The 60,948-nt window shown below is 46.3% G+C and overlaps 1 protein-coding gene across 1 annotated transcript; it reads right to left on the bottom strand.

The window, feature by feature from the left end:
- Nucleotides 1-8,703: 8,703 nt before the first annotated feature.
- Nucleotides 8,704-49,277, bottom strand: OAT (ornithine aminotransferase). Its single transcript, XM_077455571.1, has 10 exons — nucleotides 49,123-49,277; nucleotides 26,303-26,529; nucleotides 20,916-21,140; nucleotides 19,790-19,885; nucleotides 19,366-19,493; nucleotides 13,509-13,631; nucleotides 13,301-13,429; nucleotides 11,998-12,111; nucleotides 11,738-11,882; nucleotides 8,704-9,190 (listed from the first exon to the last, which is right to left on the bottom strand). Exons 2-10 carry the CDS (start codon nucleotides 26,496-26,498, stop codon nucleotides 9,030-9,032), a joined length of 1,317 nt encoding a protein of 438 aa, XP_077311697.1. The 5' UTR covers nucleotides 26,499-26,529; nucleotides 49,123-49,277; the 3' UTR covers nucleotides 8,704-9,029.
- Between the last annotated feature and the right edge of the window lie 11,671 nt (nucleotides 49,278-60,948).

Raw genomic sequence — 60,948 nt, 5'->3', positions numbered from 1 at the left:
AGCTTCTCTCTAGGACCGCTAGGATTGAGACACCACCCCTACGAGGAAGTTTTCACCCCATTGATGTGTCACCTGGCACCCTTTAGTCTGGCCAACAGCTACCTTATTATGCATAAGCGCCAGTATGCCTCCTGGGTACCTGCACCATATTAACTCTGTTACATCAATACCTGTCATATGTTAAAACCTTCCTTTTTTCAATTCTTCCTTCCAACAAAAAACACATATTTTACATTTTCATGTTCTGATGGATTGGATGTGTCATAATTCTTCCCCAACCTCCAACCCATTGCACATGTATAAATAACATGTTTGCAATCATCAGGAGAGACTTCAGCAAAACTATTTCACAAGATCTCTTGCTAGGCACAGTCTTTCAGATTCAGCATTAGCACCAAATTGTCTATACGAAAAAACAGGTATTAATCTGAATCTTTCAGTTTTTTTCTTCTCTCCTGATGTTTATCGGAACAAATTTGTGGTATGGTGTGGCACAGACAAACTGCCAACCAGATGATCATCTGTCATCCCTGTTCCAGAAGCCTCTCCAATTCTCGCTCCACCAGGATTCTGGAATTGAAAAACAAGAGCAGTATCAAATTCTTATCCACAATATCTGCTCACTTACCATGTTTACTTATAGTTCCCTCCTTGGAGCCCAGGACCTCAGTATTCCTGGCTTCTGCAACTCTGACCAAACTATCCAAACAACCATGACCTCTTTAGGCTGAACCCATTGTAAAATGGATCCCCATGGTATGATCAAAAAATGTTTAAAACTGAACGTCAGTGTTGCTTCTCAAAAACTTCAAATTTTACAAGCTAAAAAAAACAATGCATCTATCTGTATCTTTACGATGTATGCACTACCCCCTTTCAGGTGACTGGTTCTAACTGAGGGCATTGTCAATTCCCCCCCTTTCAGGTGGATTAGACCTACTATTTTTCCACCTGAATAAAAATATAACTAAAATAGACCACTAAACCAATATCAAACAAAAAAAAATTTAGAGAAAAAAAAAAAAAAAAATGTAGCAAAAAATTAAAATACTGGCCATGATAACACAAACAACATGACAAGACAACCATCATACACCAATGATAAACACTCAACTTTTAGTTGACAACATCCATGGACTTTTCTCCTGAGGAGCGTGCTCATTCCAATCTGAAATACAATTAGTTAATGGGGAAAACGAAAAACAAAACAAAGCATATGTATCTCATCACAACACTGTAGCTTCATTTATATCCTTTTTAGTACTATTTATTTTTCATTGTTTGCAAACAATTACTAACTAATGAGCTCATGGTACCATGTGATAATCAATTATGCATTTACAATAACCTAACCCCTGTTCTGCTATATTTTTCCCACTGTTCTCACTTTGACAGACCTGCAAACAAATGCAAATGTCCGTATACGAAGTTTAACTTCTTGCCTGGTCTCTGGAAAAAGGAACACACAGACAATGATTACACACAATTCTTATGTTAATCAGCAGTATTGGATATTACTCAGGAAAAGTTTACAAAGATTGACAATAAGAGAAGAGTAAAGAAACACAAGAAAAAACAATACTCATAACTGAAACATCTTTTAACCCCACAAAAAAAACATAATACCAATTCAGAGGTTTATCCCTGAAAGTACAAAGCAAAAAAACAAAAAAATGTATATCTATATCAAGGTCCTCTATCATATTCTGAACCTGAAACTTACATCAAACCTTTTTCATAGCCGGGAAACATTGACCAGAATATTCTTACCATACCTGCAGCTCACTAAGTTCTGCTAACATCGTTTCCCCCAGTGCTATATTTGAGTAACCATGCGTCTACCTCCATTTTGACTCTACGCAACTGTCCTACATATTGCTTTTCTGTTTGTAGACCTCGCATTTGCGTTTTACACGGGAAATGGGTTTGATCACTATGGGTTCCATGCTTTGGATGGCTACCCCACCTTGCTGAATAACACACATGAAGCCTTGGGGTCGTTTTTGGGTATAATTTCCTTTCGATATCATTATTCGCCGCCCGACAATATTTTGAAATGTGACCCCCCCTTTTACACAAAAAACATTTTAATTCTGGCTTCCCTGCATAGGCCATTTTTTTAGCATATGGCGCTGGAAATCCACATTGCTGGATAATATTACTGCGATTGGAATGAACGGACTTTCGTTGTCTGAGGAGTCATCAGACGTTTCAACTCCTGAGTCAATTTCAAGTGCAGTTATCCCACCTTTATTTGCCTCTTCCACATCGATTCCCATCACAGTACTATCATTTGCAGTGATAATAGCATACGGGTTTTCTTCATGTTTCACTTCTAGCTTTTCTGTACACTGAGCATGTGCGGAGGGTACCTCCACCATTACACACTTGGAGGATAATTCCATTATGGCTGCTTGTGCCTTAAGCATTGTGATAACCTGCAAATTCTCAGCCTCCCTTTGATTCAAAGAGGCAAATAAAACTTTCTCTTAATTTGCACGTTTGTTCTAATTCATCTAATCTCTGTTGCAATACACATTTCTCAGTCACTAATTGTTTAATCCGACTACGAGCATCTGCATCAGCCTTTTCAATCCCCATTGCTATATCACTTACCTGTTCCATCACTTTTTCTCTATCAGCAAACCATTCTAATTATTTTGGTTCCGCAATTTCTTTCATTCTCATTAACATGCATAAGGCATTGGCCATTCTCTGTTTCCTGCCTTTTTTTGATTTATTACTTATGAGACTGTTATGTGTATTACATTGTCTCAAAAGTTCATTGAATTGGTGTGTTAACGCATCCTTTCCTATACTGTTGAATTGAATACAAGCATTTTTCCCAAGAAACTCTTCAAGGATATCCATTGACATGCTAATTAGCCTACCCACACTACGGTTGCTCCACCAGTTGCTTAGACAATAGAAAACAGACAAACAACTAGATAACCCCCTCTAGTCCTACCAACAACCAAAAACAAAACAAACAAAAAAATAAAAATAGATACGAACCGTTTAAATTTCCAGTGACTTGTGGTTCTACAGCATACAAGACACAAGGCACACTCTTAATGCCTTAGGCTGCAGGTTATTTTACCAGAGCTATTTCACTCTCACGTGGGTAGAAATAAAACCTATATTTCCCCCACTTTTTTTTTTACAAAAAAAAAACAAAAAAAACAAATACAAATCCGTTTACCCACGAATTTCTTTAGGAGAACACACTCTTATTCAATGCCCTCCTATCCGATAGCAGGCCACAGGGAATTTCTCTTGGGACCCTCACGTGGATATTTCCACTTTTCCCTCAAAATTGTGTGGTTTATCCTGTCAATCTGCGGTTATATCACATAACCAGGGATGATCAGTCCCTATCTCGCCAGTGCGCCAATTTGCCCTCTGATATATATATATATATATATATATATATATGTACCTTATTGTTGTGTTTGCTGCAGACCTGTAACCAGTCACAGTTCTCACCAGGTTTTACGCGTGCGTTTCCTCCCCCAGGCTAATCACCTCGGACAGTCCTGCCATACTTGGCCTCTGGGGGGCAGTGTCTGCCCATGAATTGCAACTGCTCCGACTGGGTTCCCATCTTGTGGTTCGATCTCGGACGCCCTTCCCGCTCACTAACTATCTTCTTTGTTCTTGCAGACAGACCGGCACCATATTATCTTTGAAGTTCAGTACACTCCAGGTGGGCTGAATAGAACTCATTCTGCTTTTCAGATTGTGTTTTGGTGCGACATTCTTTTATCCTTTACATGTGGGACTGCAAGTATCAATATGGCTGAGTTGGGCTGTACAAACAGCTGTGTAGATGTATAATATTATTCCAACAGTAACTAAAGATGTAGCATTGTCCAAGATTTTGAATTAGTATCATATGTACAAGACAAAAATTGTGAGTGCCTCTTGAAAAAAAAAAAAAAAAAACCTTAGTAGATGGAATCTAGCCCATGCGCTATGGATCCCCCCACAACAGAGGTCTCTCAGAATATACAGCAGGACTGCACTGCATCTGAGCACCACAAATGAAAATGTATTATTCAATGTAAACTCGCCCATCCATGTCTCCATGCTTTATTTTGCTGTCTGTGGTAGCTACCTGTGCCTTCAGACAACATTGTCTAATTTTAATCGAATGTGGTGGAGGTTATACTTATTTTCATCAGTGTTTATGTGGAATTTTTCACTAAAGATACATATTTTTGATAATACCGGCTGTTTCTCATTGAAGAAATTCTTGGGATCCCTTTCCCCTTTTTTCTAAATCCCTAGCTTTCTCCTCTTAGTGGTGCGCAGATTGAGTAACACACTGTTTGAAATTTGTGATCCAGGGAAATTCCAGCCCCTGAACCTGGAACACATTTGGTCTATTGGAGATCTACAATTAGTACAATTGTTACTAAATCTCTCCCACTCATGAAATCCATGAATTGCATGTCCCTCTTGGAGACTATCTGTATGGCAGGTGCCATGCCTGAACATACTCTCAATAGATGTAAAAATTACTCCTACGCTTTTAGAATCTAAACCATTACCTTCAGGAATTGGAAAGAAATGAGAGGTTCCTTCTTTCCCCAAATAGAAGGGATGCTCCCATCATCTATTAACATACAAACTCAGGAATCTGGTTATAAATGAAATGACCCAATGATGTACAGCTGGTGTCGGCTATCTGTCGATCGCTGGTCAGTAGACAGGTAAATCACGGTAAGGGCTGTGCCGATGCTTCCCCCAGTCTCCACTGGCGCCCCTCTCCTTTCACTAGCAGAGCTATGGCAGGGGGGTGCAAGGAACACTACTCTGCAAGCGGGGGGGGGGGGGGGGGGGGTGCAAGGAACACTACTCTGCAAGCGGGAGCGGCGCAAGGAACACTACTGTGGAGGGGGGTGGCAGAGCACACTGCTTTGGGGGGGCGCAGGACACTACTGTTGGGGGGGGGGGGGGGGATCAGAGGACACTTCCGTGTGTGTGTGTGTGGGGGGGGGGGGGGGGGAGGGGGGGCAGATGAAACTACAGAGGGGGGATGGCAGCAGGCACAGGACACTACCGGGGGGGGGGGGTCAGAGGACTCAACTGTGTGTGGGGAGGGGGGGCAGAGGACAATATATTGGGGGGCATTGTATATTACTGGGGCGGATATGAAAGGGGGACGAGGAAACCACTGTGGGGGGAAATGGCAGAGGATTCTACTGGGGGGGGTGTAAGGGAGTGATTTGAAGCAAGGCAGAAACCACTACTGTGACACACGATATGTTTTCATTAGAGTCTTTATTTTTTTTCAAGGGCAAAAATTATGCACGACCCATCCCTTCAAATTCCTCCATGTTGTCCAGGTAGATCTCAACCTCAAAAAGGTTGCCTTATCTCTGGTGTACAGTCTACTTAAAATGTACACACATTAAACCTTTGCTGGAGAGACTGTGGTCAAACATTCTTACATAATTGGGAAGCACAAATAAAAAGTTATATAAACAAACCCCTTTCAGTTTTTGGTATATGCAATACTAAGGCCTCCTGCACACGATACTTCTGTTTAAGCATCTATTTTTTTTGTATGTATTTACGCGCATTTGCGCTCACTCAATGTCATGCATTTTCCACACACGCAAACTTATTCTCGTGTTCAGATTAAGTTAATGGATATTTACACACAAGTGGAGTAAATTACTGACCAAAAATGCAGATTATTCTATTTTTTTTTTAACTGAAGAATACAAGGCGCTTGTTTATGCACCTGTGTGCATAGGCACATTACAATTAATAGGCAGTATTTTAGCTCAGTAAAAAAAATAAGCTGTACTGAGCTTTTTCAAGCTGGAGTGTGCAAGAGGCTGTCGAAAGCGCTAGCTGTAATACTTTTTTTTGCCAAACTGTAAAGGCGAAAGCTCTAGTGTTGTGTACCGTAACCCTCCCTTTAAGCTAATGCAGTGGTGTATTAATCATGAAAACAAATATTGTGTTGCACTCTCATTAGAAAGTGCACAGGATCAATCATACAAATCAAGTAAAAAAGAAAAGTGCGATTTAAAAACATACCATATTTATCAACGTATAACACTTTTTCCCCCTAAAAATATGCGTGTTATATGCCAATATTTTACCTGGTTGCCTCAGAGGGGAAGGGGCAAACACCCCCTGATTAAACAGACAGTATCTCCTGTGTACTCGGTGCACCCAGTCCCACCACCTGGACCGGCTCCTAGGATAGATGTCCCAGCATTGGACTAATGTTCTATCATAGGAGCCATTCCAGGAGGTGGGACTGTGTGAGTGCAAGCACCAAGAACACAGGAGATCCCTCTGTGTAATCCGGCACTGGCGAGGCTGCAGCTGGACAATGATCAGGCTGCATTGATGGGCACTGGCGAGGCTGCGGATGGGCACTAAGGCTGCATTGATGGGCAATGGTGAGGTTGCATTGATGGGCACTGACCTCTCTTTTGCCCTAAGTTGTGTATTATACACTAATACAGTATGTGCAATAAAAAAAATCCAGGAAATAAAGTGTTTCAGTGCAAAAAATAAAAAGTTTATAAACATTTAAGTGTTGACAAAATCCAGTGCTTCAAAAGTGAATGAAGAATTCTTCACACCCAGACAGTGCATACTCCACTCACCAGCTATTAAGACCTCAGGATGGAGGTCAGGCTGTACCCCATCCCAAATTTCTTATAGGATGGATGCCAGGAGCCCAAAAACCAAGTAGACAGGATGATCCACAATCAACCGCTGGGACCCGAGGTGCAGGGCCATCTTTAACCACTTGCCTACAGGGCACTTACACCTCCTTCAGCTTTCAGCACTGTCACATCTTTAATGACAATTGCACGTACACTGTTCTCAGATTAATTTGTTATAATTTTCTTTACACAAATAGCGCTCTTTTGATGGCATTTAATCACTGCTTTTTTTTATAAAAACAAAAAAAAACAGAAAATGTAAAAAAAAAAAAAGTTTAACTTAGTTTCTGTCAGTAAGTTTTGTAATTGTCATTTTTCTCCTTCACTGATGTGCGCTGATGAGACGGACTGAACTGGTGGGCATTGATGAGATGGCACTAATATGCCGCACTGATAGCCAGCACGGACTGGCATCACTAATGGGCACTGGTGTCTATTGTAATCAGGGCACTTATGATCAGTGCCCCGATTACATGTGTAGATGTCTCTTGTGAGCAAATGCAGCCAATTGGCTCTCCTCGCCACACTCAGTTAGTGCGAGGCAAGGAGCACAGATTACCAGCATCTATGTTTACATTTGACCGGCTGTGATTGGACACAGCCAATCACACGATTAAAGAGCCGCGGCTCTTTATAGAAATGGGGTTGCACCGTGTCCTAGCAACACTGTGTGCACAAGAGCGGTCGTTCTGGGATGCTGTCAGAGAACGAGAGCCGCCCCACCATCATTTGGTGGTGGGTGGGCAGCAAGTTTACCATTTTACAGTAACAAGTTTACTGAATCAGATCAGGCAGCTATTGGTTGCCAGAGGTTACAGTGTATCATTACCACTCACTGACTGGTTGCTAGAGGTTACAGTACACATTATGCCTCACTTATTTTCTAGAGGTTACAGCACATGACTTGTGTTTGCCGATTGGTTGCTAGAGGTTAGTTCACATTACTGCTCACCGATTAGTTGCTAAAGGTTACAGTACATCTCCTCAGTGCCTGCACACCATGGACTGGGGAGGTGAGGGGACCCATCAATAGACGCAGAGGGATTCTAAGACTTCTGGGATCAGTGGCAATGCTGGGGGGGGGATCTAATCAGTGGCAATGTTGGGGGGGAGGGGTCAATTGGATCAGTGGTAAGGGGATGGGATTAATTAGTAGAGCAAAGCTGAAAAAATTTGACAATTATATAGTGGGGATTCTACACTGGCCACCAATGTAATGGGGAATTTATACTGACCACCATGTAACTGGGAATTTTACTTCAACATAAAGAGGGATTTCTACACCGACACCAATATAATAGGAGCATTTACACCAACCACCAGTGTAAGGGGTAGTATACAATGACCTCCATGTAAGGGGAAATTTACGCTGACAACCATGGTTGAGGAGCTTTGTACCGACCAATGTAAAGGGAAATGTATACAATGTAATGAAGAATTTACATTAACAACCAAGCTGGATTTCTACACTGCCCACCAATGTAAGGGGGGGGGGGGGATTTACACTCCCCTCCAATTTAAAGAAAATACAAAATCTTGGTTTCTCCCCCACTCACTGGAGGAGTTCTTCCCCTGGCAGCTAGGGGCGTCACTCTGTTCCAGCAGTGCTGGTCCCTGACTGGTTTCACCAATGTCACACAACAGGGTGTACTTTTTGGGTTGTTCCAGCTAAGGCTTAGCCTCCCTGATGCTTTCTCCTCTACCCTTCTTGACAGCACCACCTGCTCTCATACACAAATTAGACTGGGTCTTTCCAATTAAACACAGTACAACTATACATTTTTAGTGCGTTTTAAGTTCAGAAACACTACAGTCCATTTAACATGTTTCCTATGGGTCCCGTTCACATCTGTGCATTTTATGGAAAGGACCAGGGACTTTTCAGATTTGTGTTTCCATAGATTTTCTGGGGCTCAGTTGGCCTTTAACTTTTGTACAGTCAAACCCTTGATACATTTTTTATTTTTATTTTTTAATTAAATGATGAAGGAAAAAAGAAACCCACTCAAGAATAAGCCACGTTTACTCACATTTTACATAGAGCAAACTAATCTCTAGAAATATTAAATAACTGTTACTTATATAAAATACTACATTACATAAAGCACATTGTACTATATAGCATACATGCATCTTCCATATACAGTACACTTCCAGCAGCAGAACCACTGGTAATCGAGTCCTTTAAGCCTTCAGTCTATTGACCACCTGTGTACAGGAGTGATTACCAGATCACTGCCTGTGGGATCAATAGAGAGCAGTGTCCATAGGGCCAGTTTCCAGTTCGTGAGCCAAAGAAGAATGACATTTTTATGCCTCCATAGAGACAGATCAAAATGAAAGCAATGTCTTGTGGATAATTTCAGTGCACTCCTGAATCTCCTCTGCGTTGATGGTCAGCGGGGGTGCGAATCTGATGATATCCCCATGTGTGGGTTTGGCCAAGAGTCCATTATCACGGAGTCGGAGACACACCTTCCAGGCATCGTAGTCTAAAAAAATAATGCAATAAGTTGAGTTGTCAGTGCTCTACGTGTGGAAGTAAAAATGACCTGTATCATACAGCAAGATCACGTGGCATCACACAACCTCTTAAATCTGCAGAGCACTACTCTTAACCACTGATTCTGCATTATGGTGAGTTGAATGATTTCATTTTATATTAAAATGTTATAATAGAAATAATGAGCTTCAATCATCCTGACACCATAACAACCATGGTGCCGGGATGATTGAAGTGCTGAAACCAGGTGTTTGGAATATCTTTATCTGCTGATTTGGTGGGACACAGGCTGCTGCAATTTGGTGGGACACAGGCTGCATTTAAAGAGGGACTCCGCTTCCGCACTGGAGGGCCTCCTCAAGTCCAGCTGTGACACTAAGCCCACCTCAACACTTTACTCCCATTTGATAATGACCTCCCTCCCTACTTTGGGGAAACTTAGAGATAAGTGGGTGCAAGACATTCCCACCTTTGATAACGATGATTGGGATGACATGTGGGACTTCCCCTTCAGATCCCTGGTCTCCCTGAGAGATCGGCTGATACAGTTTAAGATGGCCCACCGAGCATATTTCACCCCATACAGACTGCACAAAATGAACCCCGCCTCCCCCCCGGGATGTTGGCGTTGTGGGACAATACCGGGGGACTTCATTCATATTTTTTGGACCTGCCCAGCCATTGTTGACTATTGGAAGGAGATACTAGGGGTCATTACACAGGTCACCTCCATATCGCTCCCACTCTCTATAGAAACTTGCATACTGGGCCTGCTAGAGCATCTAATTCCCACTGTGGCGCGGCGCACCCTAGCTGGGCTACTTCTCTTCTATGCCCGCAAGGCCATTGCGCTCAGCTGGCGTAAGCCCACTCCTCCCCCTCTCTCCCTGTGGAAAAAATTGGTGAACGAAAGCCTGCCTCTCTACAAGGACTGCTATGTTAATAGAGGTTGCCCGCAAAAATATAACAAGGTCTGGTCCAGCTGGCTGGCGGATGCCTCCACGGCCTCAGACCCACAGCCTACTTAACACATTTTCGTTTGTTAATAAATAGGAATATGCACCAGTGGAAATGTTATATATCTGAGTAGCGTGGTTTAGTCCCGAGTCGTCCTTTTGCACAGGGAGACTGCTCTCTGTGGCCGGTGAGATGCCTTGAATTCTCCGACATGTTTTGTATGTAACGCACTGTCTTATATTGCAACTCTTTACACGTCACGCCTGTAACACTAATCGTGACCAATGTATGTGTTTTTGTTTTTGTCTGTTTTGTTTTGCTTTTGGTTGCTTGTTCACTGTCTAAATTCCAATAAACAGATTTGCAAAAAAAAAAAGAGGGACTCCGCTGGGGGAACCCAATGTAAGGACGGACTCCACTAGGGACACCTGATGGCATCTGGTGGCAGGCGATATGGCTAGTGACACTGATCTATACCGAAAGCTATCAAGCTAAAACCTGGGTCAATAGTACCAGGAACTGTGCCACTTTGAGGTGTTTTCCAGCTTCCAAAGTATCCTTGACCACATTAACAGAGCTGGAGGAAGAGTTTGCCGGAGCCTGGCATTGTACCAGCGAGGTATTGATAATGGTCGTGATGCTTTGTGGGCTCCTTTGAAAAAAAAAAAAAAAAAAATGCACTTTTGCAAAAGGTGGACTTTCCTTTAAACTCCTGGTTTACTGCAGAAAAAATAAAATAAAGGGTGTATCTAGGCCCCTTGGAAAGCTATTGGGCCACTAGGCTCCTGCCCAGGTTGTCTGTTTGACCAGTACTTTTTGTTCAACATTGAACTTTTTTCGGTGCACATAATGAAAGTGTTACAAACCAATTTTACAATAAATACTTTCTATAGGTATATGGGGATAAAACAAAATAGTATTACGGATTATACTATGCTCAGGTTACCAGCTTAGTATACACCCATGAACAAAATTATATGGTGGCTTAAGAAACAAGGCAGCATCGGCAGCTTGCGTTTTTTGTTTGGGGGGCCTAAAACAAGCCCCCTCCCACCTGCTTTCTGACGGTCTACTTACCTCATCTAGGTGAGAGGCATTGGGTTGCAGCTCCTGTGTTTTCTCCCTCCACCAAGGCATTCAATAGGATTGTCTGTCATTGCAGCGAATTTGGTGACAGGTATCAGACCCGCTCCCGAATTGTCAGGGGAGGATTAGTGTCGCAACAGCAAATTTGCTGCTGTAACACCTGGGTGGGCTCATAACGCAATGCTCTGCACCACGAGCCCATCCTATTTTGAAGCCTATTAGCACCTCTGGCGCTAATCAGGTGCGGTGCAAAAAAAAAACCCCTCTGCTATAGTTTAGGCACCCAGCGTCCTGAAAGGGGATGGATGCTTGAATAGGAGATAGCAGCGATAGAGCATTGCTAGATGGAGGGGGTGGCGGCCGTGCTCAGGCTCCCCTAATGGATGGGCCACCACTGCAAGGCAACCAATTATAGCATCAGTATGGAGATTCAAAATGCTAGTAAGGGACTACATCTCTTTATGGGTAGTATGGCAATATGGACTACACTTACCTTTAGTTTGTTTTATGACAATGGCATTAAGTAGGCCCTTTCCTCTGACAGCTGTCACTATGTCTGATGGTGCCTTCATAAGCTCTGCTCTCAGCAGCTCTCCCATCAATTTGGCATTCTCCGACAACTTCTCCTCCTCTATCACCTGTGAAACAAGAAGCATTGTAAGATCTCCCACTTTGGCGACCACTGACAGTAACATTTGAAGTCTACAGTTCCAAATAAAGTTCCAATGCAGCAAGTATAGGTTCAGTACTTGCCTCTAGAGCAGCCATTGCCACCCGGCAAGCTAATGGATTGCCCCCATAGGTAGAGCCATGCTCTCCTGGCTTGATTGTGAGCATAACCTCATCATCACAAAGAGCAGCAGAGACCTGATAAGAAAATAATAGCACCAATCTGAATACAATGACTGCAAATTATACACACATTCATATACAGCGAAATCTACTTCAGGACCAAGGAAAATGATGCACAAAACATTGAGTTAATGTCAATTGACAGTCACATTTTTAAAGGAGCTCAACCATTTTGGAATGTGGGCCCTGATTGCTTGCTCAGTCTAACTTACCCAGATGGCTGCTTGCTGCAGCATGTCCAATCTGATCAACCATTTTTGTACAAAAGCAAGTTTGCATTAGAGAAAAAAAAAAAAAAAAACCCTACCAACATGGATTATTCAGTATGCACTTAGTGAAGTCACTACACAATATCTACAAAAGTCAACCCCTATCATGCCCCCAGTGAATATCTACAATGCCCAATTCAAACACAGATCAAAAAATGATGCTAGCAAAAAAAGGCGACCTGGTGGTGCTTACTTGGGATGTTCTAAGGTTCCTTGAAACACTGTAAAATATAGATAGATCAGTGATGGCGAACCTTGGCACTCCAGATGTTTTGGAACTACATTTCCCATGATGCTCATGCGCTCTGCAGTGTAGCTGAGCATCATGGGAAATGTAGTTGCAAAGCATCTGGAGTGTCAAGGTTTGCCATCACTGAGATAGATGTTCATATGAGTTAAGGTCTCTCACATGGATACAACCTTGCAAGGGCAAGGTTAGCCTTGCATTGAGCGTCAAGAACGAGAGTCAAAATTGTGCAATCAGAATGTAAGCGACTTGAGATGTAGTCAAAAATGTAAAAATCATTAGCAGGCCAAAATGTGTTTCAGGGGTACTTTGGTACTCCTTTTAGGACTGGTATACAGAAAGGATAGCATTACTGAATTCAGAAGTGAATAGGATCTTCAGGGCCAACTTGGCTCTCTCCCAAGACATGGTCTGGCTTCGAGTTGATGCCCTTCACAGGGCTTGGGGAACTCAATGTTCAGTTTTGGATTGAGGGGAGACTGAAGTCACCATGTATGGAGCCCAAAGAGGCAAATTTAGTAGCCTTAAAATTTAATGTGGATGATCTTTGTTTCAGAAGCTGGTAAAAACCACCAAAAAAGATTCTAAGTAGCAGTCAGTCAAGCATTTTAATTCTTCAAAAGATTAAATTGAGTATTCCTATTTTTATAGGACACTTCTATACTGCATAAAGTAAACAAATACCTACCGGATACAGTCCTCCTGACAAGGCTTTTCCAAGGATCACAATATCTGGTCGAACATTCTCATGGTCTACAGCAAGCATCTTCCCAGTTCTGGCCAATCCAGTCTGTACCTCATCAGCAATGAACAGAACCTGAAGGAGAAAAATGAGGTATAAATCACATTTAACAGCAAATCCGAGAACCTTCACCCACAGGTTGGCATCCACTTACATTATGTGCTGTACACAGCCGTCTCACGCCGGTCAGGTAACCATCATCAGGAACAATGACACCAGCTTCACCTTGGATAGGCTCAACCATAAAAGCTGCCACATTAGGGTCCTGCAGAGCTCGCTAGAGGCAAAAAATATAACCTTATAAATAATGAACTGATATAACAAGGCCATACACCCCATTTCTGACATAAGTAGAGTTCTAATACAGCAAAATGCTAGACAGATGAACAGCTCCACTAGACACGTGCGGCTTGTTTTGAATAAATGTTTTGTTATTTGGATATTCGGATCTATCAGAATTACAACAAATTTTACCGAATGCTCCAAATAACGTAACAAAATTCATCCGAATTTCTGAAATTAAAATGGAATTTTACATTGAACTCCAGTTGAATTCTAACTACACCTAATGCTGAAATCAAAAACAGGATTGTGTTATTAGAGTACCATTTCGAAATCATACTGTTAAGCCAAACTGATTTAACCGCTTCAGCCCCAGAAGATTTAAGCCCCATTCCTGACCAGAGCACTTTTTGCGATTCAGCACAACGCCGTTTTAACTGACAATTGTGCAGTCATGCAGCGGTGCACCCAAACACCGACATCCTCTTTTTCCCAAAAATAGAGCTCTTTTGGTGGTATTTGATCACCTCTGCAGTTTATTTTTTGCACTATAAACAATTTTAAAAAAACAAACAAAAGCATTTACCTTTTGCTACAATACCCCCCAGAAACATACATACACAATATATCTATATCTATATCCCTCAGGTTTAGGCCGATATGTATGCTGCATATTTTTGGTAAAAAAAAAAGTTGTTTGCACAAAAGTTATAGCGCCTACAAAATAGGGCAGGGATATGCAATTAGCAGACCTCCAGCTGTTGCAAAACTACAATACCCATCATGCCTCTGAGTGTCATGCTTGTGGCTGTCAGAGTCTTGCTGTGCCTCATGGGAATTGTTTTTCTGCAACAGCTGGAGGTCCGCTAACTGCATATCCCTGAAATAGGGGATTGTTTTACAGCATTTTTATAAAAAAAAATTTTTTTAATTAGTAATGGAGGCGATCTGCGATTTTTAAATCGGGATTGCGACATTATGGCAAACACATCGGACACTTTAGTCTTAGTAAATGCTAAGAAAATTCAAACATTCCGAATACCGAACAAGATTAAGGAATCAAAACAAAACTTTGTCATGCACATGTCTTAACCTCCACCTAATCCAGTGATATATTAAAAGTAAATCATTGCATTTGTAGCACACTCTACCCAAGGGTAGATGCTAGACTAGGATTTTTTCCCAGTTCAGGATATGTGCAGATAAATTTAGGCAGGCTTATGCTGCCTGCTGGGCCTGTGTTTTTATTTTGGAACTAGAGTGTATAGTGTAGTAGTGGGTGTCAGAGACAGACATGTCACCCTTGCTTTCAGAAAGATGGTTCTGGAATAGGGGTTGGACCTGAAGTCTGAGTGGCAGGCAGCTCATGTGAGGAGCCCTGACCAATTATCTTTCAGTATTGGCAGGCCTCCCATATAAGCAAGGGTCACATGCTGCCAGGGAGGAGTCTGAAGTGCCAGAGAAGACAGCATGGAGTATTGAGGTGCTGTTACGGGCCTCCCCACTTATGGGTTGCGCCAAGCGAGGCGGAAAGGGATGGAGGAACCGCTAGGAGGGAGCTCTAGATAAAGATTTTTGTCTTTGAAAAGGCATCAAGCTGCTGTAACCAGAGAATATATGATTTGAATGCTGGACAAGATCAATACAGAAGAATTATCAGTAAAGTGGAAGAGAGTAGATCAGCATTCTGTGACCAGGGACACAGAAGGGCCAAGTAGTCAAAGGTCAGTGTGAACAGAACAAGTAGAGTTACCAAGAGTAGTGCAGAATGCTGTGGCCAAGGAACACAGCATTGACAGTAAATGACTGGCTGGGAACAGTAGTCCGCCTATTACCATGGGTCAGTCCATTGGGGGAGATGCCGTGTTATCCCTGGTCTGATTAGCACATTGGTAATGGCTTCCAAAAACTGTGTGGCTGTCTAACGCATTGATCCATCGGGGAGAGGTTGTGTTAGGCCTCTGGATCTTTGATTCTCAGAAAGTCATAGCCTGCAAAGGTGGAATTATTCAGAGTGATTCTTCACTGTCAAAATTGGAAGTGAAGTAGGGTCTCAAGAGTATGGCAGAAGAAAGACTGAATACTATGTGTGCACCAATTTGAGCCAAGGCTATTCAGTATCGTGGTGCAATACACAGGGCCATCTAATACTGATTGGACCATGGGCAAAAAACAAAAAAAAAACAAAAAAAAAACAAACACTTTTCTTGGGCCCCCCCATGCGGTTTTTACTCCACCTGCTCTAACATACAATAAATAGCAGCCAGACTCAAAATCAGTTTACTGAACCAGATCAGGCAGCTATTGCAATTGGTTGCCAGATCTTACAGTATCATTACCGCTCACTGACTGGTTTCTAGAGGTTACAGCACATATTATGGCTCACTGATTAGTTGCTAGGTTACAGCGCATGATTTCTGCTTGTTGATTGGTTGCTAGAGATTACTGTGGATATGACCTCGGGGGGGACACGATATACATATCAATGCCCCTGGCTGCCTCCATTTACATATCAATGCCTGTAATTTACATGTAAACACGGGGTCTGAAGGCAAGTCATCTGTACACAATAGAGCTGGGCAGCATCAGTAGCACTTCACACAGATATTGGGACACAGGACTAAAACCTCAAGGGATAAGGGAATTTAAACTGGGATAGTTGGCATGTATGAGGCAGGGCCCTTTTGCCCTGCCTTAAAAACGGCCCTGGCAATACACCAAATGCTATGGGCATCTCATATCACCCCTTGTTCCACCCACATTGTATCCTGCAATAAACCTAACAAAACCGTGTAAATGACCAGTCATTGTCTTAACTGATCGTGGGGAGTCTGGCAGCAGGGTGATTGGCTGATTGCCAAGTAACCAAATCTGCAGCCCTTACGAGGGTACCGCTACATATTATATGCAGCCAGCATCAGCACTAAGGCATTAATACAAGGCTCCTGTTGATGAGAACTCTTTACCAAACTAAAGCTCTTCAGAGCTGCACGTCTAACACAGAGTATTCTGACAGGAGGAATGTAGAGAATTTGGAGTGCTGCCGCTCCCCTGCTGTCCAATCACATGTTTGGGTCACTATTACAACCATGTAGAAACCAGAAGCAGCACATAAAGGCCCAATTCACAAAGCTTTAATACTGGGATTTTTTTTTTGACACATGACTAAATTAAGTCACATTGAACACAGCTGAAAATAATCCTCTTTATCCTGGGATTTGGTTGGTGAATTCAGCCTAAATTCTACTTTCTCGCATCAGGAGGGAACAAATAAGCAGCAGCAACAGAACGCAAAGCCCTTTCTGTGAGGCAATGCATCACTGAGTTTATATAACATGCACATTACAAGTGCATAAAAGACTCCTAGGAGACCAAAAAAAAAAAAAAAAAAAGACAGTTGGGGCATCTGATATGCACAAGGACCACAATCCTGCATCATTTACATTATGGTATCATACTTTACTCCAGTGACATAACACCATAGCTTTAACAAGTTTGTATGGAATTTAAAGAGCTGATGAGGGACTGCAAAAAGCAAAGAAGACAAAATCCTTCTGACAAATGGGACACTGCAAGAAGAGCAGGGCACCAGCTCTTATTTATAGCCCACCATGTTTTGGGCTCAGGCTCTTAAGCAGTTCAACTGGCTTCCAGTGCAAACTTGTTTTTTTTTATATAACAGTTTCTTAGAGCCCCCTCATGGCAATGGGTTAAAATTTCAATAGTGCCCCTTGAACAGTGGTTACTTTTAGTGGGATTAACCCATAGCTCCCAACTGTCCCCCGATTTCAAGGGAATGTCCCTGATTTGAAGCAATGTCCCTCATTCCTCCTCGTCCCTCATTTTGGTCCAATTGATATAGCTGTATATAAAATGTACTTTTTATCAAAAACGTATTTCTCAGCACTAAACCTTTCATCTGATTTCTAAATTGCTGCATTTGTAAATTCCAAAAGCCAATATAAAAGGAATAGTATTGGGGGGAAAAAAAAAACACTTGGGGGTTTAACCAATTTTTTTTGTGCAATTCTCCTTTGAGTGCATCCTATGCCTGCATGTTTTTGCCAATAGGTGTCCCTCATTCCCATTTCAAAAAGTTGGGAGGTATGATTAACCTCAGTAATTCACTGCCTTCATTTCTAAAAGCTGGTAAACAAAGTTAAATTTACACAAGGGGTTAGAACCTCAACTTATTGCCATCTATGAGATTCACTCTTGATGGCTTCTGTTACTAGGGAGAAAACTTCCTAGGATGACATCTATTCCAGTTACAGCTGTCAAAGTTGGATGCCCACTGGCCATTTTCATCTCTGGGGCAGAAACTGAAAAGCAACTCTCCAATAAGAGCACAAAACTAACATGTGAGGTTCTAACCTTTTCCCAGAATCAAGAAAATGTTGGCTGTAGTTCCACTTTAAGTGCCATGTTCTGACGAGTTAGAGTTTCAACCATGCATGAAAGAAGTTAGCCGTTAAGTAAATCCAAAATCAGATTCCACCATACCATGCATTCGTTTGCGCATGACGTGGTGTGACCAAGACCACCATTTAGAAGGCATGTTAAAGTAAAACGAAAGGCAGAACGTCTTAATTTTGGAAGAAGTTTGGTATCTGTGTCCCATAAGATTGTACAGGGTGTACAACTGCTTTAAATCACTTTTATCTACAGGTAAGCCTATATTAAGGCTTACCTGTAGGTGCATGAAATATCTCCTAAACCTCAACGGCATAGGAGATATTTACTAAAAAGACGAGCACTGATGACTACAGTGCATGTGCTCTTTAGAAAGGGCACATTATGCCGTTTCTAATAGGGGTCACGCCGTGACTGGCGGTTCCTGCGCGCATGCAACGTCACACGACTCCAGCTATTCACAGAGCCGGAGTTCATGGCCCCGGAAGGAAGAGGGGCGAAAATGGACGCTCTCCCTGCTCATGGGGACAATGTGCTTCGGCGTCAGGTAAGGGACACGATGGGCTGCTATGTGATGCATAGTAGCCCATTATGCTTTACCTTTGCAGGGAAATAAAGAGGAAGTAAAACCCACCAGTGTTTACTTCCTCTTTAACGTCACTTCCAGTCCCATTGCAGAAGTGAGAAAATTCCTGCAAAGGGGCGGCACAGTGGTGTAGTAGTTAGCACTCTCGCCTAGCAGTAAAAAAGGGTTGCTGGTTCAAATCCCAACCACGACCACTACCTGCCTGGAATTTGCATGTTCGCCTTGTGCCTGCGTGGGTTTACTCCCACACTCCAAAGACATGCAGGTTGGTTAATTGCCTTCTGTCCAAAACTGGCCCTAGTATAAGAATGGGGACCTTAGATTGTGAGCTCCTTGAGGGTAGGGACTGTTGTGAGTGTGCAATGTACAGGGATAGGGACAATTGTAGACACTCACTCAGGTTGCACTGGATGGACTGGTGTCTTTATTCAACCTTACTAATTATGCAACTATGCAATCCGTTTGACCCCTGTCACCAGAACTAGCATTGGAAGATTTGTCCATTACTTTTCTGGGGGTTTTCTTTATCGATCACTTTCAATGATAAAGGTAAACATGGCAAATAAAGGGTAAATCTCCTTAACGGGAACATAGACCTGTAAAAACCTGACAAGCGTTCTAATCCCTCTGCATATCCTAAAAAAAGTAAAAAAGTTTTGCTTTTAGTTACATTTTAAGTAACTATAACCCAGAAAAAAAGAAAAGGCAGAATACATAACCGGTTGCTTACCTCAAGGGCAGGGAGGTCATTATATGGGATTACTTTAAACCCAGGCATAAATGGTCCAAAACCCTCATAGCTGGATGGGTCTGTGGAAGCAGATATAGCAGACATGGTCCTGCCCCAGAAGTTGCCAGCTGAAAGAAAGAACATAACTGTTTAAAACAAACTGCATTTTTTTTCAATCAAGATAAAATGGCAGTTAATTTTCAAATACAACACCCATTTGGTGTCTGCATGAAAGTATGCATAATTCAGTGTAAAGCCTACCACACACCAATATTTGTTCAACTCAGCGGGTAAAATAAATAAAAAAAAAGCTCAATCCATTATTAGTACAGAAATCTCCCCTGCTTTTCTATTGTGTTCCGACGGGGGGGGGGGGGGGAACCACCCCACACCCCTCCCCCGTGTCCCAGTGTGTGCAACTTACCTGCAAATATAATCTGAGCCTTGTACTTGGGAACTCCTTTCACAGTGTATGCCCATTTCCGGGCTAATTTGCAGGCAGTTTCACCACCTTCAACACCTAAAACAAACCAAAGCTTTGTTATAATCTCTGTAGTCACAATTAATACATTCACATCTGCCAACTTTCACCCTTCTGTCTTCAACCTGCTGCAATTGCAAAGCTCTGACCAATAAAGACATAAGCCCATTATTGACTGCCTATTGCCCAAGCAACTGTTTAATGCACATGATAGTAGTTCTAAAGGCTGAAGGTTGTTTACCTTCATGCATTTTTCTGCATTAAAAGTGATCAAGTCTCATTTTCTTTTTCTATAAAAACATGTTATACTTACCTACCCTGTGCAGTGGTTTTGCAGAGCAGCCCTGATCCTCCGCTTCTCAGGTCCCTCCCTCCTGTTGAGTGCCCCCACAGCAAGCAGCTTGCTATGGGGGGTACCCGAGCTGCAGCTCCGTGTGCCCTTTTGGACACAGAGCCCCAGTTTAGCCCATCCCCCTCTCTCCTGATTGGCCGACTGCAACAGGAGCCAATGGCACCACTGCCATGTCTCAGCCAATCAGGAGGAAGAGTCACAGATGGCCAAGGCACTCATGGACATCTCTGGATAGAGATGTGGCTCCGGTAAGTATTAGGAGGGCTGCTGCACATAGGCTTTATCGCAATGCATGATAAAAAACTTCTGCATTTACAACCCCTTTAGGGTAAAAACCTGTGCGCAGTACCCCCCCCCCCCCCATACTTGCCTAATCCAGCGTTGTGCACAAGTGCAACCACGCCTCTCTCCCTCAGGCTCAGACGGCAACAGGAGGCATTGGCTCAGTGGACAGTGTGGCCCAGGATCGAGCCCGCAAGAGTGGGTCACTCGGTACGGGGAAAGGGCAAGCTGAGGATTGGAGCTACGCTGTAAAACCACTGTACAGAGCAAGTATAGCATATTTGTTGCAGCTTTTTTGATTATTCAGGATTAATAGAGCGCCGACAGTTTGCACAGCGCTTTACAACAGTAGGGCAGACAACTCAACTTAGAAAAAAAAAAAAGCTTTATAATCACTTAACACAAAACAGGCTTCTGCAAAATTCTGGCATATACCTGTGTTCATGGGAAGAACTTTGTTGTAGTTGAATAATTTGGTCACATACTCTTCATATTCCCCAAGCACATCATTGTAGAAAGCCCTAGAGGTAAGTGTCAGTTTCTCTGCTTGAGAAGTCAAAGCGTTGACAATTTTAGGATGGCAGTGTCCCTGGTTCACAGCACTGTACGCACTCAGGAAGTCAAAATACCGCCGGCCTTCCACGTCCCACACGTACACACCTAGAATGGAAAGAATTGTGTTTAAGATGTATAGTTACCCAACTTGCAAATACAGTATAATCCACATACATCCAAAGCAGATGTCGATTACCAAAACTATACAATAGCAACTAGTCAGTGGAAAATGAGCCATTTCAAGCATAAAAAACAAACTGTCACACCGAGATTTCCAAAAAACTTGCTTGATTTACTATTGTCACAAGTGTATCAGATAAACAGGACAAGCAGTTAACGCGTTTCACAATCAATACTTTTGTTGTGAACAAGCAAGCCAACATTCACCGAGCAGGCTATTTGAGGAATAAGCCCCAATCAGGCACACTCAAAACCACCGGCTTCAGACTGTGCTAAATGCAAAAACATTTCAGCTGACATGTTTAAAAACATAACAAATAAATATAATATCATATGCAAACACTGACTGAGCTCAAAAAGGGGGAAAAACAAAATCTCAGACAAATCATGTTACCTATAAAAAAAAAATATATATATATATTAATTATATATTAATTATATATACACACACACACAAAGATAATCAAAGCATTTGTGTCTGGCCTCTTAATACCCCAAAAAAGATGTGTATACATGCCAAAGCCATCCATTGACTCTAAACTACATGTACAGATAGGGCTTTTTTTTCAGCGGGAACATGGGGGGTGCAGTTCCGGCACCTCCAGCACTGTTTACTGTGTGTAATGGCAAGGGGTGCTGGGGTGGGCTGAAGGATCTATTAATGCTGGCTGATGGGCGATCTATTGTTGCTGGAGCAGATCTATTCGAGTGGGGGTGAGCTATTGTTGCTGGGGGTCAATTATTGATGGAAGAGATCTATTGGCAAAGAGGGGTCTATTGATGTTGGTGGTGTCTGTTGCTGCTGGGGTGGTATTTCGTTGTGGGGGCCCATTGTTGCTGGGGGGGGAGGGTCTATTTTATTACTTTTCTTGCCATCATTAAAGTCCATACAAATTACTAGCACCACAAAAGGATACTTGGCTCTGTATTCTCTAAAAGGGGCAGTTCTGGGAGGTGGATTGGGGGGGGGGGGGGGGTGAAACCAAAGTAATGGTGCTCAGAAGTGGGTAGGAGGTGGAAACTAGTGACTCAGAAGAGGGGGGTTCCTGCACTTATTCTTCGAGGAAAAAAGCCCTGGATATAGATACTTATTAGGAAGGGTATGTGAGGCAAGCTGCTTTATTACTGTCCCACAAATGATATGGGCTTGGAACGAAAAAAAAAAAAAAAAAACGAATTCAGTCAAACCCAAGACACAAAATGTGTTTAATACCCAGGCAAAAAAAAAAAAAAAAAAAAAAAAAAAAAAAAAAAAGTTCGTTTTACATAATAAATTACCTGTGAATGTGAGTCCTGGTGAGAACAGTGTATACATGACAAATGAACACATACTAGTAAAGGAATATATGAGAGGGTGAAAAAAAATTCAAGTGTGGCAAGAAAAAGGCACAAAAAACCTGTCTATATGTGGATACAGATAGAGATATACATTTTAACAGATAAAGACCATATTAAAAATGGTTAGTTTTAAAAATATGAGATGTCTCATTCATGGTTCGTTCTGAAAGGTTTTCTGGTATTAAAATATCCAAAAAACCTCCCTTTTGCAAAGGATTTTGAAGGCATCTCCTCCTCTTTTGGGTGTCTGAACTCTCTCCAAGGTCTGTACCCCCACAGTGGCACTACAGCCACTGTGGTACCAATTAAAATGTCGGCCAACATTTGTCGGCAGACTTATCAATACTATACAGGTGTTCTTGGAACCTGTCCCCAGGCATGTACTGGCCATCGGGACTACCGGGAGATTCCTGGTGGGCCGATGGCTCAGTGGGCCGGTTTCAGTGACAGCCTAGCCAAATGAATGGCTGCGCTACTCGCACAGCCATTCATTTGAGCACCGCTGTACTTCCGAGCGCAGCGCCGCGCACTTCGTCTCTTTCCGCCCCCACTCGGCGCTCTCACAACAATAGTATTGCACACATCTTCGGCCACCTCCGGCCACAGTCGTCCTTTTCCGCCACCGCTCGGCTTCCCCCGCCCTGCTCCTCTCCGACAGCGCTTTTCAGCAAACAAAACTCGGCTATCTCCGGCGGCCCCCGCGGTAACGGACGCTGTGAGTTTAAATGAGCCGGGGGCCGCCGTGAGAGCAGCCGTCAGGCAGAGAAGTCCCCGGAGCAGACGAGGGAGCCTGGAGGTGCTGCAGGAACCCATCCAGGTAACCGGCCGGCCCATTGAATACTGTGTATAGCACATGGCTATATATAGCTGTATATAGAATATGGTCTCTCCCTCTCCCTCCCTCCCCCTCTCTCTCCCCCTCTCTCTCCCCCACTATTTCTATAGCGTTAGAAATAGTGCCTGCAATCCGCCCTAAAGAAGCTGCACCATTGTGTGGTAAAACGCTGCTATTTTTAGCAGCGTTTTATGGCTGGATTTGTGGCGCATTTCGGCCGCTAGCGGGTCGCATTTACCCTCCGCTAGCGGCCTCAAAAAAGGTTAAAACCGCCGGCAATATGCCGCAATAGCAGCGCTGATTTCAATGGGGAGCAGCGGTAAACGCACCGCTCCTTCACTGCTCCCAAGAAGCTGCTGGCAGGACGTCAGAAAAAAGTCCTGCCAGCAGCTTCTTGGGAGCAGTGAAGGAGCGGTGCGTTTACCGCTGGTCCCCATTGAAATCAGCGCTGCTATTGCGGCATATTGGCGTCGGTTTTAACCCTTTTGCGGCCGCTAGCAGGGGGTAAAAGCACCCCGCTAGCGGCCGAAATGCGCCACAAATCCGGTCATAAAAACGCCGCTAAAAATAGCGGCGTTTTACAAGATCTGCACAGACACCGTCCACAATAAGAATGGGCAAGCATCTATGCACGATGTTACTAATATCTTGAAATTTCCGGCTGATTGTGTGCTAAAGGTGGGTCATTGGTTATTAAAAAAAAGGGTTTCTTTTTATCCCTACATTTGTGTGATTGCCTCTCAAGGGATCAGGAAGGATTTTTTTCCCCTGCTTTAGCAAATTGGCTCATGCTCTGCTGGGGTTTTTTGCCTTCCTCTGGATCAACTGGGTATAGAATTGGGTATATGGGCTGGTATGAGATAATATATATATATATATACTATTTTTTTTTGGTTGAACTGGATGGACTTGTGTCTTTTCAACCTGACCAACTATGTAACTATGTGTCCCGATTTTCTCAAAAGATTTGACCTGTCTTTGGACTCTGCGATCGCATAGGCTCTATCGAGCATATAACCAGGATATCCCATTTGAAGGAAGTGGGAATAGAGCCATTTCAAGCATTGGTAAATGGGGCGCCCCACTATTCTGGAACCAAGAAAGTGCAAGTGTAACAAGGATGGGTAAACACTCCATTCGTAACTGCACATTTCTAGCTACATTTTCATAATATTCTTCTAAGAACTAAACATCTGGCTCTTAGAATTTTAATGAGTCTTGTATTCTTTAACTCTTCCATTAACCAACTACACAGAAAGCAGTTACATGGTGCCTGGGAACAATGTGCCAATTCAAGTCGGACATATATAAAAGTTCAACCTGTAGACTGGGTGTATGCCACACACCTCCATGCCTCCTTCAAAGCTGTAAAATGCTGGCCCCCAGACTATTTACAGCCATATATAGCTAATAATTGAGGGAAGGAACCCCCCATGGACAGTAGGTATTAAATGCAACCCCATTTGTGAATAGTGGCGTGTCATATCTACAATATTATAGGCACTCTTTATCCCCTTGGACTTTGATACTGTCAGAAATTGACAATGCACTGTGTTGAATTAAAGCAGTGGAAAGTATGCCTCTTCATCAAAATACCTCACTTTGTCGGGAAACCTCTATGCACACCCATAAATTTCACACGTTCTTCCTTCCCCTTTTTTGCAGTGGCATGCCCACATGGATTTTAGATTTTTTTTTAACTTTTGGCTGCCTTAGCTTGCGAGCATCCATTAGGTTTAGCCTGTGATGCATTACCCTCATTATCTTAATGCCATCCGTGCGGCTTAACCAAATTTTTGGTTTACCCGATAGCTCAAACTGAGCATGGACATGGTAGACTTATATTACATGAGGGTTACTTTAGTGGTTTACTGATTGAGTCATGCGAGTCTGGACTGTTTAGAGCAGACTCAACGTGGAGGAACCCCTGAAATAACCTTTTGGTCATAGGGAACCCCTGTTAAAAATGGCTACATCTACAACTCATGATACATTGGTATGATTGTCAGTGGAAGAGCGTTCCTTACATTTTCCCCCCTACAAATACCTAAAATAATCATTGGTGTCAGTGGGAACTTACCTTAGAGGCAAAAATTGGTTAGTGCTCAAGGAACTCCTAGCAACCATTGGAGGAACCCTGGTTGAGAAACCCTGGTTTAGAGGAACGTTATTTTAGTGATGGGTGGAGGTTTAAATAGGAGTTTGTAGTATTATCCTTATGCAATTTTTTCCTAATAAAGTTTGATATAAACGCTTGTCTACCATTTGAGGTTGCATTTAATACCTACTGTCCCTGGGAGTCCCTTCCCAATTTTTGGATATATAATGCTTTTTGGGTATGCTGACCCACACCACCTATTGGTGGAATAATGGATTTTAAAAATGATCCCCCTCTTTTTCTGGTGCCACGCAGTATGACATTTTTCTCAGTTACAGCCATAGCCATTCACATCTGGATGTGTGATAAGACGTTTGCTCATGGATTTATTTTAGCCCAGCACATTGTATTGGCTACAGAAATAATCTTGGAAACTAGAGATCTGTTCTTAGAAGCTGGAGAGCAGCTTAACAGTCCATACTCACTCCTTCCACCCATATGGACTGCCTTCTGGAAACATGAATTAAGGGCGGAATGTGGGAGCTGCGCCACATACATGCTCCAAATCCGACTGAAAATATTGTAGCCACTGGATTAGCACAGCAATGTGCAATTAACCAGAAGGAAAGGTCAGCAATGGTAGTCTAGAAATCCCCTTCAAGAAGGCTAATCCACAAAATCCAACAATGAGTAGCCATTTTTATGGGGTAATAAATTTGAGTACATGGCAAACCGCAACATCAAAAAATTTACCATTCTACCAACATCAGTTACTGCAGTGAGCTAAACTATGGATATTGAAGAATTAAGACAAACCTTTTCCTCTTTCCAGAGCAACAGGCAGAGGGTGGTAGTTGTGGGCCCCGTACTTTGCTTCTCTGTCATAAACATATTCTGAGGACAATGCTTCTTCTACAGGCTTCTCTGTGGCTGCTGGTCCAGCTGAACTCATAGAAGCCCGGAGGTTGCAGAGAGCACCCAAGGTGCGTCTTTGGACAAGTTTGGAGAACATCTTGGAAAAGGCTGAGCAGATCTCAAACTACCTGTAGGAAAAAAAATAAAAATAGATCGAATACTCAAAAAAAACAAAAAAAAACCCAGCAGCAACTCCTAGTTGTGTGTCTGCAGTAGTGTAACCAATAGCATGAGCATAGCCAACACTATGTAGCTTTCCTCTGCCAAATAGTTCACAACTAGTCGTGCGTAATGATGACCGTGAAAACACCAAAAACCAGGATAAGCCTCCTGGGTCAACACTTTGCAACATTTTTTGCATGGTTGTTGAAATGAACCTTTCAGGGTTGTTCTGATGCAACCAACAGCTCTGTTTTGTTTCAACTACACATCCTGAGCGGACTAACCATGCACAATATTTATTTAGGAAGGACAATTTGACCAAAAAATTAAAATTGACCCAGAAAATTTGTTTGGGATATATAAAATAAAAATATTATAATGGAAGACTCAATGGTCACAAATTATGTAGAACTGTTAAAATACTCAACAGGCTCCCAACATATCAAGACACATTGACCAACAGATCTTTTAGCAAGAAATTGTTCAGATTATGTGCATTTAATGTATTTTTTATTTAGGAAAAAGTGATTTACCTGTAAAATGGAAAAAACACAATTATTACGCTAACGTTTTCCAACAGGCAAAGCTGCCATCTGGGATGAAGAAAGAATTAAAGCGTCAGGATACCAAACATGTAGTCCAAGTCCTAACCAATGGGGGGCCCATGGGCAGCAGTCACTATTTGAATAGTGTAAGTATAGTGTGGGCAAAGGGTTATAGGGTCCATAGCCTGGGTATTTACCACAGGGAGTGTAGCTGACACAGGGAACACAGCACTCTGAAGAGTATAAGAAAACTCTTGGAGAAATGCAAAAACAGGCAAGCCGCGCCAATCTAAGTGTAGCAATATTAGTAAAACATTTCAGTAGCAATGCACTCACTGAAAGTAGGATAAAAGCAGGCATGTCTTTATGGGTCTTGGATGAGCATCTGGGATCCAGCGAGATATCCATGCAGTGCTGTGGGGTCTTTCTTGGCAGCACGTCTAGCCCGGAACACTGGAAACCGTCAGCGCTGCAGAGCAAGACCCCACAGTGCTCCGGGGATATCGCTCTGGATCTCTGATGCTCATCCAAGACCCATAAAAACAGGTCTGCTTTTATCCTACTTTCAGTGAGTGCATTGCTACTGAATTAAAGGTTTTACTAATATTGCTACACTTAGATTGGTGCTGCTTGTCTGTTTCTTTTTGCATTTACCTGTAAAAGCCTCCTATGTGTAGACATAAAGCCCCAAGACTGATGTTGGATGCTGCCATCTTGGTTGTCATTTTAGCAGCTCCAGAAGACAAAGAAGTCACTAAAGTGAATATATTCCCCTCCACTCATGGCGGCTACATAAAAAAAGTTGAGCGGTGGAGGAGCTAGACCAGCAAAAACTAAATAGACAAGGGAGGAGAGAACTATGACATACATGGAGACAAGGTTTTCTTACAGAACGGAAAAGTTGTACATGTGGCTCTGTTTACATACCCAGTTTCCCCGAAAATAAGACCTAGCGTGATCGTCTGATGGCTGCAGTACAAGCCCTACCCCCCAAATAAGCCCTACCCCGTTTCCCTGAAAATAAGCCTACCCTGAAAATAAGACCTACAATCACACTAGGTCTTATTTTTGGGAGAAACAGGGCATTTCTTTATATCCAAAAATTCTGACAACAGATGTATATTTTGTTTGCTGTTGTCAGATGAACTTTATGTATCTTTATATTTTTCACAGATCTGAATACAATTACCTAAACTCCATATCACCCCTGAAGAAGGAATATATATCGATGTAAAATTGGTTTCTGAAACATGTTAGGTCCATGCCATCTGAAATCAGCCTGCCAGCCTTTGTGTGGTTTGGTTGATGCTTTTTGGGTTTGGGTCATTGTATTTTATCCTCTTACATACATTTACAATATTCACCGATGTACGATTTTTTATTCATTGCGCAACATACATTTCTTTTTGATTACTATAATAAAGTTGGCACCTTTCTGCCTTTTTTATATACATTTGCCAATTGGAGTTTTGACTTTGATACTATATTACTGCCATATAAAGTCCAAAGGGGCGTCCCTTAATGTACTACTGTGCACGTTTCCCTATACAATTCTGAAGTATGATATGATGAATATCAATTTACTCAGTGTAACATCTTTCACAATATTAAAAAAAAAAAAAAAAAAAAAAAAAGCCAACTTTACTGTTTTTTTTAAATTAAAAAATAAGACAAGTGTCTTTACAAAAAAAAGTGCGCTTGTAAGACTGCTGCGCAAATATGGTGCGACAGAAAGTATTGCACCGACCGCCATTTTATTCTCTAGGGTGTTAGAAATTTTTTTTTTTTATAATGTTTGGGGGTTTTAAGTAATTTCTCATCAAAAAAAAAATATTTAAATTGTAAACAAATCTCAAAGAGGCTCGGTCCTTAAGTGGTTAACATCTCTTGACCCACTGAGTTTCAAAGGAGCGCCTGTCAGAACAGCTCGTCACTGCCAAAGCCAACACTTGCCCAAAAGACAGTGGATGCATTTGCAAGTTCAGGGCACACCTTAGCAGCCTTGTGATGAGTGACTTGCCCACCTTCCCAGCACTGAAGCCATAGCTCCCAACTGTCCCTGATTTGGAGTAATGTCCCTCTTGGTCTGATCTATATAGTTGCATTTAAAATGCACTTTTTAGCTTTCAAAAAAAGTGTTTCCCAGTCCTAAACCTTTCATCCAATTCCTAAATTGCTGCATTTGTACATTTTAAAAGCCAATATAAAGTAATGCCCCATACACAGTCGGACATTCCAACGACAAAATCCATCTGATTTTTTCAGACGGATTTCGGCCCAAACTTGTCTTGCATACACACAAAGTTGTCGGAAAAAAACGATCGTTCAGAACGCAGTGACGTACAACACATACAACGGGACTATAAAGAGGCCAGTAGCCAATAGCTTTTGTCTCATAATTTATTATGAGCATGCGTGGCACTTTGTGCGTTGAAATGGTCTACACACGATCTGAATTTAAACGATCGGATTTTGTTGTCAGAAAATTTAAGATCAGCTCTCAAACTGTCAGAAATTCCAACAAAAAAAATGCGATGGAGCCCACACACGATCAGATTTCCCGACAACACGATACGATCACACATTTTCCATCGGAAGGTCCAACTGTGTGTACAGGGCACAATAGTAGTATGAAAAGTCCTTGTGGATTTAATTAACCTTTTCTTTGGTTAATTTTCGTTTGAGGGGGTGTGTCCTCTACCTACATACGTTTGTTAGTAGGTGTCCCTCACTCCCCATCTCAAAATGTCAGGAGGTATGCTGAAGCTTCAACAATGACAGGAATAGGGATCCCAACAGGCTCCTATGGGAGCTTCAACAGTGCCAGAATAGGGATCCCAACAGGCTTTCTAGATATGTGCTTCTCAACTCCTGTCCTCAGGGCCCACTAACAGGACAGGTTTGCAAGATAACTGAAATGCGTCGCAGGTGATATCATTTGCTGCTCAGTGATTGCAGTATTCTAGTCTGCATCTCCCAAAGGGAATACTTAAAACCTGGCCTGTTAGTTGGTCCTCAGGACAGGAGTTGAGAACCACTGATCTAGAACTTGCAAAGCTCCACCAGAAACAAGTTGTGCAATTAGTCCTATCTGTGACAAACTGTCAAAAATCACAGAAACCTTTACAAAGTGCACCGAAAGAACTTCTAAAAACATAATTGTTTGGTAAAGGCTGAGAGGAGAAAAAAATGCTGACAACTAAATACATGTAAACAGGGCCGGATTAACATAGGGGCTTGTGGAGCTGAAGCTCCAGGCCCCTCCCTCAATATAGGCCCATGCCAGTGGCTTATCACTATCTGTAGCCTTCTTGAAGGAAGAGGAGCCCCCTCTGTGCACTGCACACATGGAGGAGACAAGTGTAGTCACTGCAGCCAAGGCTTGTCTCTGCAGATGTCTGACTCCTATCACAGGATCTGTTACACTCACACAGATCCTCTGTGTCTGGGAGCTGTCTGGGGGAGGGGCGCTGATGTTCTCCTCATAGCAGGAGCCCGGGAGGAAGGACATCTCCCATGCTGCTGACATAAGGTTAGTCAATTTGTAAGGGAGGTGTTATGTAATTATTGTGCTAGGGAACACACTTCTGCTTCCCCCATGCAATGTGCTCTCTTGTGCCCAGTGCCCCCCATGTAATGTGCTCTCTTGTACCCAGTGCCCCCCCATGTAATGTGCTCTCTTGTGCCCAATGCCCCCCCATGTAATGTGCTTTCTTGTACCCAGTGCCCACCATGTCATGTGCTCTCTTGTGCCCAGTGACCCCCATGTAGTGTGCTCTTTTGTGTTCAGTGCCCACCATGCCATGTGCTGTGCATTGCAGTACCCACCATGTAATGTGCTATGCCCCCCATGTCATGTGCTGTGTAATTCAGTGCCCACTATTTAATGTGCAGTGCCCACTATGTTGTGCTGTGCCTTGCAGTGCCCACCATGTCATGTGCATTGCAGTGCCCCCATGTAATATGCTGTACCCAGTATGTCATTTGCTGTGCATTGCAGTGCTTACTATGTAATGTGCAGTGCCCTCCATGTAATGTGCTGTGCGTTGTATTGCATTGCTCTTCATGTGATGTGCAGTGTCCACTATTTCGTGCTGTGCCTTGCAGTACCCACCATGTAATGTGCAGTGCCCACCATGTCATGTACTGTGCCATGCAGTGCCTGCCATGTAATGTGCAGTGCCCACCATGTCATGTGATGTGCCCACCACGTCATGTGCTGTGCCATTCAGTGCCCACCATGTCATATGCTGTGCCTTGCAATGCCCGCTATATAATTTGCTGTGTCCACCATGTCATGTGCTGTGCCATGCAGTGATCCCGCCATGTAATGTGCGGTGCCCAACATGTAATGTGCTGCTCCATGCAGTGCCCACCATGTCATGTGCAGTTCCGACCATGTCATTTGCTGTTCTGTGCCCACCCTGCCATGTGTTGTGCTCAGCATGTAGTGTGTTGTGCCCACTGTGTAATGTGCTGTGCTGCTCAGCAGTGCCCACCATGTAATATGCCGGTCCTAACATGTAATGTGCAGTTGCATTGCCCACCATGAAATGTGCTATGCCATGCAGTGCCCACCATGAAATGTGCTGTGCCATGCAGTGCCTACCATGTAATGTGCTGTGCCATGCAGTGCCCACCATGTTATGTGCAGTGCCCACCATGTAAATTGCTGTGCAGTGCCCACCATGTCATGTGCTGCGCCATGCAGTGCCTACCATGTAATGTGCTGTACTCACCATGTAATGTGCTGTACATTGTCCACCATGGCATGTGTCGTGCAGTGCCCACAATGGAATGTGCAGTTCAGGGCTCACCATGTCATGTGTGGTGTCCACTATTTAATATGCTGTGTTCACACTGTAATTGCCTGTGCTGTGTCGTGCAGTGCCCAACAATGTGCCCAATGGAATGTGGTGTGCAGTGCTCACGATGTCATGTTGCGTCATGCAGTGCCCACCTTGTCATGTGCAGTGCCCACTATGCCATGTGCAGTACTCAACATATAATATGCTGTGCCCACCATATAATGGGCTGTGCAGTGCCCACTTGTAATGTGCAGTGCCCACCATGTAATGTGCTCAGCTGTGCCCGCCATGTCATGTGCTGTGCCCACCATATAAGGTCCTGTGCCCACCTTGTGCATGTTCTGTGCTCACCGTGCAATGTGCTGTGTTGTACCAACCATGTTATGTGCTGTGCCCACCATATAATGTATTGTGCCTACCTTGTAATGTGCTTATTGGGCAGTGCCAACCATGTAATGTGCTGTGCCCACTATGTAATTTGCTGTGCTTTGCCCACCATTAAATGTGCTGTATCTACCATGTAATGTGTTGTGCCAACCATGTAATGTACTGTGCTATTCCCCCCCCCATGTAATGTACTATGCTGTGCTGCCCCCCCCCCCCCACAGACTCACCCCCTCACTCTCACCCCCTCTCTTTTACCCCCTCACCCCCTCTGTCGCTCATCACCTCTCTTTCACCCTGTTCTCTCTCACCACCTTCATCCCCCATTCTCTCTCTTTCTCACCCCCTTCAACCCCCTATTTCCCAACATCCTCTCTCTCTTTCATCCTCTCTCTATTCCCCTTTTTCTCACCCCCTCTCTCTCTTTTCCCCTCCCTCTCATCCCCTCTCTTTCAGCTCCCTATCTCGGTATCACCCCCCCCCCCCCACCCCTCCCCCTTGTGTGCATTTTCATTTTATTTATTTTCATAAAAAGGCCCACCAAAATCCTTAGCACCAGGCACATGATGCTCTTAATCTGGCCCTGCATGTAAACACAATACTTGGCATGTGGACTTCAGAGATTTGATTGGTACAGACTGCCACCACCCCAAGCGCACCTCCAGCAATGCAAGCAAGGTCACAAGTGTATACATATTCATGGAATTCCTGTCACCGCGGTCAGAACTTACACTGCATACCATTAGAAATGGAATTTTCCACTGCTCAGCCACAAAAGCGGTTATTCAGCCTCAGAGCATACGTCTATGTCCTGGCTGCAGAGATTCCCCCTCTAGGTGTCATGGTGAACACTCTCCTAGATAGAAAGTGATGGGAATTGGGGGGGGGGGGGGGGGTAATAACTCATGTGAGGTTCTTGCCATTTGTGTCTCATTGGGAAGATTTTCCTTTACTTCCAGTTCTATATCCATAACAGGAAGTGAGGAAATCCCTGGCTGTCACCATAACTAGTGTACCCCATTGGACTTTCCCCATCATTACTGTTCTGGCAACAACCAAAAATTGTCTGCTCCATACACTCCCAGTGAGAACTGTAAATGGGGGGGGGGGGTGAATCTCTGCAGACCGCATTCATAGACAGGTGCTCTAATCCCTCTCCGCCCTATCCTAAACTATAACATTTTGCCTATATACATACATTGTCCCAGGGTTCACAGCATGGGGTCCAGTGCGTCCCTGTCCACCGGTTCAGGTGCAATCCCAGTCTGAATTTGCACAGGACCTCCCTTCAATCCAGACCGCGGCCGCCCTGGACCTGTGTGAACCGGTCACTCGTCCATCATGCAGATTGGATGTAGAAAAAACCCACATCCAAGTCGCATAATATATATATATATATATATATATATATGAACCCAACCTAAATTGTCACCCAGAGCAATAAGTGAAAAATGTAGTAGCTTCTAACCTCAGCTTGTTCAATTAAGCTTTAACAAAAAAACTTGGAAGCGGATTGGTTTCTGTACCAGATTTTGTACTCTCCAGTTTTAGTAAATGAACCCCCTATGCTTTTAATGTACCTTGCAGTTCAGCCTATTGCTGCACTGCCTTTAATCACATCCCCACCCAACCTATAGCAAAAGGACATGCAGGAAGGGATTCAGTTATCCTGACTGGGCATCAAATGATGTGATCAAAATAAGCCGGCGTGCGCCCGTGTGTGGAGAGGTATCAGTCTGACACACCGCAACTCCGATCTAGGTAAAGTCTGATGGAGTCTCTTTACAGGAAAACCGTGTATCGGCTTTTTCTCTACTCGTGCTGACAGACGCAAGTAGAAGAGAGCCTATTGGCTGCTCTGACATGGGGGAGGAGTCTGCGCTGATCAGTTCAGTGCAGCCCCTCCCCCCCCCCGCCACCTGGATGTCCACCAGGGACTCCTCCTCCTCCTCCATAAGTGAAGGAGAAAGCTTATTTACAAAATTTTATAAAAAAGAAAAAACTTTCTCAAGTCATCTTCCAGGACGGCACACCTGAGAGATAAGAGGCTCCTCCCTACAGGAAACACAATCAATCGACAGCTGTTTTAAGTCCCCACCCTTCCCCTTGATCCTCAGTTTTTGATTGTGTTTCTCCCTACACAGCGAAACTGTTTGTTTTTTCCAAATGACCCGAAGCCTGGGGCTGGTGGTCTCCCCCTGGGAGCCGGACCACAAGCTTGGGAAGCCTCTGGGTCTGGTAGGATATTCTTGTCGTTCCTGGGGGGTTCCCCTATCTTTTTCTCGGGGGGGGGGGGCAGCAGAAATTGGAAGAGCCCCCCTGAGAGCTGAAGGACCCTGGGTACAGTGGTGTACCCAGAACTTCAGGGGCCATTATCCTGTCTCCCCTCCTTACCTGTACAGGTGGCTGTTCAGACAGGGGTGCTGGCCATCGGTTCTTTCCAGGGGGATCATGTCCCTGACTCCTGGGTTCCCGGTAGCTCGCGCGGGCTGCCGGAGAGGGCGTGGCAACAAGCACCCGCGTCATTTTCAAACTTCGGGAAAATGGCGGCGGCGTTCTTACCCAGGAGGGAAGGCTGAGAGTCAGTAGGAGCAGGCGCCCACATCCTCCTTTCTCTAGAGCAAGGAGGCACCAGTTTACTACGGTGGATGTCTGCCTTAACCACCTCAGATGGGAATGAGGAATGGAAGGCATTGCCCCCCCCCCCCATGTATATAGACTGACTGGTACAGTGCAGGACACAGCCTAACCTGGCACCTCCCTATGGGGACAGCAGTTGGGGGGGGGGGAGCACTTTGGCGGCTATCCTCCTTGCGTGTGGACCATAAGGATGGAAAAGCAAGCCCGCTGGCTGTGGCAAAAAGAGGAAGACGACAACAGTGAGTACTTTCCTTTTGCCGTGGGAATTTAGCTGCAAAATCCCCAATTCCAGCCAGAGGGTTTCTGGGCAATTGAGATCTCACCTGGGGTCTGCATTCAAATAGCCCTGAAGCTTCTGCTAAAAAACACCAGCTGCAGCTCCCTCTTACATCAGAGAAGCTTTATGGTGGACAGGTGGTGCAGAGGAACGAGTGTGCCTAAACCACCTCAGATGAGAAAGAGGTAGGTAGGCCATTGCTCCCCCTTCCCTGTGTATATACTGACTGGTGCAGTGCAGAACTTGGGGTCGGGATACAAATAGCGCAGACGCCACTGCTAAAACCACCAGCCACAGCTCCCTCTTACAGCAGAGACACTGTGGTTATCACAGCAGTAGGTTGCCAGCCTCTCCCTACATGCCCAGTTGTGGTACATTAGTAGGGATGAATATAGCGTACAGAGGGGACCTGGTAGATACAAAGTTACTTACAGGCCAGGTATACCACTGAACAAGTTATTAATTGGGCAGTGGTTGGTGGATTCAGAAGCTCCCCTGGTCAGCAGGTGCACTAGATTACCGGCCCTATTAACCCAGCTGCTAGGAATCTGAAGTTGCTTCACGATGTTTAAAAGCTGACCTAACATTCAAGGATGGGCAGAGACCAAGCTACTGTGTGGCACAGTAGGGGTTCCCTTGTGACAGATCCTCCTTTTGGGGGTTGCCTGCTATAGTTAACTTTCATAAGCTCCAACCTCCCACTCCACCTTTACACTGTGGTTATATTATAGTGTAGGAGGTAAGAAGAAACTTTTTTTTTATTGGTTTGGGCTACATTCCACTCAGTGGCAGATCTAAAGGCGATTTACCATAGATCGCTTCCTACATCCTTTTAATTGAGGATTTTCTGTGCAAACCTATGCAAGAGCTACATAATTGCTTGTTTGAAGCCTGCAAATAGCTATTTACCCCCCCAGGCTAAATTGGTAACCACCTCTTCTAGAGGCTGTCTTAAATTGGTCTCTAGGGCTGGGCTCATTGAGACTTTAGTTGCTAATCAGCACCCACCTGGGTTTGAGCTGGCTAGCGTTTGCTCAGTCTATGGAGGTAAGGTAGGACAACAACTACTAATAGTAGGGTGTCCAACCATTTTAGGATTTGTTCCTTCACTGGTAGTGAAGGTTTAGTATCTACAGCCCAGGCTATGCCTATGAAATAAATTGCCTGTTGGTTATTTGATAAAGGGATAGACCATGACTCCTCATTGGCTGCACACCAGTAGATCAGTGGTGAAAGTTTGTCCTTGCTGGGATGTTTTTGTGGCACAGCAGAAATACACATTGAGATTTGTGACATCTCTGCTTATAAGGGCTATATTGCTGTACATCAGAAATGTACTGCACTGAAGCTTGTTTGCTGTCCTTTATATCCTAAAGGTACTGCTTTGTTTGGCTACAGATCAGAAAAATAAAACAGTGAAGGTGGTCTGTATTTTCTGGTTTTGTGCTGCACAGCAGAAATGCACATCATTGAGTCTGGTGACATCTCTGCTCATAATGGTTATATTGCTGCACATCAGACATACACAAGATTGAGAAGACAGGCCCTCTTATTGAATAATGTAGTGTCCTCGTCTTACACAGGTCTCTTATTTATCTTTTTAGTGGTTCTAAGTAGCACCTACAGGCACAATAGGCCATGGTTGTTAGATGTGTGAGATAGGCAACATTGCTAACCTACAAGTTTAACATGTTTTCCGATTCCATTTTTAAGAGCCCATTTCACCTAGATACTGCATCCGAAGCGGAAAAGGCAGGAACATCTGTGGAGCAGACCTGCAGATCAGCCGCATGATCCAGCTAAGATGCCTTCATCAAGCATATGAGCGTATGGAGTGGAGGTAAAGCTCACTGCAGAACAAAGGTTCGCCAAGAGGGTCTTGCAGTGGCCCCACCCTAAGGTAGACCTGAGGTACTTGTTTATCCTCTCAGGTGTGCCGTCCTGGAAGATGACTTGAGAAAGGTACCAGTTACTTACCGGTAACTGTCTTTCTGAGAAATCTTCCAGGACGGCAGGCCTACTTCCCACCCGTTGGAGGAGGGAAAATTCTAGAACACTAGAAGGTGAGTACCTATGAGGAATGATTTCCCTCCTGAACCTGGTTCAGGAGTTACTTCTCTACAAACTGAGGATCAAGGGGAAGGGTGGGGACTTAAAACAGCTGTCGATTGATTGTGTTTCCTGTAAGGAGGAGCCTCTCATCTCTTGTGTGCCGTCCTGGAAGATTTCCCAGAAAGACAGTTACCGGTAAGTAACTGGTACCTTTTGTTTATAGCACAAAAATAAAGACCGCAGAGGTGATTAAATACCACCAAAAGAAAACTATTTGTGGGTGTAAAAAAAAAAAAAAAGACCAAGTTAGACTTACCGGTAACTTGTTTTCCAGAAGTCTTTCAGGACAGCACCTGAGAGATAGCGACTCCTCCCTCCTCATTAGGAAACACCTTCTTCCTCCAGACTTTAAAGGGAGGCGCCTCCCTACCACACCTCAGTTGTAGAAGAGAACCTCCGGCCCCGGCTGGAACACAAACACATACGTTAGTCACAGCGTAGCATAATACAATACCATAGGGCGGGATGCTTGCTGTCCTGAAAGACTTCTGGAAAACAAGTTACCGGTAAGTCTAACTTGGTCTTTCCCAAGGCGTCTTTCAGGACAGCACCTGAGAGGATAACAGAGACTTACCCCTTAGGGCGGGACAACAGCTTGCAGGACCTTTCTGCCAAACGCCTGATCGCTGGCAGAAGTGAGGTCCAGTCTATAATGCTTCACAAATGTGTGAAAACTCGACCATGTCGCCGCCTTGCAGATCTGCTCCGGGGTGGCACCAGCTCTCTCTGCCCACGTAGACGCCAGAGCCCTGGTTGAGTGTGCACAAATTTCTGCTGGAGGGGATAATCCTGCCTGGGAATATGCCTCCGAGATAGCTAATTTCAGCCATCTAGCTAAAGTAACTTTAGAAGCCTGAAAACCCTTTTTTCTTCCTGAGAAAAGTACAAACAGAATCTGAACGTCTGAAGGACTCCGTCCTTTCTAAATAACTCAGCAGAGTCCTCCTGACGTCCAAAGTATGGAAAAAAGTCTCCTTATTTCCTTTGGGGTTAACACAAAAGGTTGGCAGTACTATGTCCTGTATACGGTTCTGCACTGAAGCTACCTTCGGTAAGAATTTTGCATCTGTTCTAAGAATAACTCTGTCAGGAAAAATGGAAAGATATGGTTCTTTAACTGACAGCGCATTTAGCTCACTGATCCTGCGTGCAGAGACAATGGCAATCAGAAAAACAGTTTTTAATGTGAGAAACCTAAGGGAAGCCTCCACCAGAGGCTCAAAAGGCCCCTTTGTTAGAGACTGTAGGACTACCGACAAATCCCATCTAGGAAAAACCTTAATAGGAGCTGGCCTAGATCTTTTAAGGGCTCTAAAGAATCTGATCACCAGCGGATCTGAGGCCACAGATTTCTCTAAGAACACTGTCAGGGCTGCTACCTGCACCTTCAGGGTACTAACTGCCAGTCCCTTGTCTGCTCCATCCTGTAAAAACTCCAAGATGGAGACAAGGCTCCCTGTCACCTGGGCGGCTGACAAACACCAAGTTTTATAACGCTTCCAAACCTTAGAATAAATGGCCCCCGTAACCCTTTTCCTACTTGCCAAAAGGGTAGAGATCAAATGGTTGGAAAACCCCTTGCTCCTAAGGAGCTGCCTTTCAGAAACCAGGCCGTGAGGGCCAGGCTGGCCACTCCTGGATGGTTTACTGGGCCCTGCAACAACAGATAGTGTCTGAGGGGCAGATGCCAACAAGGCTTGATTGCCAGACCTAGAACTGTCGAAAACCAGGCCCTTTTTGGCCAAAAGGGCGTGATTAGAATAACTGGCACCTTCTCCCTCTGAATTTTTCTTAAAATTAACGGGATTAACTGAAATGGGGGGAAAGCGTAGCAAAGACGAAATTCCCATGGATAAGCTAGCGCATCTGTGCCCAGCGAGCCATCGCGACTGTCCAGGGAAAAGAACTGGGGGACCTGGGCATTCACCCTTGAGGCGAACAGGTCCACCTCTGGTAAACCCCATTTTCCGGCAATCATTGTGAATACCTCCGGGTTTAGAGACCATTCCGCTTCCTGAATAGCGTTTCTGCTTAGGAAGTCCGCTAACCTGTTTAGATCCCCTTTTAGGTGGACTGCTGATAGGGATAACAAACGTTTTTCCGCCCACCGAAGAATCTCCATGGCCAGTACCTGAAGCGACCTGCTTCTTGTACCCCCCTGTCTGTTTAAATAAGCCACCGCCGTGGCATTGTCTGTTAGGACCTGGACGTGATGGGACTGAAGCTCCTGAACAAACAACTCCAGAGCCAAGGCAATCGCCTTGAGCTCCCTCCAGTTTGAGGACCTTATTGTCTCCTCTTTGGCCCAGGACCCCTGAGTGAAACGTGTTCCTAGATGGGCTCCCCACCCCCAGGAACTGGCGTCGGTTGTTAGTCTTTTCTCGACTGGAAAAGCCCAGACTAACCCTTCCGATAAGACATCCTGTCTTTTCCACCACCATAGGGACCTTTTTACCTGGGTTGACACTCTCACCTCTGCCTCTAGGGATGCCACTGTGTGATCCCAAGATTTTAGAAGGAAAGCCTGCAGACACCTGAAATGCATTCTTGCCCACTGGACTGCTGGCATTGTTGAAGTTAGAATCCCCAAAGCTGACATAACCTGTCTTACTGTCAGCTTTTGGCTGGTCTGTAATAAAGACACTGCACCGGAAATCCTGTCCTTTTTGTCTAAGGGAAGGAAGATTTTTTGATCCACCGAATTTATTAAATACCCTAAAAACCGAATCTCCTGAGATGGGTTTAGGGACGACTTTTGGAGGTTCAAAATCCACCCCAAAGCCTCCAGATGGCTGCGAGCTTTGTCTAGATTGGTCTGCAATTCCTCGCTGGATGGGGCGAAAAACAGCAGATCGTCTAAATAAGGAATAACTGCGATTCCCTGAAGTCGCAGCGGCGCTAAAGCTTCTGCCATTATTTTGGTAAAAATTCGGGGAGATGATGACAGGCCGAAGGGCAGGGCCCTGAACTGGAGATGATGAACCACACCCCCCAACCTCCCTGCCAGCCTGAGGAACTTCTGAGACTGGGGAGAGATTGGAACATGTAGGTAAGCGTCTTTTAAATCTACTGACGCCATAAAACATCCTGGCGTCAACAGATTTCTGACCGAAAAAATTGAGTCCATTTTGAACTTCCTGTACCTTATGGACTCGTTTAAAGGTTTTAGGTTGAGAATCAACCGAAATTTTCCTGTCGGTTTCTTTACTAGGAAAACATGGGAATAAAACCCCTCCTGCTGTTCTTGCAGGGGTACCTGTACTACTACGCCCTGTTGCATCAGTTCCTCTAGAGAGGACTTCATGGCCAGGGCCCTTACTGGGTCCCGCGGGGTGTTGGTAATCAGGAACCTTTTTGGGGGGTCGTTGGCAAACTCGAGTGAGTAACCCTGCGCGAGAGTGGTCAAGATAAACTGATTTGAAGTTATCACTGACCACTGCGGAAGAAATTCTTGTAATCTTCCGCCCACCCGCAGAGACGAGTCATTGCGATTTTTCGGCCTGTGTAGGAGGACGGAAGAGAATTCCGCCTCTACCCTTCGGCTTCGGGGCGGACCAACTTTTCCTTCTCCCCTGCAACTTGCTGTCCTGATCCTGAGCTTTTTGAGGTCGAAAAAGACGTTTTGGTACCTGTTTTTTCTTTTTGACCGGAAAGGATCTCTTTTTATCGGCTGTCCTGTCAAGAATATTATCGAGGTCAGGGCCGAAGAGCAGGTCCCCTGAAAAGGGTAACCCACACAGCTTATTCTTTGAGGCCGAGTCACCCGGCCAGGTTTTAAGCCATAAGGCTCTTCTTGCAGCATTAGTTAGAGCTGCTGACCTGGCTGATATCTTAATTGCCTCAGCTGAGGCATCTGCAACATAAGCCACTGCCGTAATCAGGGTAGGAAAAGAATCTAAGATTTCCTGTTTAGGGGAATCTGCAGCTATATGTGACTTTAACTGGTTAATCCAGTATTCTAAATTTCTGGCTACACACGTTGTGGCCATTGCTGGTCTTAAATTGCTCATAACTGATTGCCATGATCTCTTGAGCAAAAGATCCATGCGTTTGTCCATTGGATCTTTCAGAACTCCCATGTCCTCAAAGGACAGATCCGTGGACCTTGAAACCTGGGAAAAGGCGGCATCCAGTCTGGGCACCTTGTTCCATACTGCTGCAGGGTCCTCAAAAGGAAAACGTCTTTTGTGGGCTTTGGAGAAAAAGGGCTTTTTCTCTGGATCCTGCCATTCTTTCCTAATGACCTCAGAGATGACCGGATGAACTGGGAACGTTCGGCCCTTAGGCTCATCCAAACCAGCATACATGCGGTCATGGAGTGATAATTCCTTTTTCTCCTCACTTAAACCAAGCGTAGCATGAATGGCTTTAAGGAGCCCATCGACCTCTTCAAGGGACAGTTTGAATTTAGAGGGGCTACCTCAGAATCCTCCAACTCCTCTTCTGAATCTTTAACGGAAAGAGCAGCGGACTGCTTTTCCCTATCTGAAGGGTCTTCAGGCAGAGATTCCAACACCGGGATTGAGAGAGACCCCTGGGAAGACTCTGAAGTGGCAGGCTGACTAGCAGCCGGATTTGCTAGTGAGTCACGAAAATTCTGGATCGTGGCGTACAGCTCCTTCTTTACAGAGGCCACCAGATCCTCACATACAGAGGCAGATTCCTCCTTAACTAAAGAAGTAATGCAGGGACTGCATAGGGTTTTCTTCCAATTTTCTCCCAGCTTGACCCTGCAAGAAGGACATCTTTTCTTTGGGTCAGAGCTCTTAGCCTACGAAGAAAAAGACAAAAAAGGAAAAAAACCAGGGAACCCTTAGTGAGACCCAGTCTCAGCCTTGATAGGGATCACCACACAGGTGCACTGAGAAGAAACCAGTCAGCTTCTAGTGCCCAGACAGGCCCCTTGCCACCAGGGGGGAAAAAAGAGAGAGCGAGACCAAACGCCAGGAAAATAGGAAAAAGAAAGGCAGACTTTAACCGCTGCCTGTCCCCACCGCTGCAGACGCTGAGTCTTCCATAACAGGTGTGCAGAAATCCACTTGTGGCTAAACGCCGCCTCCGGAGTCACGCCGTGCAGCTGCACCGGACCGGAAGCGGAAATAGGCACCAGCACCTGTCCTCCCTCCTCCCCCCTGCGTCCACGCCGGAAACGACGTTTCAGCTGACCCGATGACCCGCTCTGTCACTTCCGGCGCGACCGCCGAAAAAAACATGGCGGCGGCACACGTGCGCCGCCGCGCCCACGAACGTGCGGGTCACCGAATCTTCGGCTCTCTCCGAGCACAAGAGGGGAAGAGGAGCCCGCTTGCTACCGCTGACGAGGCGTGGGTAGGTCGGGAGGACAGAGGGTCTCTAAAGGAGGAAAAAGAGGGAAAGAAGCCTAGTCCCTCAGGAACACCTAAGAGAAAAAGACTCCCTCCCAAAAGGTGTTCCCTCCGGGCCGGAGGAAACACAAAAACTGAGGTGTGGTAGGGAGGCGCCTCCCTTTAAAGTCTGGAGGAAGAAGGTGTTTCCTAACGAGGAGGGAGGAGTCGCTATCTCTCAGGTGCTGTCCTGAAAGACGCCTTGGGAAATTCTGTTTGAGTACAGTGTTGCATGACCGCGCGATTGTCATTAAAAAAGCGAATGCTGAAAGCTGAAAATTGGCTTGGGCAGGAAGGGGGGCAAATGCTCGGTATTGAAGTGGTTAATTTCCTAAAAAGATTTATTTCCCCGGAATTCTGTTCTATTTTCTTGGAAATTGCTACTTTAAAACCACCTATTGCTACTTATTTCTGCAACGTACAGAATCCCATCTAAGAAAAGTTCTAAATCCTATAGAAATTCCTCAATGTCTAGTTGCCCTTTAAATAGTTTACATCAAGGGATGACAGAAGTTGGTCTACCTTTTACTTACCTTTCCAGAAAAGCTTCTTTCCATTACGTATTTCCATTCTGAGTTGCATCAACTCTGCTTACGTAAGAGCTTTAGTGACAGCAGAGAGGCGTGTGCCTACGTGCAGAGCTCCTGGCTGAGGAATTGGCTGGGTGGGGTGGGGGGGGGGGGGACATTCGCCTCCCTCCACACAGCAGCCAGTAATTACAGAGAGCTGTGCACACCCACCTAACACCCATCTACCTTGAACTCCCCAAATGGGGAAAGTCATAAGTCAGACCAGCCAAAGTAAACCAAACACGCTTGCCACATACAATACATGGCACAGGCTGGACGACTACATGCCAGACGTGACCTGGCATAGACAGACACGAGAGTCTAGCTCAACAGCTGGAACCTATGTAGATGCCAAACAGCATTTATACTCATTCATTTATGCTGCGACTCAGAATAGGTTTCAGAATCCAAGAGAGGCGTCAGGAATGCACTAAATGCCACACCTTATTGGATGGCTTCATACCCAGAGATGCCAACGTGGCAGACAGTAAATTATGTTCATGACTAAGGTCATTCATGGTGCACCTAAATTTTCAGTGTTGAGACTGTTACTTTTTAACCCATTTATAAATATAGAGTTTGGGATTAGAAGTACCATTTTAGTGTTTGCAGATGGCACCATGCTATATAGTGGAATGCCACTCTTCAGGATATCGCCAACTTACAAGCATACCTTAACCACTTGCCTACTGGGCACTTTTACCCCCTTCCTGCCCAGGCCAGTTTTCAGCACTGTCACACTTTGACAAGTGCGCAGTCATGCAGCACTGTACCCATTATTTTCTGCTAAACAAAAAAAAAATAAAAAAACGTTGAGGCTGCACCAATGCGCGGGGACCAGGGTGGGGGGGGGGCAGTCCTCCTGTAGGGGACCAGGACAGGAACGCAGATTGGTGCGGCAATTACAGAAACAATGCATTGTGTGTCTATCTTCCTCCAGCAGCTGAAAGCCACCCGGGAGAGAAACCGGCTTTCAGCTGCTTGAGAGAGAGACGCAAAGGGCATTGTTTCTGTAATTGCCACACTGCACCAATCCGTCTCCCTGTCTGGGTCACATATGATCCCCCATGTGATCCCAAACAGCGTTGGAAGGAGCCAGTAAATAAGTCAGCCCCTTCCTAGGGTTGTCCCAATGCACAGGCATATCTGGAAAACTGCCCAGGGATGCTAGGTGCATGGGGGGGGGGGGGTCTCCTCTAATGTTTTCTGGCAACAATTCCCCTCGCTTTAGCTGGCTCTTTTGCTACAGGTCAGGGGCTAAGGAAGAACCCCAAGATGGAGCATCTTGCTGCTGCCGCTTGTGTGGGCAGGATGTGTAGGAGAGGTTAGTGGCACTTTAAAAGTTAGGCTGGCTAAGTATTATACAATATTCGTATCCAAAAAAATGTTTGGCAAAGGAGAAAAAGTAAAAACAAGACGTTTGGCAAAGGGGAAAACCAAAAAACAAAAAGACGTTTGGCAAATAAAAAAAAATGTTTGGCAATAGATAAGGAAAAACAGAAAATGTTTATCAACTGAAAGGGATAAACAGAAAACATTTGGCAATGGAAGAGGAGAAACTAACAGCAAAAAATAAATAAAAGTATTCAGCAGCCAGGTAGAGAAAAATCTGCTGAGCAGAGAGATGTACTGTAAACGAGCCGTACAACATAGACAACCACTTACCCTTTAAAAAAAAAAAAAAAAAAAAAAAGTAGACAACTGTGTAAGGCAGCCACGTAGGTTCGGTTGTAGCACAGCAGGCATAGGAAAGTAGAAAGGAAGACAAAAAACTAGCTTGTATAATATTACATAAAAAAATAAAAAAAATAAAAAACTTTATTACATCTGACAGAGTACAAGTAGTGCCACAGGCAGTGAACAGGGTGTGTCATAGTAACAATTCTCTCTTCTAGATATATGAAGCTACATTTACTACATCAAAGCAGAACCTTCACAACAGCAACTGCAAACATCTTCTGAAGACTCAGAGAGAAGGGAATACATTTTACTTGTCCAAGAAGCAAAGAAACGATCTTGGCCACCATGTGCCATCACAGGGGCCACAGTGCTCCTCGGTTAGGAACCATGGAAGAGGGCACCCCAAGCCACTTCCAGACACTGGGTGCCCATCAGATTAAATTTCCCAGTGCTGTGCTTACAGCTATGCTTATATCAAAATGTAAGGCAAACCATACAATTAAGCAATATTCTTTCATTCAACCGAAAGAAAAATCCCCCCCCCCCCCCCCATGGCAACAGTCTTTGTTGATGGGTGAATCCCTGCTGTTGTGCTACTGTATTCTGACAGCGGGAGGTTTCCCAGCCAGAAGAATACAATGATCACTGCTGGTGGCTATAGCTGCAGGTGTTCTGCTAAAAACTGTCTCCCCCATCAGATAGTGTCTGCCCCGTACTGCGCAGGCGCAGTGCTTGCACAGTACAGAGGAAAAGGAGACTCAGTCTCCGAAGATGAAAGGCGCCTGTGCACTTCCTAGTACCTTCTGCTCCGAGTCCAGGTTCAAGCCCCACCATGCAAGTGGACATACGGTAACAGGGCCGCTCACCACGCTTCGGACACAGCCTCGCTTCGCTCTGCCATTTTTTATTTTATGTCCACTTGGATGGTGGGGCTTGAACCTGGACTCAGTGCACCACTCATCTTCAGAGACCTTCGGCGTCTCCTTGTCCTCCGTACTGCACAAGCGCAGTACAGGGCAGACACGATCCGACGGGGGACAGTATTCAACACAGGCAGTGATTGAACAAAAAAAAAAAAAAAACCATGACAGGTTGGTTGTACTGTAGTAGACTTCAGTACAAGCCTGCCCATAGATGGATAGAAATTAGGCAGGCTCCTGATGAACTAGCCAAATTTCGACCCGTTTTCGACCCGACCCTTAAGCAGCATTGGGCATTAAATAGGAGGTTTATCAGCAATGACAACCCTGAAGCCTCTATGCCTGTGGTGACTACATTGCCAAATTGGTGTCTCGTGCACGCACTTGCCGTCTCGTGCACGCACTTGCCGTCTCGTGCACGCACTTGCCGTCTCGTGCACGCACTTGCCGTCTCGTGCACGCACTTGCCGTCTCGTGCACGCACTTGCCGTCTCGTGCACGCACTTGCCGTCTCGTGCACGCACTTGCCGTCTCGTCTCCGTTCCTCTCCTCCCCCCACCTTTAATCATTAGCCATCTACTGAACCGATTCCTTATACTTAAACTATAGTTCTTGACAGGACTACCTACCCCCCCAAACCTCCCCCCCCCCCCCAGCAGCCGCCCTGTACTTTGCCTATTCTGTCACCCTGATGTCCCTGAAGAAGCACAAGGCACGCAACATGTAGAGCGAAGTCCACATCACTTCACTGCGATGTAAACGCACTCTTCTCCATTGCGACAATGCCATGATATTCTCATCTTTCGGATTCCATGTAGTTGTAAGTCTGTTATATACAGTTGCAATTTTTTTTTTTAAAGAATTTGACTCATTAATGTGGATTGTAATATAATTTTTCTACATCTATACAAGTATATATTTTTGTACATTGTCTGCTAGTGCCTAAAAAGTCCAAGGCCCCCCCCCCACCACAATTTCTAGAACAGGAAGTGTTACTGACAGACCCACCAGATAAAGAGTAGGAATACAAAAGCCTGAAAAAAAAAATCTTAAAGGGGTTGTAACCCTAAAAAAATTCCCGCTGCTTTAAAGCATGTTAAACAGCATAGTGCTTGTGCTGTCTAATCTCTTTCTATGCAGTAAAAAACCTGATTGATCCTGCCCGTTCCTGTGTCCCCCCTATGTAAACTGACCACGGTAATCATGGCTGCTGATCCCGGCTACCGTGGTCAGTTCAAGTGCCTCCATCAGCCCGCAGACTCTCCTCTCCCCCTCCCTGCCAGCTCCTGTGTGAGCGATCTCCTTCCCTCCCCCGCCGCTATTAATAGTTGGCAGTAAATTCAGAGTAGGACGGATTACTGCCAGCCCCTGCTTTCTACTACACAGTGTAAATGTTTGTTTAACCTCTTAGCGCCAGCCGCATGCAAATATGTGGCCTCTCGGCACCTGGCTCTTGGCACCAAGGGGCCACATATTTGCGTGACTTGCAGTCCAAACAGCTGTGTTGAGAGCTCCAGACAGTTACCAGCACCTAACCGAAAGCACCCAATCGTTGCAATCTGGAGTTGTGACCACGTGACCACTGACAGCCAATCACAGCGGTCACGCGCTCTTAAGCCCTGCCCCCTGTTTTATAAATCCTTTAAAGGGCCAGAAGGCATGCCAGCGTGACGAGGTTAAAATGGTGCCCACACCTCATTTCAGATCGCCCTTGCGGTCACGTGACTTCCTGCTCATTCTCTCCCCCCCCCCCCCCATCTAAGGGTGACACCAGGAGGGGCTGCGCGGACAGCACAGCGGTCACATGACCTCCTTGGCTGACATCAGAGTGGGATCTCAGCCCCTCCCACTGTAGCCCTTAGATCGGGGGGAGGAGAGCAGCGGGAGGTCACGTGACCGCACAGAGGTGATCTTAAATGATGTAGAGGCATGGTTTTAAACATTTATGTGTAGCATACATTGGTATAACGCAGGGGCTGGCAGTAAGCCTTCTCTGACTTTACAACCACTTTAAGAATTATTCTATGCGGGTATACCACTGCCCTTCTGAAAAGGGATCCATGGCGGGAGACAGTTTAGTGGGCGCTTGGCAGACACCTCCTCTAACCCTCATAATGCAGATCCGCTGCACCCCCTATTCACTAGAATGGGTCTTATTTGGCAGCAGGGTCACCTGCCGATTGTGATAGGCCATTAAAGTTTTACTTCATCCTCCTCCTCAGCATGGTTACAGCCCTGAGCGGCTGCATTTGTGTCATGGGCGTTAAAACTGTGGCTCAGTGGTTTACGTTTACTGACCCCGGCCACCAATGGCCCATAAGATGCAAGGACTAGTAAGCTGATAATATTACGGTGGTCATACGGGCTTATATATATAAAAAAAAAAAAATAGAGAATATATATATATATATATATATCTCTATATCTTACTGATCAATCTCTGATAGGAATAATTGATCTGAAGTTGACAACCCATTTGAGTTGGATGATTGGGTGGGGGGTAGAACATCCCCTAGACAGGAATTACAAGCAAACAACCATTGCAAGTGCTGCCCCACTAAAAGGGAGGCCTTACTTTTCCCGGAGTTAGGCTTTAACATTTCATTTGTGTATAGGCAACTTTACATGTTTTATAAAGGAAAAAAAATAGGAAGAAAATCTACACTGAGTGTACTCTTTTGGTTGACCATACACTATACAATCTGATTGTATCTGAAGGAAATTGCACACCAAAGCTATCTAGTATGAGGGAGCCCCTGCCCAGGGTATGGGGAGCCCAGGGTACCAGGGGAGCCCCAGCCCAGGGCATCGGGGTATCAGGAGCCCAGGGCATCGGGAGCCCTGGGCATCAGGGTACCAGGGTATGGGGAGCCCCAGCCCAGGGCATCGGGAGCCCTGGGCATCAGAGTAGCCCCAACCTAGGGTATCGGGGTATGGGGAGCACCAGCCTAGGGTACCAGGGGCCCAAGTTATCAGGCCTACATACTATTGCAATGGATTGTAGCCTTAAAATAGATCAGATTGTAGAATGTATGGTCGGTGTCATCTGCACAGAGAAGCACGTATAGGACAGTAGATGGGATGGAGGGATGAATGATCTCGGAGAATAATATTACCCGGCAGATGGGAAGCCAAGGCCCCGCCCGCCCGCATCCTTCCTCCTCCCCTTATTAGCAATTTTACCAATCCGGGACAGATCTCCCCCCCACCGCCTTTCTCAATCTGATATCGGCCAGCTCAGCACGCCCCGCCCCCATTTACCTGAATTCACCGATGACCGATCACACACCTTCCGAGATCAGACAGCTAAGAAAGCGACCGCACCCCCTTCACTTCTTATATCCGAGACCGGGGGCGTCACCATTACCGCCGATTGGACGGTCTGCTGTTCCTGTGACCAATCACCTACGTAGAACGAGCCATCTCCCCCCACCGGCCCTCTTCTATCTGACAGCGGAGGGAGGAGCGGGGGGCGGGGCCGCCGGGAATGCGCAGAGTCTGGCACTTCTATTTATAGGGAGGGTGAGAGAGTTCTGTATAATACCAACCGACCTCATACAATGTATCCGGTCACTGTGTACTACAATACACCCTCACTGTGTACTACAATACACCTTCTCTGTATACAATGTATCCGATCACTGTGTACTACAATACACCCTCACTGTGTACTACAATACACCCTCACTGTGTGCTACAATACACCCTCACTGTATACAATGTATCTGATCACTGTGTACTACAATACACCCTCACTGTGTACTACAATACACCCTCACTTTAAACAATGTATCCAATCACTGTGTACTACAATACACCTTCACTGTGTACTACAATGCACCCTCACTGTATACAATGTATCCGATGACTGTGTACTACAATACACCCTCACTGTGTACTACAATACACCTTCACTGTATACAATGTATCCGATCACTGTGTACTACAATACACCTTCACTGTGTACTACAATACACCTTCACTGTATACAATGTATCCAATCACTGTGTACTATAATACACCTTCACTGTGTACAATGTATCCAATCACTGTGTACTATAATACACCTTTACTGTATACAATGTATCCGATCACTGTGTACTATAATACACCCTCACTGTGTACTATAATACACCTTTACTGTATACAATGTATCCGATCACTGTGTACTAAAATTGGATTGCACTGGGTTCTGCTTGGCCACAGATGTCGCTGTCACCGCTGCCAAGTGTGAGAAAGCAGTTTGGCTGGACGTATTGAGTGCCATTCTTTCTCGGAACCAGCCCAGTCGGAGTGTCATCTTGCTGTGCATTCTGGGAAAGGGTATTTAAGGTACTGACATCATTCTGGGTTCCGGTCCTGAAGATCTTTCTGTCTGTTTGGTCCTGGTCCTCATGACCAGCCCTCATGGCCTGGTTTGCGGATCCATCCAATTCCGAGTCTCGGTGCTGGCTAGCCCGAGGCAAAGTAACTGAGAGGAGGATTCGGAGGCGGTCCGGTGCCGTCTCATCTGTGGAGAGGCCAGGGCCGGACTGGGAGTAAAAACCAGACCTGGAAAAAATTTCATACCAGCCCCACAGCATAACGGCATTATTTACTTGTTCATGAAAGGGAAAACCATAAATTTTAAAGCACATTTGATGAAGAGAGTATTATATATAGATATGAAATCACATAGGGATATATATATATATATATATATATGCAAATTCCAGTTAAAAGTGGTAAGTGGACAATCATCAAGGGGGACCCCAGGAACTCAGAACGTGGGGGGGGAGGACCACCTTCCACAGAAAGAATACACTAAGGTAAGGGGGGTGGGTGCCCACCAAATGCAGCTTTACTTTGCTCGTGAATGTAGTCTCACTGTGCCCACAAATGCAGCCTCACCGTGCCCATCATTGCAGCCTCACTGTGCCCATCAAATGCAGCTTTACTGTGCCGTGGATGCAGCCTCACTGTGCCCATGAATGCAGCCTCACTGTGCCCATGAATGCAGCCTCTCATGTGCCCATGAATGCAGCCCTTCCTGTGCCCATGAATGCAGCCTCTCCTGTGCTTATGAATGCAGCCTCTCCTGTGCCCCATGTCCCAGCCTGCGTCCCTGTCTGTGGGAAGGGGTGTTGTTGATGCTCGGTAAGGTACCTTGCATGCCAGCAGGATATCCATGACGGGCAGCAGCAGGTAGGGTCTGTTCTCGTTTTGGATGGGGACGGTGCTCCTTCCAGGGGATCTGTGTGCTGTGAGATGAAGTGGTCCCTGGCCACCTGCACCATCAGCCGTCCTCATTTTCCGGCCCCAGTCAGCCTGTCCTCTGGTCCTGGGGAAGTGGAGAGCACTGGGTCGGAGCTGGAGAAAAGGGGGAGCAGAGAGTACTGGCGGGGTTGGAGAACACATGGGTGGGGGCAAAGAGCAGGGGGTAGTGGAGATCACAGGGGTGGGGAGCAGAGAGCGCTGGGGGGGGGAACTTGAGAGTACTGGGGGGGGGGCAAAAAGAACAGGGGTGGAGAGCATGGTTGGCTGAGAGCACTGAGGGGGCTAAGAGTGTGGGGTGGCGAAGAGCACTGGGGGGGGGGGGGGGGGCAGAAAAACAGGGGTGGAGAGCACGGGGGCTGGAGAGTACTGGGGGGGTACAAAGAGTAGGGGAGAGTGGAGAGCAATGGGGGGGGGAGCTTGAGAGCACCAGTGGGGGCCAGAAAGAACAGGGGGAAAAGCACAGGGGACTGGAGAGCATTATGGGAGGTGGAGAGCACTGGCAGGGTTGGAGAGCACATGGGTGGGGGCAAAATGCAGGGGGGAGTGGAGAGTACAGGAGTGGGGGGTGGAGAGTGCTGGGGGGGAGCCAAAAAGAACAGGAGTGGAGAGCATTGGGGGGGTAGAGAGCACTGGGGGGGGCTGGAGAGCCATGGGTGGCACTTGAGAGCATCGGGGGGCCAGAAAGAACAGGGGTGGGGAGAATGGGGGGCTGGACAGCACTGGGGTGGGGGCTGGAGAGTGATGGGGAGAGCTGGAGAGCACTGGGGGGGGGGAGAACAGGGGGGGAGAGCACTGGGGGGGGGGAGAACAAGGGGGGAGAGCACTGAGGGGAGTGGAGAGCACGGGGGGAGAACAGGGGGGGAGAGCACTGGGGGGGAGTGGAGAGCACTGGGGGGGAAAGAACAGGCAGGGGGAGAGCACTCGGGAGAGTGAAGAGCACTGGGGGGGGGAGAATAAGGGGAAAAGAAGAGGGGGGCACTGGGGGGGGAAGAACAGGGAGGGAGCACTGGGAGGAGTGGAGAGCACTAGGGGGGAGCACTGGGGGGAAGAATACTGGGGGAGTGAAGAGCACTGGGGGGGGGAGCACTGGGGGGAGTGGAGAGCACTGGGGGGAAGAATACTGGGGGAGTGAAGAGCACTGGGGGGGAGCACTGGGGGGAGTGGAGAGAACGGGGGGGGGTAGAGAGAACTGTGGGGGCTGGAGAGTGATGGGGAGAGCTGGAGAGCACTGGGGGGGTGAGAAAGAAAGGGGGAGAGCACTGGGGGGAAAAGAACAGGGAGAGAGCACTGGGGGGGAGTGGAGAGCACTGGGGGGGGACAGGGGGAGAGCACTGGGGGGGGACAGGGGGGAGAGCACTGGGGGTGGTGAAGAGCACTGGGAGGTGTGAAGAGCACTGGGGGGGTGTGAAGAGCACTGGGGGGGGGTGAAGAACACTGGGGGGTGTGAAGAGCACTGGGAGGGGTGAAGAGCACTGGCGAGGGTGAAGAGCACTGGGGGGGGGGGTGTGAAGAGCACTGGGGGGGTGTGAAGACTGGGGGGGGTGAAGAGCACTGGGGGGTGTGAAGACTGGGGGGGTGAAGAGCACTGGGGGGGTGTGAAGAGCACGGGGGGGTGTGAAGACTGAGTGGGGTGAAGAGCACTGGGATGGTGGCTAGAGAAGGATGGGGAGAACTGGAGAGCGGGGGGGGCAGAAAGATCGGGGGTGGAGAGAACTGTGGGGGGGGGCTGGAGAGTGTGGTGGGGAGGAGAGCGGGGGGGGGGGCAGGGAGCACAAGGTGAACTGGGGGGACAGTAAGTTGGATAGGAGGGTCAGCAAAGGGGGCTGCATATAGAGGAAATGAGCTTTCTAAATTCCTCCATGCAGCCGCTGGATGCTTGATTCTCCTCTCCCTCCTGCAAGCATTCAGCAGCTGCATGGGGGAATATAGAAAGCTCATTTCCTCTATATGCAGCCCCCCGCCGATCCTCCTATCCAGGCACACAGGGCGGGCTGTACAGACAGCATCTCCTCCTCTTGATCACAGCGCTGGCTGGCTCTGTGTTCGGCGGCCGCTCTGTAACATGGCCCCGCCCCCCCAGACCGGCTCATGTGATAGGCGGAATGTTGATTCTATCTACTATCACACGAGCTGGTCGGGGGGGGGTCGCGTTACAGAGCGGCCGCCGAACACAGAGCCAGCCAGCGCCGTGATCCACAGTAACAAGCACCAATGCAGCAACAACTAAAAGCGGCCCCAGGGCAGGCGGCCTACCGGGAGATGTCCCGGTATCCCGGTAGGCCAGTCCGGCCCTGGGAGAGGCCCAGCAACTGGAGAAGGAACCAGAGGAGGACTCTTCAGGAGAAAGCCACGCTTAAGGCTGGCCTCTCAGAAGGAGCCTGGAGGCTCAGTTGAAGGACACTAAATGGATTTACACTCATACAGTATCGCCGGACCGGCTGCGAGGTACCGTATGAGGGCTCTCTGAGTTTACCTACGTCCCTCAGTTAGTCAGTCTGTGGCAGAGACTTTGCTTTTCTTAAATGCTCTGCTAGGCCTAGTGAGAGGAGGTCTATCCGGTACTGGTGAGAATCCAGTTGTGAACGGTAATTCTCAGGATTTTTATAGTGAGAGACTTCCTATCTTTTGTAGTTCCAAAAAGTACCTGAACTTCCTACCCAACCCTCTATCCTTCATTGAGAGGCTGTTTTGCCTTTTTTTCAAATAAATATCCCAAAAAGAGGATCCAGTGTCAGTTTCTGCAGTTCTTTGGGCCATCTACCACGGGAAACCCCTGGACGCACACGAGGAGGCGTGAGCTACGTACAGAGTGCAGGGTTAAGGGGTGCGCTATGGACAGAGTGCAGGATTTAGGGGTGAGCTGTGTACAGAGTGCAAGATTTAGGGGTGAGCTGTGTAAGGAGAGCAGGATTGAGGGGTAAGCTATATACAGGGTGCAGGATTTAGGGGTGAGCTGTGTACAGAGTACATTATTTAGGGGTGAGCTGTGTCCAGAGTGCATTATTTAGGGGTGAGCTGTGTACAGAGTACAGGATTTAGGGGTGAGCTGTGTAAGGAGAGCAGGATTGAGGGGTGAGCTATATACAGGGTGCAGGATTTAGGGATGAGCTGTGTACAGAGTACATTATTTAGGGGTGAGCTGTGTCCAGAGTGCAGGATTTAGGGGTGAGCTATGTACAGAGTGCAGGATTTAGTGGTGAGCTGTGTACAGAGTGCAGGATTGAGGGGTGAGCTGTGTATGGAGTGCGGGATTGAGGGGTAAACTGTGTACGGAGTGTAGGATTTAGGGGGATCTGTATACGAGAGAGAGAGAGAGATATTACCGCTCCAGGTCAAGCGACAGTCGCTAAGCACTACATTGAAGTGTGAAACGCGTTAGCTCCTGTCTGTTCCTGCTGTGGCTTGTATTTTTGTTCACAAGAATTTTTGAATAAAAGCCAAAAAAACTTTTTTTTTAAGTGCGGCTGTCCAGACATTCTGCCTGTTTTTGATTGATCTGTGACAGAATTTAGGGGGGATCTATGTACGGAGTGTAGGATTTAGGGGGGATCTGTGTACAGAGTGTAGGATTTAGGGGGGATCTGTGTACGGAGTGCCAGATTTAGGGGTGATCTGTGTACGGAGTGCAGGATTTAGGGGTGATCTGTGTACAGAGTTCAGGAGTTAGGGGGGATCTGTGTACGGAGTGTAGGGTTTAGGGGGGATCTGTGTACAGAGTGCAGGATTTAGGGGTGATCTGTGTACGGAGTGCAGGATTTGGGGTGATCTGTGTACGGAGTGCAGGATTTGGGGTGATCTGTGTACGGAGTGCAGGATTTAGGGGGGATCTGTGTACGGAGTGTAGGATTTAGGGGGTATCTGTGTACAGAGTGCAGGATTTAGGGGGATCTGTGTATGGAGTGTAGGATTTAGGGGGGATCTGTGTACGGAGTGCAGGATTTAGGGGGATCTGTGTACGGAGTGTAGGATTTAGGGGGGATCTGTGTACGGAGTGCAGGATTTAGGGGGATCTGTGTACGGAGTGTAGGATTTAGGGGGGATCTGTGTAAGGAGTGCAGGATTTAGGGGTTATCTGTGTATGGAGTGTAGGATTTAGGGGGGATCTGTGTACGGAGTGCAGCAGTTAGGGGAGGATCTGTGTACGGAGTGCAGGATTTAGGGGGGATCTATGTACGGAGTGCAGGATTTAGGGGGAATCTGTGTATGGAGTGCAGGATTTAGGGGGATCTATGTACGGAGTGCAGGATTTAGGGGGAATCTGTGTACGGAGTGCAGGATTTAGGGGTGATCTGTGTACGGAGTGCAGGATTTAGGGGGGATCTGTGTACGGAGTGTAGGATTTAGGGGGGATCTGTGTACGGAGTGCAGGATTTGGGGGGGTCTGTGTATGGAGTGCAGCAGTTAGGGAAGGATCTGTGTACGGAGTGAAGGATTTAGGGGGGATCTGTGCATGGAGTGTAGGATTTAGGGGTGATCTGTGTATGGAGTGCAGAAGTTAGGGGGGATCTGTGTACGGAGTGTAGGATTTAGGGGGGATCTGTGTATGGATTGTAGGATTTAGGGGGATCTGTGTATGGAGTTCAGGATTTAGGGGGATCTGTGTACGGAGTGCAGGATTTAGGGGTGATCTGTGTACGGAGTTCAGGATTTAGGGGGGATCTGTGTACGGAGTTCAGGATTTAGGGGGGATCTGTGTACGGAATGCAGGATTTAGGGGTGATCTGTGTATGGAGTGCAGAATTTAGGGGTGATCTGTGTACGGAGTGCAGGATTTAGGGGTGATCTGTGTACGGAGTTCAGGATTTAGGGGGGGATCTGTGTACGGAATGCAGGATTTAGGGGTGATCTGTGTATGGAGTGCAGGATTTAGGGGTGATCTGTGTACGGAGTTCAGGATTTAGGGGGGATCTGTGTACGGAGTGCAGGATTTAGGGGGATTTGTGTACGGAGTGTAGGAATTAGGGGTGATCTGTGTACGGAGTGCAGGATTTAGGGGGGATCTGTGTACGGAGTGTAGGAATTAGGGGTGATCTGTGTACGGAGTGTAGGATTTAGGGGGGATCTGTGTACGGAGTGCAGGATTTAGGGTTGTGTACATCCAAGCCCCCCCCCCAAGCAAGTACATAGCTCTACTCTCCCCGGTTGATAGTTTGGGGCTCACCCCCATCAATACACAGCATTCCTCTGGCATCAATCCCCCCCCCCCCCCCCCGGTACTGAGCACATCCCGAGTCCTCACCACAGAAATAATGTCAGAATGGGGCTGCAGAAGAGCAGCTGTAACTTACTGAATGTCCGTGGCTTGGAGCAGCTTGTGCCTGTGTACATCCCCCACCCCCTCCCTCCTCTGTTCTCTCTCATAGAGATGGAGGATATGTTTTGCAGAAAAGGGAGGGATGTGAATGGCCGCCGGGATGAGAGCGCTGTCATGTAAATGCGTAAGCAGTGCTCCTGTATTTACAAGTGACAATAGCGGGCAGCTCAGCAACCAGCGCCGGATCCCGGAGGTGGAGGAACTCGGCTGAAAAATAAGCTGGCTGGCAGCACAGGCTCCAGGGGCAGCTGCGTTGGGCCCTTCAACAATAGTGGGGCCCTGGGCAGATACCCCGTTTGCCCTGCAGTAAAGATGGCCCTGGATGTCTCTACCAGCTTTGCACATCTAGACAGGGGGAAGTGGGACAGGAGGGAGGAGTGTCACAGGAAAAGAGCAGCATGAAAGGAGGGCAGCAGGTCAGGTGGGGGGCAGCAGGACAGGTGGGAGGCAGTGGGACAGGTGGGAGGGAGTGGGGCAGGTGGGAGGCAGAGTCACAGGTAGGTGGGCAGCGGGACAGGTGGGAGGCAAAGTCACAGGTAGGGGGGCAGCGGGACAGGTGGTAGGCAGAGTCATAGGTAGGGGGGCAGCGGGACAGGTGGTAGGCAGAATCACAGGTAGGGGGGCAGCGGGACAGGTGGGAGGCAAATTTACAGGTAGGGGGGCAGTGGGACAGGTGGTAGGCAGATTCACAGGTAGGGGGGCAGCGGGACAGATGGTAGGCAGAGTCACAGGTAGGGGGGCAGCGGGACAGGTGTTAGGCAGAGTGACAGGTAGGGGGGCAGTGGGAAAGGTGGTAGGCAGAGTCATAGGTAGGGGGGCAGCGGGACAGGTGGGAGGCAAAGTCACATGTAGGGGGCAGCGGGACAGATGGTAGGTAGAGTCACAGGTAGGAGGGCAGCGGGACAGGTGAGAGGCAAAGTCACAGGTAGGGGTCAGCGGGACAGGTGGTAGGCAGAGTCACAGGTAGGGGGGCAGCGGGAAAGGTGGTAGGCAGAGTCATAGGTAGGGGGACAGGTGGGAGGCAAAGTCACAGGTAGGGGTGCAGCGGAACAGGTAGGAGGGAGTGTCACACACACCTAGAAAAGCACCAGTCCTCCCAGCTCTCACATGTCCAGCAGTGCCAGGAAGGGTAGCTGAGCCTGTGTCCCGTCTCCACCAGAATCTTCGTGGCAGTTGCAAGAAAGGGGGGGCTTCTTCACCCTCACCTCCTCCTCCATGGGGCCCTCCGCTGGCGCAACAGGCCCCACCCACCCTGACCGAAGCGGTGCTTGCATGCACAAAAGGGGGGTGGGGGCTCCTCCACCCAACCTCCTCCTCCATGGGTCCCTCCGACCTGCACACAAATAAGCAGGAGGGGCTCCTCCCCCCTGATGTCCTCCTCCATGGGGCCCTCAAACCTGGCACCTGATGTCACCCACCTCTTCACCGTCCCCTGCATCCTGGCAGCTGGTCCGCTCTGACGACAGCTGCCTCGTGTTAAGGATAGTCCGGGTGGTGACCTGTGGTCCGGACCCCTCAGATGGGTGGGCCCCTTACATGTGTACCGACTGTACCCCCCTGATGGCGGCCCTGCACACAGGTGGATTCTATTTACTAATTAGGTGACTTCTGAAGGCAATTGGTTCCACTAGATCTTAGTTGGGGATGTTGGAGTAAAGGGGGCTGAATACAAATGTACCCCACACTTTTCACATATTTATTTGTAAAAAAAATTGAAAACCTTTTATAATTTTCCTTCCACTTCACAAATATGTGCCACGTTGTGTTGGTTTATCACATAAAATCCCAACAAAAGACATTTATATTTTTGGTTGTAACGTGACAAAATGCAGAAAATTTTGAGGGGTATGAATACTACTTTTTCAAGGCACCGTATACAATGTATCCAATTACTGTACACTATAATACACTCCTCACTGTGTGTACATATACAATGTATCCAACCAGGAGAGGAACATTGTGACAGAAATTATTAATATATATATAAAAAAATGAATATATAAAAATCGCAGTACATATATATATATATATATATATATATATATATATATAAACTTGATTCACACTAACGAGTTTTTTGATGCATTTTGCAGAAATGCAGGGAAATTTTTTAACATGGGTTACTATGGAACATGTTCACATCAGTGCATTTTTGTGCCTCTACGTATTTGGAAAGGGTCGGGGACTTTTTTTCATGCAAAGTGCAGCGTTTTGCATGTAATAGAAGTCAATGGACCTGAATCAAAAACGCAAGTACTGCGTTTTTACCGCGATTTGCGTTTTTTTTCTTTTTTTTCACTGTATATAGCCGGTTGCTAAGCAACCACAGTGTAAAAAAAAAAAAAAAACGCAAAACCAAACCCAAAATCGTGGTAAAAATGTGTGTCCAAACAGGGGACAAGCACTGCAAAAAGCACTGCAAAAACGCTCAAAAGCAACATGCATAGATGTGAATCGAGCCTTAAAGTGGTATAAAAGCATTAAAAAAAAAAGGTCAGGTGCAGTTTGGTGTGCACTAAAGTGCGTTTGCAGCCTATTCAACAGGCTGGTGCCACGCAGTGCACACACATCACAAAAGTGGTAACGCAACAGATTTTTGTGCCTGTTGAAGTTTATTCCAAGTGATAAAATACGTTATCACTACAGCTGGATCTGGATTAGCAGGCAGATTCTACATGTCCCTGCATTGATTAGGTCATACTAACCAGTGGCAGTGTGCTCTCCGCAAATAACATGAGAGATAAGATAAGATAAGACATCAGTAGGAAATCCAACTTGACCACTTCGGCCCCGGAATATTTGGCTGCTGAATGGCCGGGCCATTTTTTGCGGTTCGGCACTGCGTCGCTTTAACTCACGATCACGCGGATTGGGCGACGTTGCACCCAAACAATATTGACGTCTTTTTTTTCCCCCCACAAATAGAGCTTTCTTTTGATGGTATTTGATCACCTCTGTGATGTGCTATAGACAAAAATACCCTTACCCATTCACATGGGGGGGGGCGGGATCTGGGGGCTTCCAGATTCCGATATGCCCCCCCCACCTGCAGACCCCAAAAACACATAAGTGTTGTGAGGATGAGACCCTTGACCCCATGTTTATAGGGACAAGGGTCTCATGTGGAGCACCCTCCCCATGTTGAAGGCATGTGGCCTGGTATGGTGCGGGGGGGCAGATACTGGGCACTTATGGGTGGGACGGCTACAGAGCGGATGCTATCTGCCGGGAGGCCGTCCCTGGACGTCGTCCTTTTTACTACGGCTACAGAGCGGATGCTATCTGCCGGGAGGCCGTCCCTGGACGTCCTCCTTTTTACTTACGCAATGCGCGCTCCCGGGAGCGTGCATCAGGGAAGTTCTGTGCTGGCCGTGTCCCTCGGACACAGCCAGTCACAGATCGCTGTAAACGGCCAATCACAGCGGCTGTTTACAGCGTGATCGGCCTATTCAATGAGAGATGATCTCATATGTAAACATATGAGATCATCTCTCAGCGCCGCTCTGCCTCCTCACACAGACAGTGTGTGAGAAGGGAGAGATGAATGGCTGCAGCAGGGGTAAGTGAAAAATAAAAAAGTGCCATCCGCCCCAGTGCCATCCGCCCCAGTGCCATCCGCCCCAGTACCATAGTCCCCAGTGCCATCCACCCCAGTGCCATCCTCGCCCAGTGCCATCCTCCCCAGTGCTACCTGCCCCCAGTGCCACCTGTTAGTGCTACCTGCCCCCAGTGCCACCTGTTAGTGCTATCTGTCCCCAGTGCCACCTGTTGTCAGTGCCATTTGTCCCCAGTGCCATCTGTCATCAGTGCCACGTATAAGTGCCATCTGTCATCAGTGCCACGTGTCATCAGTGCCACATAGTGCCATCTGTCATCAGTGCCACATATTAGTGCCATCTGTCATCAGTGCCATGTATCAGTGCCATTTGTCATCAGTGCCACCTGTCAGTGTCACGTGTCATCAATGGCACTTATCAGTGCCATCTGTCATCAGTGTCACGCGTCATCAGTGCCACGTATTAGTGCCATCTGTCATCGGTGCCACGTATTAGTGCCACATATTAGTGCCACGTATTAGTGCCATCTGTCATCAGTGCCACGTATTAGTGCCATCTGTCATCAGTGCCACGTATAAGTGTCATTATTGCCACGTATCAGTGCCATCTGTCATCAGTGTCACGTGTCATTGTCCTGGTGCTCCAGGGCCTTCAAAAGTGTAATAGGTAGTCAACAAGTTAGATGTGTAATTTATGCTCCTAGAACACATGATGGCGCTACCTGCATGTTGGGCCTCTCTATGTGGCCAGGCTGTGAAAAAGTCCCACACATGTGGTATTGTAATACTCAGGAGGAGTAGCAGAATTTTTTTGGGGGTGTCATTTGTGGTATACACATGCCATGTGAGAAAAATAACCTATTACAATGACAATTTTGTGGAAAAAAATAAAAAATCTTAATTTTGCAAAGAATTGTGGGAAAAAAATGACAACATCAAAAAGCTCACCATGCCTCTTACT

This window comes from Lithobates pipiens, unplaced genomic scaffold (genome assembly GCF_037356315.1).
Source record: "Lithobates pipiens isolate NorthernLeopardFrog02 unplaced genomic scaffold, aLitPip1_a1.2 Scaffold_25, whole genome shotgun sequence".
Lineage (NCBI taxonomy): Eukaryota > Metazoa > Chordata > Amphibia > Anura > Ranidae > Lithobates > Lithobates pipiens.
The sequence above is the reverse complement of the archived record's forward strand: the minus strand, read 5'-3'. Positions and strand labels throughout refer to the sequence as shown.

Excerpts from the sequence above, each read along its gene's own strand:
- OAT (XM_077455571.1), bottom strand. The coding sequence starts at position 26,498 with ATGTTCTCCAAACTTGTCCAAAGACGCACCTTGGGTGCTCTCTGCAAC. Across the intron at positions 19,494-19,789 it reads GGCTCAGATTATATTTGCAG|CTGGCAACTTCTGGGGCAGG; the intron begins GTAAGTTGCACA and ends TCTTTCTTTCAG. Across the intron at positions 12,112-13,300 it reads TGTCAGGAGGACTGTATCCG|GTCTCTGCTGCTCTTTGTGA; the intron begins GTAGGTATTTGT and ends TTTTCTTATCAG.